This window comes from Lepisma saccharinum, chromosome 26 (genome assembly GCF_977018435.1).
Source record: "Lepisma saccharinum chromosome 26, izLepSacc3.1, whole genome shotgun sequence".
NCBI lineage: Eukaryota > Metazoa > Arthropoda > Insecta > Zygentoma > Lepismatidae > Lepisma > Lepisma saccharinum.
The window spans coordinates 29,285,805-29,346,752 of record NC_139254.1 but is presented as its reverse complement, the minus strand read 5'-3'; the positions used below and the strand labels follow the sequence as shown (position 1 = coordinate 29,346,752).

Below are 60,948 nucleotides of genomic sequence, written 5' to 3'. Positions count from 1 at the left end.
AGACGCCTGTGCTGATAAGGGATGAACAACCCCCCAGGAAATAAAATCCTGGCTACTGGCCTGTGTGTATATATAACTTTGCTAAACTAAAGTTAAAAGTGGAGGCCATAGTGTGAATTACAAGGGTGAAGATGTTGTGCCGATCATGTATCGTGACACATGTATACGTAATATACATATCCATAATAATAATAACATTTTGCAGTTGACTAATTTATTATTTTGTTGTGACAGTTGAAGTCTCCTGTGGACAAAATGTTTATTGCTCCTCGGGATATCAGTGCTGCGATGAGGAGAGTCATCTTTGCTGCGTTTTAATATTGGGGTATGTATTGGGAATCAACCTATATTCGTATAGAGCATAGCGGGGTAAGAGTAAGCACTTAGTTTTTGATTCCATATATATGTAAGCTACCAAGGAAGCCAGAATCTTAAAATGTATATCTAACAAACCTTAATCATTCTTTTTTCAATTTCTATAGGCTTCATATTAACATTTTCAATATATTTGTGTAATTCCTATATATTGGTAACGAATGGAGAAAACGTACTTATTGCCCTCTGGTGGGGTAAAAGTTCTCATGTAGGAAGGAATTTCGAAAGAATGTTGGATTGCAAAATCAGTTCAAAATGTTGTAACGAACCCGTCTCGTCACAATTTGTACGAGTCGCACCTCTATTTGTGTGACCTTTCTGATAAAAATATGTAATTAGAAATGTAAGTAGTGTAAGTTAGTTGTTTCTACGCAGTACTTAGTAGGTATGCATTTGTAGCCTCTTTTTTTTTATCAATTGAATATCAGTTTTTGACATATTTTGACAATTTTTTGTCGATGTTTTAGCGTTTAGCGATGTTTTAGTAACATTTCCCTTTTTTCCCACTCGTACTTGATAGGTATGCATTTGTAGCCTTTTTTTATCAATTGAATATCAGTTTTTGACATATTTTGACAATTTTTTGTCGATGTTTTAGCGTTTAGCGATGTTTTAGTAAAATTTCCCTTTTTTCCCACCTCACACTTGGTAGGTATATCACGATCTTACGTGATATAACTTAACCTATTTATTTTATTACGTGCTAAACTACACGAGAGCCTCTACGTGCTTTGACCTACTTTAGAGTAGACCCAAATGGACAGTTCAACGTCAGAAAGTGGAGCTCGGAGTGGGGCTCGGTGGAGCTCGCCTTAATGGTTTTCTCTTGTAAGGCATAAGCCCCATTTTCTCGCAGTGTTGCCAACACCTCACTCGATCACGATCTTACGTGATATAACTTAACCTATCTTACGATTTTTTTACGATCTTCAGTGATATAACTTAACCTATTATTTTTTTTTATTTGCACACCGAACTAACTTACATTATATTTTATATAACCTAAAAAAATGTATTGATTTTTTTTAGTATGTGGCAATTTTTTTAGGATTTTTTTTTAAAACTGCTCCGTGACCCTCTCGTTCTTCACGTCATGGATGAAGGACTTCTCGGCGACCAGGATGACGCTGCACAGAGTATCTTCAGGCAGCGCGTCGTGGAACTCGCAAACGATCTTGATGTTGGTGCGATCGTTGACCACGACCTGCTTCCGCTTCGTGGTATTGATGATGAACATCGGCCTGTGGGTTTTGAATTCGCTGGGCGTGTAGTACATGTCGACGTTTCCCTCGGTCACGCGCTTGTAAGCGGTGTAAGCTTCGTAAAGTTTTAGATAATCATCTTTGGTCATGTCGAGGTTGTAATTCTCGCGCGGGAACACTTCGTTCCTCCCATTCTTGAGATAAACATTTTTGATCTTGGAGTCGTCGAATTCGCAAACAGATTTTTCCTAAGTCTTACCGTTTCCAAGATAACCCCACTTCCGGTCGCCATTTTGGATTTCCGAGCATAGGTTCTATTCATATTTTCCTTACATATAGGTGTACATGATGAATCACCAAACAGATTTTTCCTAAGTCTTACCGTTTCCAAGATAACCCCACTTCCGGTCGCCATTTTGGATTTCCGAGCATAGGTTCTATTCATACTTTTTCTCACATATAGGTGTACATGATGAATCACCAAACAGATTTTTCCTAAGTCTTACCGTTTCCAAGATAACCCCACTTCCGGTCGCCATTTTGGATTTCCGATCATAGGTTCTATTCATACTTTTTCTCACATATAGGCGTACGTGATGAATCACCAAACAGATTTTTCCTAAGTCTTACCGTTTCCAAGATAACCCCACTTCCGGTCGCCATTTTGGATTTCCGAGCATAGGTTCTATTCATACTTTTTCTCACATATAGGTGTACATGATGAATCACCAAACAGATTTTTCCTAAGTCTTACCGTTTCCAAGATAACCCCACTTCCGGTCGCCATTTTGGATTTCCGATCATAGGTTCTATTCATACTTTTTCTCACATATAGGTGTACATGATGAATCACCAAACAGATTTTTCCTAAGTCATGAATTGGAGGGTTCTATGACAACCTATATTAATTCTCGTAAGAGAACAGAAAACACACACACACACACACACAAAAAAAAAAAAAAAACAATACTGTGGTCACTACAACAAATAGTCTTCTTCAACCCCAATCCAACAACCCAAAAATCATCATCCTAACTAGAACCATGTAACTATCTGCCATCTGTTAGAGGTTTTGTGAACTAAGTGGTGCTTTGTTTGTGTGTAAAAAAAAAAATTGCAATGCTTTTTGCACTTGGTTATCATCACCTAACATGTTATTAATTATTTTTTTAAAATTAATTACAACTAAAAACTAATAATTAATATTATCTAAAGTTACTAATTAATATTATACAAGTAATTGATATATTTTTTTTGTTCTTGTTGCTAGTGTTGGGTAATTATAGTTGTTGGAAAATATAGCTCTCGCGTATGACAGTTTCTGAGTTTTGTTGGGTATATAAGAACAATTATACACGACCTCTCTCGGTTCTCCTCCGTAGCCGTGCGTGTTAAGGCGTTCACTCGTTCTTGTCATTGTTCGTTCTACGTGTGGCCTATAGGTTCGAACCCGGTCGTGGTCGAAAGTTTTTCAGCGTGTCTAGGAGTCTTTAACAGTGTGTATATTTACTTCTCTGTGTTGAGTCTACGGATTCTGAACGGGGTTGTTTAATGTATATGTTGTTCTTGATATATATATGGTGTTCATGTATGTATCCAAAGCACATTGGAAACAATATTCGATCATTAGCTGCGTTCAACCACTGCTGCGGTGGAGTGACCACCCCCTGTCCCCGGTGCCCCCCCTGTCCCTGGACCCTGTTCCCGGGGTCCTATCCCTGTCCCCGGGCTCGTGTTCCCGGTTAAGTTAGGTTAAGTTGTCTAATGTCTATGTGATGTATATGTCTATATGTAATGTATATGTCCATGTCTCTGTCTTTGTAGGTTTTTTTTGTCCTAAGATTTTTTTTAACGCAGGACTTGGAAAAAATTTTCGATTGATGAAAAAAAATGGTTCCATGAGGACCTATGTTTATTTTGGTATGGGTGGACAGAGGACACCGAGACTCGACCGACGCACTAAACCCGACCTCTCTACGACTATTCGTTCAAAAGTTACGAGTGATCAAAGTTTTTGGGAGGGGGTGGGCTAAGTTCTTACCCCTTGACTCCAGGACCACCAAAACTTGGTATACGTATTCTACACCTCCAAAATCGACAGGGGCATCTAACGATGCCGTATGGGGGTGTTTTTCGATATATTTTTTCGATAACTCTTACCATTTTCGAGATATTTGCAATTTAAGATTTTTTTAACGCTGGACTTAGAAAATTTTCGGTACATTTTTTTTTGTTCCATGACGACCTATGTTTATTTTGGTATGGGAGGACAGAGGACACCGAGACTCGACCGACACACTAAACCCAACCTCTCTACGCGTACTCTACGTCACCAAAAAAGGTTAAAGGTTCCAAATAACAATAGTTAGAGTTTCCCCAATCTAGTAAAGTGGATTGGTTGAAATCTCCAAGGCGTATTTTGCATTTTTTTTTTCAAATATGAACACGTTAAAACTGAACTGTCTCGGATTTTTGAGTTTTGTATTCGCCCTGAGAAAATTCTATATAAAATAACATACCTGAAAATTATATTCACAGTAGATTGATTTTTTTGAGTTTTGTAATCACCTCAAGAAATTCTATATAAAATAACATACCTGAAAATTGTATTCACAGTAGATTGAATTCTTGAGTTTTTGTATTCGCACACAAAAAATGCTACAATGCGACATTCTTAGTTTCTTGCGTGAAACGAAAACATCCGTGATAAATATTCTAAAAAATAAATTGGAAAATAATTCCATAAAAGTATACGTTGACCTATTTTCTGAATACGAAAAAGTCGATGGTACAACAAGTATTTTTTATCATCGTACAAAAAACCAGGCTCTTCATTTGGCGGATGTCGGTAATTTGGACGGATTTTATTCTGATCTTTCAAATGAACTGGTTAAGAAACACGACGATTTCGAGGCTAAAGGGTCGGGATGGTCTCTGTGTGGAAGTCCTCACACGTTAACCGTTTACGTGAACCAATTCTCGCCTCTTCGTGCATCCAGCTACGTTCCTCTTCCAGTGGATATTAAAAATAAAAAAGCTGTGCTGAATATTCAAAATATAGATGATAAATGTTTTCTTTGGTGTGTGTTGGCGGAACTTCACCCGATTCATTGGTCAAATCATCCAGAACAGGTTTATCATTACAAGCACCATGAACCTGAACTGGACAATGCAATGGCTGGCATCGAATACCCGATGACCATTTCTGATATATCAAAATTCGAAACACGAGCACGAGATGCAGAAGGAATACGCTTAATCATCAACGTGTATTCCTATATGTTGGATAAACATGTCGTGCATCCCGTTAACGTGTGAGGACTTCCACACAGAGACCATCCCGACCCTTTAGCCTCGAAGATCGTGTTTCTTAACCAGTTCATTTGAAAGATCAGAATAAAATCCGTCCAAATTACCGACATCCGCAAAATGAAGAGCCTGGTTTTTTGTACGATGATAAAAAATACTTGTTGTACCATCGACTTTTTCGTATTCAGAAAATAGATCAACGTATACTTTTATGGAATTATTTTCCAATTTATTTTTTAGAATATTTATCACGGATGTTTTCGTTTCACGCAAGAAACTAAGAATGTCGCAGCCTGGTTCCGAAGTAAAAGAGAAATCCTGAATATGACGGTTGAATGCAGATCTAATTGGTTTTCGTTCATCCGATAATTTAACTTGTTTGGAAGTAGAAGCTTCGGTTCCTGGATCATCGATTTTTCTTTTCAATGTTCCTTGTTCGGTCGATGGTTTGCAAATTTTCAGGTGTTTACTTAAATTTGTAATGCTAATCATCTTTCCGCATCGAGCACAAGACTTAGAAGGTGACGAACGATTAATTCTCGAACCTGTTTCGCTACATCTTGCCCTGTGTACCAATAAATTGTTCCTTGAGATTAGCTTCCCACAAGTAACACATTCAGTTTTATCATTTTTACGATTGAAACTGGTGGTGGATGCCATTGCTTTCTCCAAAATCACAGAAATCAAAAAGTCTAGTATATAGCGATACAATTTTCAGGTATGTTATTTTATATAGAATTTCTTGGAGTGATTACAAAACTCAAAAATTCAATCTACTGTCAATAGAATTTTCAGGTATGTTATTTTATATAGAATTTTCTCAGGGCGAATACAAAACTCAAAAATCCGAGACAGTTCAGTTTTAACGTGTTCATATTTGAAAAAAAAAAATGCAAAATACGCCTTGGAGATTTCAACCAATCCACTTTACTAGATTGGGGAAACTCTAACTATTGTTATTTGGAACCTTTAACCTTTTTTGGTGACGTAGAGTACGCGTAGAGAGGTTGGGTTTAGTGTGTCGGTCGAGTCTCGGTGTCCTCTGTCCTCCCATACCAAAATAAACATAGGTCGTCATGGAACAAAAAAAAAAATGTACCGAAAATTTTCTAAGTCCAGCGTTAAAAAAAATCTTAAATTGCAAATATCTCGAAAATGGTAAGAGTTATCGAAAAAATATATCGAAAAACACCCCCATACGGCATCATTAGATGACCCCTGTCGATTTTGGAGGTGTAGAATACGTATACCAAGTTTTGGTGGTCCTGGGGTCAAGGGGTAAGAACTTAGCCCACCCCCTCCCAAAAACTTTGATCACTCGTAACTTTTGAACGAATAGTCGTAGAGAGGTCGGGTTTAGTGCGTCGGTCGAGTCTCAGTGTCCTCTGTCCACCCATACCAAAATAAACATAGGTCCTCATGGAACCATTTTTTTTCATCAATCGAAATTTTTTTCCAAGTCCTGCGTTAAAAAAAATTTTAGGACAAAAAAAAACCTACAAAGACAGAGACATATACATTACATATAGACATAGACAACTTAACCGGGAACACGAGCCCGGGGACAGGGATAGGACCCCGGGAACAGGGGTCCAGGGACAGGGGGGGCACCGGGGACAGGGGGTGGTCACTCCACCGCAGCAGTGGTTGAACGCAGCTAATGATCGAATATTGTTTCCAATGTGCTTTGGATACATACATGAACACCATATATATATCAAGAACAACATATACATTAAACAACCCCGTTCAGAATCCGTAGACTCAACACAGAGAAGTAAATATAGACACTGTTAAAGACTCCTAGACACGCTGAAAAACTTTCGACCACGACCGGGTTCGAACCTATAGGCCACACGTAGAACGAACAATGACAAGAACGAGTGAACGCCTTAACACGCACGGCTACGGAGGAGAACCGAGAGAGGTCGTGTATAATTGTTCTTATATACCCAACAAAACTCAGAAACTGTCATACGCGAGAGCTATATTTTCCAACAACTATAATTACCCAACACTAGCAACAAGAACAAAAAAAATATATCAATTACTTGTATAATATTAATTAGTAACTTTAGATAATATTAATTATTAGTTTTTAGTTGTAATTAATTTTAAAAAAATAATTAATAACATGTTAGGTGATGATAACCAAGTGCAAAAAGCATTGCAATTTTTTTTTTTACACACAAACAAAGCACCACTTAGTTCACAAAACCTCTAACAGATGGCAGATAGTTACATGGTTCTAGTTAGGATGATGATTTTTGGGTTGTTGGATTGGGGTTGAAGAAGACTATTTGTTGTAGTGACCACAGTATTGTTTTTTTTTTTTTTTTTGTGTGTGTGTGTGTGTGTTTTCTGTTCTCTTACGAGAATTAATATAGGTTGTCATAGAACCCTCCAATTCATGACTTAGGAAAAATCTGTTTGGTGATTCATCATGTACACCTATATGTGAGAAAAAGTATGAATAGAACCTATGATCGGAAATCCAAAATGGCGACCGGAAGTGGGGTTATCTTGGAAACGGTAAGACTTAGGAAAAATCTGTTTGGTGATTCATCATGTACACCTATAAGTGAGAAAAAGTATGAATAGAACCTATGCTCGGAAATCCAAAATGGCGACCGGAAGTGGGGTTATCTTGGAAACGGTAAGACTTAGGAAAAATCTGTTTGGTGATTCATCACGTACGCCTATATGTGAGAAAAAGTATGAATAGAACCTATGATCGGAAATCCAAAATGGCGACCGGAAGTGGGGTTATCTTGGAAACGGTAAGACTTAGGAAAAATCTGTTTGGTGATTCATCATGTACACCTATATGTAAGGAAAATATGAATAGAACCTATGCTCGGAAATCCAAAATGGCGACCGGAAGTGGGGTTATCTTGGAAACGGTAAGACTTAGGAAAAATCTGTTTGCGAATTCGACGACTCCAAGATCAAAAATGTTTATCTCAAGAATGGGAGGAACGAAGTGTTCCCGCGCGAGAATTACAACCTCGACATGACCAAAGATGATTATCTAAAACTTTACGAAGCTTACACCGCTTACAAGCGCGTGACCGAGGGAAACGTCGACATGTACTACACGCCCAGCGAATTCAAAACCCACAGGCCGATGTTCATCATCAATACCACGAAGCGGAAGCAGGTCGTGGTCAACGATCGCACCAACATCAAGATCGTTTGCGAGTTCCACGACGCGCTGCCTGAAGATACTCTGTGCAGCGTCATCCTGGTCGCCGAGAAGTCCTTCATTCATGACGTGAAGAACGAGAGGGTCACGGAGCAGTTTTAAAAAAAAATCCTAAAAAAATTGCCACATACTAAAAAAAAATCAATACATTTTTTTAGGTTATATAAAATATAATGTAAGTTAGTTCGGTGTGCAAATAAAAAAAATAATAGGTTAAGTTATATCACTGAAGATCGTAAAAAAATCGTAAGATAGGTTAAGTTATATCACGTAAGATCGTGATCGAGTTAGGTGTTGGCAACACTGCGAGAAAATGGGGCTTATGCCTTACAAGAGAAAACCATTAAGGCGAGCTCCACCGAGCCCCACTCTGAGCTCCACTTTCTGACGTTGAACTGTCCATTTGGGTCTACTCTAAAGTAGGTCAAAGCACGTAGAGGCTCTCGTGTAGTTTAGCACGTAATAAAATAAATAGGTTAAGTTATATCACGTAAGATCGTGATATACCTACCAAGTGTGAGGTGGGAAAAAAGGGAAATTTTACTAAAACATCGCTAAACGCTAAAACATCGACAAAAAATTGTCAAAATATGTCAAAAACTGATATTCAATTGATAAAAAAAAGGCTACAAATGCATACCTATCAAGTACGAGTGGGAAAAAAAGGGAAATGTTACTAAAACATCGCTAAACGCTAAAACATCTACAAAAAATTGTCAAAATATGTCAAAAACTGATATTCAATTGATAAAAAAAAGAGGCTACAAATGCATACCTACTAAGTACTGCGTAGAAACAACTAACTTACACTACTAATGTATCAATTTAAAAACATGTTACACCTCTAATTTGGTAACTTACTTAAAAATATACTTTTAATAGTTTATATTTCTTCCACTTGCTTACGCTAGCGTCGCCGACCCAATATAAAGGCGAGAGCGGGGCTAGCATCTCAGTTTGACTCCGTCTGCGGACGAGAGAAGTAGGGCTCTGCCTACGGGCAAGAGGTAAACTCCTCCTAACAGGAGAGAGAAAAAGATATCCCACTCCACCTTCTGGTGAGAGAAATTTACTCCACTTTAGTGTGAGAGGACCCACTCCGCTTTCAGGCGAGAGAAACCCACTCCGCTCTCGGGCGAGAGATATTTAGGTAACCAGACCTTTTTCTTTCATAAAACCCCGTCATCTCGACGTTGGGGATGGTAACAGCGAAACCCCGTCTCCTCGATGTTGGGAAATTCGCTTCTTAGAATATATTCCTTAGTTTTTGGCCTGTTACTCCTACATGTAAACAAAAAGCCGTTTCCAAGGTTACACTAATCTTTCTCTTTTAGATGCTTTGTTTATAAACACTTTGTGATTATTTTCTAACAAGAGTACTAGGTATCATATACAAAGTTTTATGGGTTTCTTTAAGGGTTAAAAGTTTTTATAGTTCAACTACAAAAGGCTGTAACTATATAGAGAGGCCCAAATATGAATATATATATCTGTATTTGTGAAATTATAAGTTGGATGTATAAAACTACTGTAAAAAGGTCTAAGTTCCTTTCTTGCTTAAGTTTGTGATGAAATAAACCTTTATATGTTTTAGTTAATTTTGAGTTGTCAATGAACTTAACTGGTCAACTACGTCATAGCCCTCTAAGAACAACATACACCCGAACCCTGAGTGTAAATAGAGTCTCATACCACCGCTGGAGAAAAAGGTTAGCATTATGGGTAGACTTGTAACACTTAGCTAACTAAGCTATTGGTCCATCTTTTCTCCCCTCCGAAGGACGTTACAAGTTAATTGGCGCTCATAACGTGGGGCTTGATAGTTAAATATAGTCCGAGTGTACTAAACGCACGGGCATTAAAATAGGCCGCTGGGCATAATTGCGCTGGTGCCACATGTGAGAAAAACAAAGCGAGAGCGGGACAAAAGTCGCTGGTTAACGCGCACTATGTGGCAACGTTAACTGCTGCGTTGCCTAGTTCGAGCGTCAGACAGACCTCTCTCCGGGGCACTTTTGTGTCATCCCTGACCTTTCGAGCAAATACTGTCAGTTTGAATCTAGTGGATTACAAAGATCAACTCTACAACGAGATCTTTCATTCTCTTAAATCCCCGAACACAAGGGTTGTTCTCTGACGTGGCAACTGCGCGAACACTCCCACCAGCCTAATTTCATGGCCGTGCATTTAGTAACTAATTTAAAACTAAATATATATATATATATATATATATATATATATATTGAAAATTACGTTCTTAAAAGTCCAACTGGGTATGATTTCAGACGCTTGACCTTTTCTTCTTTTCCTTCTGAAATATCTTGCTTTTGGGGAGATGGATGACTTAGTCAAGGAAGATTGACTTTCATGCTCTACTTCAGGAGTTCTCAGCCTTTTTGGGCCTGCGCCCCCCTTTGCGTCCTCAAATTAGTCCACGTTAATGGAAACATAGGTCGTGTCAGAAGGCAGTACTAACTGTGTTAGCGATGTTACTTAATCACTGTCTAGAAGAAATAGAAGTGTTGATATTTATCGCACAAAAACAAACCTATATTTTTGTACGATAAATTGTAATACTTTTTCATTCAATTTATTTTTGCCCAATGCGGAAAATAATTTTATTAACATTTATTTGCTCATATCAAGAGACATATCTTGTACACAATCAGAAAACATTCTCAATTACTTGATTAATTAATTAACCGATATATATATGTGAATATGTCTTATTAATCTCAAAGTTTTTAAAACTACTGCAGGATGTTGAGTATATTAATGTCATTTTTGAATGTGTTTGAGTTTGCTTTGTAATTCCACTTTATGGTCAGAGAGTCTTGTAGAGACTGGACCAGCCTGCAGTTTAAAGCGGGATCCGAATCAATGTGTGACTCCAACGGGTATCGAGCCCGGGACCCCTTGATTACAAGGCGACGACTTATCCACACGGGAAACATTTTTTTTAGTCTAGAGAAGACCTTTTGGAGACGCCCCCCCCCCCGTGCGTATAGTACCTTGCCATGAAGGCACATTTAGGAGCACATATTCTCGATTTCGGTCATTTTGGAGGTGATGTGATCAGCACCACGCTCCGATCGCCTTTGTCCACAGGTACCCATTGATTTGAAGCTAGGTGAGCATCAGATCTGCTTTATGCGGGTACATAGTGGGTATCTCTCCTATTACCCCCACCCCAGAAGTGAGTTCCTAAGTACAACATCGTTTCAAATTAATTTGGTTATTTAATTATTATTATATAAATAACTTGCTTCTGAATCATTGTCTTCTGCCACAGTTTGCATTCTGTTATATGTCATAGGACCACCCCAATGAAGTAGTGGTAAGTCTATCGTCATGTAATCAAGTGTATCGGGTTTGTTCCCTGGTGAAGCTACACAAATCAAATCCAACTTTATGTATGAGTTAGATTTTAAGTCAGTGCAGTTGTAAAGTGAGAGTTGTAACTTTAAACTGTACGTCCAGTCCTGATTCTCCGCATAAAGTGGATTTAAAACTAAGTTTGATTTGTCTTTTCTCCTTTGCTGTACGTCTGCATAACATTCGTAGGGATGTAAATTCAATTGCATATTTTTGGATGTACGTGGGTTGGAAATTTAATAGTGGCAACTATTTATTCTCAAATGAAACAAATGAGATACCTCTGTAAAACGTTTACAGCCCTTCGATGTAGTCACCGGCATTGTACAACCGTTGCCAGCTATGTGGAAGCCGTAGTATTTCTGTAGCAGTGCCTGTTCTGTTGATGGTTCCAATGGAGCGGCCTGTTGCCTAAATAATCTCTGGAACAGTTCGGAAGCTTCATCTTAGGGACCAAATCAAAGTCACAGGGGCTGGTAGAGCATCTGCCAGCCGCATCGAGCAAACAAATGAGTCACAGGTTGCGCTACATGCGCTCGAGCATTGTCCTGCAAAGTGATGGGAGGATTCAGCAGAAAGCGTCCCCTTTTCTTTCGCAACGCAGGTCGCATGTTATGTTCCAAAAAATGAACAGTAATACTGCACATTGACGGTCTGTCCTAGAGGTACGACGAGAATCACCTGAACTTTCACATTACTGCTGTTCTGACTACACAACTTTAGACCGCCAACTCCAACGATAGTCTATTCCTCTCGTCACTGCTCATGCGCCAAGTTTTGGATGGAAGAGTCCATTTACTTGGAGGTAGCTGAGGTATCAAACTAACATCTGGTGTAAGTCAGAAGCACCGGTTCCGTTCCATGGTGTATATACATACAGCGTGTTGCCACTATTAAATTTCCAACCCGCGTGTTTGAGTTGTTTGTTAAAATTAAGTAACTTGAAAATAACGTATTAAAACTTACTCTCTGTCTCTCTCTTTCCGATAAAGAAATACAGAGACAGAGAACAGTTTCTTAATATCGTCCTTTTCACTTCTATTTCTCCTCTCTCTACCAATATATTTTTCATTCATTCGTAACTCTCATTGCAGTTTGCCACCTCCATTTGGTCACATATTAGTATTTCTAATCGCCTTCATCGGAGGGAAAGTAATTATCATCGTCATTTATTTCTACCTCAGAGCAAAGAAGCGGCGTAGTCTGAAAAGGAGTCAAGCTCAACGTAAGTCCCTAAGAATGTGAAAAATTCTAAGATGGAAGGAAGCGAGCGGATTTTTATGTGCTAAAACTTGAAAATATTTATTTTTTTAGGTTCTAAAAACAGCTGAAACATGTGACTAAAAGTCATTAAATTTTTAGTCAAAATGCCACACTAACCCCCTCTTTTTTTCATGTTCACACACAAATCTATTTTTTTCCCACGGTTTCATTTCGTAACATTGCGGGGGGGTAGTTTTTACGTAACGTGGATTCATCGTGTGGCGCAAATTGTTATGTATTGTACCGGATGTTTTTCAGTGCCGGATTGCTTATTTTTCTTCATTCCGATGTAACAAATGTTATACATAAATCTAAATGATATCGCGATCACTTAGAACGTCCTTCAGTTGAACATATTGGGGCTCCTATTATAACTCTTGTCTGGTGTTACGGAGGCTGCCCTACATGCTGGCAAGGGAAATGGGGAGTGGGGAATACAGCGGAGACCAACCAGACAACAGCGGTGGCGCCGAGAGTTACGACGTCGCGGGGGGAGGTGCTGCGCGCACCTCGTTCTACAACCTGCTTGTGTTTCTCATCGCGCTGGATTGGTCGCTTCCCGTTCCCTCACTTCCCTTACCAGCATGTAGACTGCCCGCCGTTTGTTTGTTTCCTGACAAATACTGGCGCACTTGAGAATGCTTTTCTGCATGAATTGATTGATTGTTCGAATTTGAAATTTTGGGTGCGTCACCACTCAGGCTATTTTGCACCCTTCGCATTATGCGGGGTCCAGCCCTTTACTATAACTAAGATACAAACTAATATAACATTACTGTAATGTTGAGGAATTAAAATATTCGTACTTGGATTAAAAGCTGAGGCTGTAATAATAATTCCCTTTATTACATTATTACATTACATACTGAATTTGCATTATCATATAATTTAGACAATTATCAACTATAAACAACAATCATACACAAATATACAGCTATTCAATACATGTAATAAGGGGGGAACCCCCGAAGTAAGCCCGCCTCCTCCCGCCTACATTCGAGGGTATGGTCTTATTGTCCTGGTTCCTAAAAATATACCAGGACGTCAGTTGCTCCGAATTTGACGGTTCCCCCGACTTTATTTCCTCTATTTATTACTATTTGCATTTTAAAATAGGTATAATAATAATAAATTGTAATGTTATACAGGGAATATATACATGATATAATTGATGTATACAATACTTTATGTGATATTATTTCTGTTCTGGAATCCAGAACAGATGACATGACATTACATTACATAACAATATTAATAATATTATTTTAACAACATCATGAAGAACATCTTCAATAACATTCTCGATAACGTTTCCCTGGCAGTGAGACAAGCATGCATAATATTGGAGTCGCAGAAGATTCCGTTCCGGCATTCCAGAGCGGTTTGATGTACAAGATTATTTTCCTCATCAAACCCACAGAACCCAACTCACAAGTCCAGAACCCCAGTCTGGCATACCAGAGCAGGGAGCCCAAAGAAAGGCCGCACTCAGCACACAGAAGAACAAAAGACAGGACAACACACACACATCCCTACAGAAGATTATACTGGTCATAGATTCAGACGCCAGAGCCTCGTTAGTCTGCAAAATGCAGTCCAGGGTGTAATACGTGGAAGTGAGGTTGACAATTGGGAGTACCATGTGGAAGTGTCATCCCTTATACTCCGTTCTGCATGAATTGCCTTGCCAAATGGTTTACAATACAACACGGGTAGGAGTGGCCGGCATGTTGTGGAGTCCCCAATCTATATAAAAATGGATGTGTGTGTGTTCGTTCTGGCATAACTCTCGAACGCCTGGAGTGGTTTCAAACAAACTTGGTACGCGTATCACTTGCAACCTGCAAAGAAATACCGTGGGGGGTAAGACACCCCGTGCACCCATGAGGGTGGGGGTGTAAGAGGGTGACATGTAAAAATAATGGAAAACGACCGATATTAGTTTGGAATCCATAGCTTTCGGGGTCGCTAAGATAAATAGTGACACTCCTAATGCCGTTCAACTCCAAGATACCACTGCCAACCCTAGGGGTGGGGGTGGGAAGGGGGTGACAAGTAAAAATAATGGAAAACAACCTATATTAGTGTGAAATCCATTGTTTTCGGGGTCGCTAAGATGAATAGTGACTCTCCCAATGCCGTTCAACTACAAGACACCACTGCCAACCGTAGGGGTTGGGTTGGGAAGGGGATGACATGTAAAACTAATCGATAACGACCGATATTAGTGTGGAATCCATAGTTTTCGGGGTCGCTAAGATAAATAGTGACCCTAAAAGTGACATGTAAAAATATTTGAAAACGAGCAATATTAGTGTGGAATTCACAGTTTTCAGGGTCGCTAAGATGAATAGTGACACTCCCAATCCTGTTAAACTCTACAACACCCCTAGGGGTGGGGGTGGGAAGGGAGTGACATATAAAACAACCGATATTAGTGTGGAATCCATAGTTTTTAGGCTTGCTAAGATGAATAGTGACACTCCAAATGCCGTTCAACTCCAAGTTCACTTTGCACTATAGTTAGAGTTCATTATTTTCCGGTCTAATAGAAGATTGTGATAAATAATTACTCGGGCAACGGCGGGCAATCAGCTAGTAGGATTATAATTTACTAATAAAGGTAAAAAAAAAAAAAGGTAAAGTGTTCCCCTGTGCTTAGCACCACGCCATGAAGGCGTATAGGGGGTGTGGGGGTAACGACCCACACTTTCTTGATCCGGCCATGAGTGGGGGTGATGTGATCAGCATCACGCCCTTGACCGCCTTTACCCCCCAGGTTTTCCCCAGGTACACATGTTATTCGACGCTGGGTGGGCGCCGGAGCCGCTTCCAACGTTAGAAAAGTTCCCGGATTTGAACCGGCCTGGGATCGAACCCGGGACCTTGAGCATGGTAGTCAGACGCGTTACCGACTGAGCCACCGCGATAATTTACTAATATACCGCATATTTTGTCTATTTTATGCATCATCTCCAAAATATATATTTTCAAAAAGTATTTGGAAACTTTATTTTTTCTGAAATGTCTAAAATAATTACATTTTATGTTCTTTCCCTAGAAATATGGGATTTATGTGCTAAAGGTAAAATTATGAATGTTTATGTGAAATAAGCCTTTGCAAATTTCATTGCAGTCATTATGTTTGGCATTCCTACCGAGTATGGCCAATTTCAGAAGTCTTGAAGTAAAATATCTTCTTACTTTATAACGAGCTTCCTAATGATAGGGTAATTTAAGGGAGTAGTTTCTCTCCCTTTACTAGCACCAAGGGCGCGCGAAAGGGTGAGATATCTGTGAAACATTCGAATGATGGAATTGCAGCGATATATTTTATTACAAATAATATGGTTGCCTGCGATTTACAAGATGTTAGTTACATCAATTTAACTGCCATGTCCGACAAAATAACGAGAGAACGTTTTCGCAAGACACACTTGAATCATGTTCACTGCCGTGTGGGGGGCGGAAACATTTTGGTTGGGCCGGAATAGGGTAGGAAATATTAATAATTCTGACGTTCAAGAATAAAATAGAAATTCGAAAATTTCCCAATGCGGTAAAAATCTTGAATTGTACGCACTGTTTCCCCTTCAAGTGATTGTTTTTGCACATATGGAATAAAGACTGTTAATTCCAGTGCAGAAAATATCAAGAATTAACCTGGTGCAGGGTTCGAATCCGATCTCGGCATGGGTGTTAGTTGTGAGTACCCGTTTCATCAATTACATCATCTTCGTGATTAGTGTAAAAAAATCACAGTAATTCTAACTTCAAAATTTGTATTTATAGCTTCATTGTTTGACCCCACATAGATAGAAAGACAAAATCAATCAAATTAGTTTTATCTTCATTTGTAAAAAAAAATTAGACCTTCAAATTTGCTACTTTCGAGATATCGACAGGTTAATTTTTATCGATTGTTCTCTAGCGGGAAGAAAGACGGACCAGCTTATCAAGTTGCATATGGTAAGGTTGAGCCATTATTTGCTAGGTCAGAACTTTGTATTTATACTCACGTTTTTTTATATACCAACAATGTAACTACAGGGGAAGGGGGGGCATGAAATGATCCCCCATTTTTTTTGTTTGTTTGTTTTGGGGATCTGAGATGAGGAATCACGTCATGCGTGTCAATAGTAGTTGCAGCAGTCATTGGAAAAGTCGCGTGATGAAAACTGAAGCGTAAATTCAAGATGCTGCCGTTAGGGGGCTAGAGTAGACGATATGGCGGACAAAGGAAAACTTACGACGCAACAGCGATTAGCAACTGTGCTATTTCGTATAAAAGCTTACCGCTTTTATTGGAGATCGAATCTCAGGCTATGTGAGAGCCTGGTGCGTGAGGTATTGGTTGCGAGAGGTACACTTATAGCTTGGGTAACACCCCTGAAAAACAACGGTAACATATAAACCAGCTAAGTGGGCTCGCCCCTGTGAAATGTGGGAACACTTAAACACTTCGGTTGGCTGGTCTGGCAGGGTTTATCTGAATCATAGAAAGGCAATAAAGGAACGTTCGTTTACCTGTATAACTCGATGTGAAGATGGTCTCTGCCGATTTGTAGATAAATCACTCCTGAAAATGAAACTAGAATAACGCACTACTCCTCGCTGTAATTCATTTTGTATCGAGCGATAATCCGACTATGAGTCGGAGGCAACAATTGTTCACGCAATATCTTTCGAACCAACACTGGGCTGAGAAATGATCTCTCAAATTATTTATGGTGGATTCGAATTTCCGATCATTAAAACCGTTGGCGAGTCGGCGTCTGCCGTTAACGGTGCTTATAGCATAAAGCTGTGTTTGCTTATTTTACGAATGATTTCCCGTAGAATTCATGTTAGCGGAGTTTTCAAGATCCGCTGAAGATTGCCAGTGGAATTTGCTTCCAGAGCTCCGGCCGGACCCCTTTGGTGAAGTAATTAGCTTATTGAGTTATGATGCCAGAGGTCCCGGGTTCGAGTCACGCCTTCAGCGTAATACGATTTGTGTCTCAAACAAAAATCATACTTGTGACTCAGAGGCGTTTTTCTGCACTTTTCCATACTCGGTGAGTCCCCTCTAGAAAAACGATCTACAAACTGCATGAAAACTTCCAAATGGAAGGAGCGGTATTACAAGGTAACCAAAAAAGTTCTTGCCGTTTTAGAGCAGTGATAAACAAAGAGCAATACAGTGGACGGTACGTACCTTTAGGTTTGGAAGTAATATCCATCAGCATCTAACACCTTTTGCCAACGTTCCTACAGCTGCACAATACCCTGGTGATAAAACTCGGCGGGCTTGGATGCAAAGAAGTCCGTGAGTGCGTTCCGCAGGTCTCCCTCATTTGCGAAGGATCTCCCACGGAGGTGGTTGTCGAGGGAATAAAAGAGGTGGTAATCTGTTGGTGCAAGGTCCGGTGAATATGGTGGATGGCACAGTGTCTTCCAGCCAAGTTGCTGAAGGGTCTCCCGGGTCCTCTTTGCCACATGTGGATTGGCATTGTCGTGCAGAAACAGCAAGCACACCCTTGCGATTCACCAATGCCGCTTCTTCTGCCGCAATGCACAGTACACCCTTTGCAACTGCTGAGAGTAGAGGTCAGCAGTGATGGTCTGACCAGGTGGAAGGAGCTCGTAATGCACCACTTGCCGACAATTCCATCATACAGAGAGCATAACCGTTCGTGGCTGCAGTAGTGGTCTTGAGGTGTGAGGTACAGGGTCACGTGGCGACAACCAATGGCTGGTACGCTTGGGAGTGTCATAGAGGACCCACTTTTCGTCACCAGTGAGCAAGCGATCAAATATGGGTGTGTTCAGGTGCCGAGTGAGCAAGGACAAATAGGCTGTCACCCATTGTTCCTTGTTGGCTGCCGACAATGTGTGGGGTACCCACTTGATTAACTTGTAGGACTTCCCTATCCCATGCAGGTGCAGTCTGACTGTTTCAGCGGAAACAGGGAACCTTTCTGCAAGTTCATCACACGTTAGACCACTGTCCTCCTCGATGGCTGCTCCCAGTGCCTCGTCATCCGACACATGTGGTCGTCCACTGCGAGGTTCATCCGAAAGGCTCACATCTCCCGAACGGAATTTCTGGAACCAATGCCTGGCAGTGCGTTCGTTCACGGCATTCTCCCCAAATGCCTGGAAAATGCGGCGACTTGATGCGGCAGCTGACAGGCCCACTTTAAAGTCATACAACAAACACACGCGAACAAGCTGTTTCGATACCTCCATTTGTCTTCGACACTGGACGAGCCATGACTGCTGTGTATGCGCAACGTGCCTGTATTACTGACTGTCGATGGCCAGACTAACTCCCGATGATTTGGCAGGCACGTGCGTCATTTCGTTTCCTCTCTGTGAGCGCATGATTAATGAGACGTCGAAAACGGGAAGAACGTTTTTGTAGAATCGAAGCGTGATCGTCCCAAACCTGTTCGTTCGCCTGAGGATATTGAGTTGCTATACAGAGGAGTCCAGGCAAATGGGATAGCAAAACGGCAATAGAACTAGGGATATCAAGACGTTCTGTTCAACGAATTCTTAAAAGATCTCCATATGTATCCATACAAGATTACCGTGGTGCAAAAAGCATACAAATGAAAACGAACAACAGAGAATGGAATTCGTTCATTGGGCTGAGGATAACAACGCAACTTTTAACAACGTTTGGTTTTCTGATAAGGCACACTTTCATTTGGATGGAGTGGTTAACAAACAAAATGTGCGCTTTTGGGCAACTGAGAATCAATGACTGCTTCATGAAAAAGTTAGCCAAGCGTGCAGTGAAATTATGGAAGTTGTGTGCCGTAGGGTAACTGGTAACATTTGTGTTCGTTCGACTGAGGTTACCAATAACAACGGTGCTCATATTCAGCATGCATTGAAGTAGTACATTTTTCCAAAGTGTAACCTTTTTTGTGACATATGTTTCATTGAAAGCTTCTTTATAATATAGTTTCTATCCAAGAACAAAATGGGGGATCATATCGTGCACCACACTTTAGAAGGATGCCATAACCAAGGACGCCCGCCAAGCAGGACTGAAGGGGCAATTTCCCTCCTTGATATATCCGGAAAAGTTCATGAAATTGGAATGGTGAATTTGTAGCGATATTTTATCATAAATAATATTGTTTCTGTGATTTACAAGCATTTAACTGCAATGTCCAACAAAATAACGACAGAACGTTTTTACAAGAGACATTTGAATCACGTTGACTGTCGTAATTAGAGGTGTGCGGGACGGATTTGGGAAGTTTTTGTTTTTAAAACTCTAACTCCAGCGTTTGGGACTAAAAAAATCGCCATTATCTCACATTCTACCAGTGACGTGCACTGAGGAGTAGTTAGTCTAGCTGAGATAGATCAACCAATCTCACATCTCTAATTATTTTCAAATCACAATATTTTATTATTTATTATCTTGTTGAAGCCACAGTTTACATACAACACGTCTTTTATCACGCGCTTCTTGTCCCTCGGTGAGCCCAGCGGGAAAGACTCGAAAGGCTACTCTAGCTGGCTTTTCCACCGCCTCACCAGTTCCAGATAGAAACGGCCGCCAGAAGGAAAGATAAGATTTCTGCTTCTACCTCCCTTTCCTCCTCGACCCCGCTGCAATGGTTGGAAGGTTGTACAGTGTCTCTCAAAAGTTTTAGGACAACAACATTTTAAACTAGGCAACCCAAATTACGCAACGAGCTGGTGGGTTGCGTGTGGAGTTAGGCTCAATTTCAGGCTTGCCATATACACAATAGATATTTATGAAATACGCGAAAGAAATAAAATCAAGTTTTGTTGTATAAAACTCAGTATAAATATCAGTAGGGTAAGGACGGGGCAAACGGACACCCTAAGGATATATTGCAAAATAACTATCAAACTGTTTATTGAAAAATTACAATTATGGTCGATATAGAAAGTGTGAACATTGAGCTAACAAATAGTACAATGTATAATTCAAAATAATGAACGTTGTCCTCCAAATTGTTAAATGAATCAGTGTGTGTAGCAGTGTCCGTTTGCCCCACTATGGCGGGGCAAACGGACATGTGAGAGGGGCAAATGGACACTAGCTCATTTATGGACTGTCATGTCTCTCAGAAGAAGAACACACAAAGTATGGGTCATTTCCATTCGCAACGCACTTTACGTGGAACCAGACAGAACACACTAAGCACTGCACCCGTGTTGACCCTGCATGTACACAACGTTGCATACACGGCACACATCTTTTGCGGTGCGTTTAACATGCTTTCCCAGTCTTGTTGTTTGATTAGCTGCAGTCAGTTTTTCTCTTTGAGGCGAGCGATAAAAGAAGGATCTGTTAATAAGTGCGATTCCCCCGTTTTTCGTTTCCTGCTCGAGGTCCCAGAAGTGGATGTCAAGGGGTTGAGATCTTGTCATCTTCCTTGGGATGAGGCATCGTCTGTCGCTAAAGGTTCTGGTGATCGCTGATCTTGACCATTCACTTCATGGACAGTTCCAGGAATAAATGCGTGCTCAGGCAGGCGTTGTGGATTAAATGGATGAAACCCATTTACTGCATTCCCCACTGTGGCCGCACGATTCCAAGCCTCTGCAAAAATGCCACCAAAGGCCACTTTATTGATACCTTTCCCCGGATTTCTTCGCACGTAAACTCTACAGCCGTCGTTGTAAAATGTTTTAAGTGGCCCAAAGAACGAAACGTCGAGCGGCTGAAGTTTGTGTGTGCTGTGTGGAGGTAAACACAGAAGGTACATGTCATTGGCTAATGCCTTCTCCAGAGTTGGGGATCTGAACAATGCGATCCGTGTCCATCAAGAATGAGCACTACAGGAGCAGGGGGTTTGACACTAATAAAATGAGCAAACTATTCCCATTGCATGTAGCCACTATCCGAAAGAACTATTTTCGTCCCAGGAGGCATGCCAATTTCATAGTTCTCGTTATATCTTTAACCCTTCATGATAACAAAAGGAGGCACATAGTGGCTAGTTGCAGGTACACATGCTATAACACTGATTGTTTCTCCCCTTTCACAATTCGTTTGGCTCACGACTTCTCTTGCCCCGCATTGATATGACTCGTTTTGGTTTGTAGATCAGTTACAAGCCTGTCACGTCACAGTTGTATATGTTGGCAGGTTTGTCCCACATATTGTGTTCGTCTAGCAACGTTGATAAATTATTGTAAAAGATGTTAACACTTGCCTTAGATAATCCTTTAGCGCGAGCATATGACAAAACCTCTGCAACACGCAAGCTGAGTTACTTGTGACGAGCTAAAAATCCTTGTATCCAGTCCTTCCCTGCCATTTGTAGATCATTAAAGAAATGTGGCACACCATTTGTAAATGCATACCGATATACCAAACTGCGGAGTTCCTTATAGGCCAGACCATATCCTATAGAATCAAGTTTCAGAAGGTGCTCCACCAGTTGTACCTCCACTGCATTTGAAAGCGTAGTGTGCTGGCCAAATTTCGGAATTTGCACGTTGCTACTCACTCGTCTCTGTAAAGTGATCCGCGGAACAGACAATGTTCTTTCGGCTGTAGCTAGAGGCATGCGATCTTGTACTGCATTAACAGTCCTCTGCATATTGCCATCTGTCCAGGAACAGCGGTCTGTGGATCGTTCACGATGTCGCACTATCCTGTAACAAGGACACATTATTTTAGAAAGGCATACATCTGAAGGGTAAAACATGCATTACATACAATTCACACATGCCCTTTCGTCTTTGAGTTAAATGTAGATTAGTTGCTGAATTACATAATACCTTATAGTATTTAAATGATATGCACTTTATGCATGTCCGTTTGCCCCAACACAAGCCTGTCCGTTCGCCCCGCCTGTAGCCTTGGGCTTTACATTTTCGAAAAAGCCCACCAGATGGCAGCAGCATGTTGACACAGGCTGTGTATGTCGAGGAGGCAATGACATATCGACACTACAAAGCGCAACTTTGGCGGGACCATCATAATCCAAGCAATCCTTATGTTCCGCACACAGATTTTTACTGTTTAGGTTTTTGCTAGTACAAATATCCTTACCTGGTCAGGTTTTACGGCTGGATTGGCGTTCTTCTTCAAGATTTCAACCGATGTTCAACACACCTTCTCGCCAACATTCTGCTTCAAATCACAACGCCAACCGATGCACTATTGCAAACTTCAAAGCCAAATTATTCGTATTTTTCTTAGGGACTGTCCGTTTGCCCCGGTGTCCGTTTGCCCCGTCCTTACCCTATTACTTTTGTCGCAAATAAGAATTACTTTCTGAAAGAGAGAAAATCGATTTTCTAATATTTCATCGCTGATGAGTCTACACATAGGACAAGAGGAGAAAGGAAACGAAAGGGGACACCAAATGAAAGAAGTAAAGAGAGTGCGAAATGGGAAGAGGAAAAGTAAAGGAGGGAAGAAAAATAGAACAGATGTAGATAGAAGTAATGAGGAAAAAGCGAAAAGGTGTGAGGAAAATGGAGAAAAGAGGAGGGAAACGAAATGAGAGGAGAGGAGGAGACGAGAAGAGAGGAGTTGAGAGTAGAGTAAATGAAAGAAAACGAGAAGAACGAAAAGAAGAGGAGAAGTGTGCAGTGGAGTCGGAAATCTAAGACAGGAGAAGAGATAAGAGTAGTGGAGAAGATTGGGATTGAGACAAGACTCTAGATCAGGAGGGAAAGCGATATGACATATAAACAGAGAAGAATAAGGGGAGACAAGAAGGAAACGGAGAGGAGAAGGAGAGAAGAGGTATTTGCAGAAAATATCGTCTCGGCGTCAAGAATTGATGCATTGATCAAATTATCGATATTCAATAATATTTTAAAATGTATTGCAGGATGTATTATTTCGGTGCGAAATGCCTTTTGACTGAGTTCAGAGCAAGATAAAATCTTCCATGTAAGATCTTTGATTTTACCTGCGATTATACCACTAAAAACATGAATGTATTTTTCATATTTATAATAATTATCCAATTTTTCTCCACTTCTCAGTTCGTTTAAATGGAGGTTTTGTTATTTAACATTTCTCCTCCCCCATCGTTAGTTTCAAACATAATCATTCCGATTCACATTGCGTGGACAATGAACACAATGGGATGTTTGTAAAACTTACGAAAATGTTCTGCCATCGGAGGGGTTTGAACCTACGACCATCAGGTTGAGAATCATTAACGCTAACCACTATTTTTTTTAAAAAAAAGGAAATACCCCCTACACGGAGGTATCCCCACCGTTCACACTTTTTCTCACTTTTACACTTTTCAATTCTTACATTTTCTTTGTTTCTTATCAACTGGACGAACACAAATACCCATGCCTTACCCGGGACTCGAACCCAGAACCCCTGGCGTTGTAGCGCGCTCTGCTAACCACTTCGCCACTGAGGTCGACATTCACCAACATCTTTCGTTCTTGAGTGTAGCTAGGAGGAGCTGACCAATGTGAAATGTAGATGCAACTCTCCTCCTACATGTAATGTGCAAAGATTACTTGTTTGTAACAAAGAAAAAACAAAGGTAGTACGGATTGGCGCAACTATTTAATGGAGAATTGCAAATGATGAATACTTTTCATTCGATAATTGCGGACGGAGGTATCCTTGCACTGAACTCGAGTGGGAAATGGTGTAAAATTAGTATGTTTTGAATTGCCACAAATATAAATAGTTAATTCATTAATATTTGTCAATGTCTTTGAAGCAGTACACAATTATCGTCAGAGTATCATAATTCAGGATCTTATACGTGAAAATATCCCTTTGATCATGTGTCAATTCATTTATTTGTTTAATTTATTTTTAGTAAATTCCAGATGCAGAACAATGTAGCCACTTTACACTGCTATTACAAATAATGTTACAATGCTCTTGTTTAATAAGAGGAGAATTTAAAAAATAGAACACCTCGTAGGGAGACTCGAATCTGGGACCTCTAGATGTCCAGTTGAGAACTCTAATCTCCACCCCACGCCTTTACCTTTCGCCGAAACAACAATTTTTATATATTTAGTCACTCCAATATTGTAAATGTCGTTGGATATTCATGTAGTTGAACTTTTACTTTAATTTTGAATTGCTTTTCTTGTATTAGCAGCTATCTTCGAGAAGAAAAATTTGAAGTGATGAAGAAAAACTAGAATATTGGTAGCTATTGTTCCATTTTATCTTCCCTCCTTTACTTTTCCTCTTCCCATTTCGAACTCTCTCTTCTTCTGTCATTTGTTGTCCCCTTTCGTTTCCTCTCTCCTCTTGTCCTATGTGTAGACTCATCAGCGATGAAATACTAGAACATCGATTTTTCTCTCTTTCAGAAAGTAATTCTTATTTGCGACAAATGTAATACTGGTATTTATTTAGGGTTTTATACAACAAAACTTGATTTTATTCCTTTCGCGTATTTCAGAAATATCTATTGTGTATATGGCAACCCTGAAATTGAACCTAACTCTACACGCAACCCACCAGCGCCTTGCGTAATTTGGGTTGCCTAGTTTAAAATGTCGTTGTCCTAAAACTTTTGAGAGACGCTGTACGTAGTTTACGGTACCCGGTCCATATGCTATATGAACAGATAGGGGGATTGTTTTCCCCTCGATTCCTTTATACATCCTCTGGAGAACTCAGGGGAGAAATGTCTGCAGTACTTACGTTCTCTCTATTTATACCACAACTTTATACATGTTGTACAGTGTCTCTCAAAAGTTTTAGGACAACGACATTTTAAACTAGGCAACCCAAATTACGTAAGGCGCTGGTGGGTTGCGTGTAGAGTTAGGCTCAATTTCAGTGTTGCTATATGCACAATAGATATTTATGAAACACGCGAAAGGAATAAAATCAAGTATTATTGTATAAAACTCTAAATAAAAAAAAATATCAGTATTACATTTGTTGCAAATAAGAAATACTTCCTGAAATAAAGAAAATCGAGGTTCTAGTAATTCATCGCTGATGAGTCTACACAAAGGAAAAGAGGAGAGAGAAAACGAAAGGGGACAACAAATGAGAGGAGAAAAGAGAGAGCGAAAGGGGAAGAGAAATAGTAAAGAGAGAAGAAAAGATAGGACAGATGTGGATAGGAGAAGTAATGAGGAGAATGTGAAAAGATGCGAGGAGAAATAGGGAAAATGGAGCAAAGAGGAGAAAAGAGGAGGGAAAGAGATGAGAGGAGAGGAGAAGAGGAGGTTTTAGAGAAGAGGAGGAGACGAGAAGAGAGGAGTTAAGAGTACAGTAAAATAGAGAACATGAGAAGAACGAAAAGAAGAGGAGAAGAGTGCAGTGGAGTCGGAAATCTAAGACAGAAGAGGAGATAAGAGGAGTGGAGAAGAATGGGCTGGAGAAAAGAGGCGAGAACAGGAGGGAAGGCGATATGACATATAAGCAGAGGAGAAGAAGGGGGAGAGAAGAAGGAGAAGGAGAGGAGAATGAGAGAAGAGAAAGAAGACAAGATGAGAGATGAGGTATTTGTAGAAAATTTCGTCTCAGCATCAAGGATTGATGCATTGATCAAAATATCGACATGAAACATTCAATAATATTTTAAAATAAATTGGAGAATGTATTAGATCGGTGCGAAATGCCTTTTGGCTGAGTTCAGAGCGAGATAAAATCTGCCACGTAAGATCTTTGATTCTACCTGCGATTATATCACTAAAAACATGAATGTAATTTTCATATTTATAAGAATTATCCAATTTTTCTCCACTTCTCAGTTTGTTGAAATTGAGGTTTTGTTATTTAACATTTCTCCTCCCCCCATCGTTAATTCCAAACAGATTCATTCCGTTTCATACTGCGTTGACAATGAACACAATGGGGTATGTCTAAAACTTAACGAAAATTTTCTGCCACCGGAATGGTTTGAACTACGACCATCAGTTTGACAATCTGCAACGGTAAACACTACCCTACAAACTTTCGTTCTTGAGAATAGCTAAAAGGAGCTGATCAGTGAAATGTAGACGAAACTCTCCTCCTACATGTAATGTGCAAGGAATACTTGTTTGTAACAACGAAAACGAAGTTTGTACGAATCGGCGTAAACATTTAATGGAGAATTGCACATGATGAAAACTTTCCATTCGATATTTGCGGAGGTATAATTGCATTGAACTGGAGTGGGTAAAGGAGTACAATTAGTATGTCCTGAAGTACCACAAATATCGTAACGTACTCTGAGTACGTGTGATCGAACCAAGAACCTTAACCATTGAGGGGGGTGATGTAGCTCGTTAATCATTCATCCTCATTTGAGCACTCGCCCTTCAAGGTAAGCCTAATGGTAATGGGCGAGAGGTACTAACTACACACTTGGAAATGGCAAAACACAAGCTTTCGGATTTATATCTTCAAGTCTAGATCAACATGGTTGGAAGTAACAATACCTGTCTGTCTCTGATGATACAATTCCCCGCTGATAGCTGTTCATATCGAAACGTGTTCGATCGCTCAATCTCCTCAGTTCCTTCTTGTTCGGCGATTCCAGGCAAAAGACCCCACACCACACGTTGCTCTCTGTTTTGTTCTCTTTCCTCCTTCGGTGGTCGTTGCCCTGAAATACCAGCTGATCAGCACCTTAACTCCAATAGACCAGGAAGGATTTGAGTCATTCCATGCCAAATCAACACAGATATGTGCAATTTTTAACCTGACCATCTCCGATTTTCATGAAATTTGGGGAGTTGAAACTATGCATAGAACTTAGTAACTATGAAAAGTTTTAGTCTCGTGCGTCTTGTAATTGTTAAATTATTCAAGGTCAAAGTTTGCAGAAATTGCCTTTTTTGAGCCCGCTTAGCTATACTAAATATGCTGTAACTCCGCCACTATTTTGCCTAGGAAGCTCAAATAAAGCTTATTGTACAGGAAATTGAACAAGCTTTCCAGTGATATATAACAAGCCTACCTTTGGATAAAAATATAATTTTGTCACGTGACCTTGACTTTTGACCTTGAATATCTCAAAACATGTCATCACCAAAAATCGTGAAAAAAATATATTTGGTCCCTCATACCATACTCTAAAACATACCAAAAAATCATTCTGGGACTGCATTGCGATCAGAAGATACAAAATAATATGTGTAACTATGTGACTGATAAAAGCCCCATTACATGAACTATGAAGAGTCAAATGTCCCTTAACACCCCCTAAAAAATGTGAAGGAGTTATCCTGGGTATAATTGGTCATAAAAGAAATAGGTTAGGCACAGGGAGATCCCTAGCCGTGTGTGTCAAGCGCAGGTCCGGCACATTGTTGACCTCCATATTGAATTCAACGCAAAAATTTCGAAGGAAAGGGGGTGATGTGATATATCAAATGAGGCTAGAATTTCACGAGAAATGAAGTGACGAAGGTTTATCCAACATATATTTAACCAGCAAAAATTTATTACTGCATGCTTGTAACAATTTTCTCCTTTTCGAGGTGTTAAAAACAAAGCATTGGAATGCTCCTAACGTGTTAGGAACTCATCGAAATCACGCTGACATCTTGGGAGAGAAAGAAGTATACGCACCATTGCATATGATTTTAATCAGCTACATTCACCAAATAGTTGAATAGTGAAGAATATTGGGAAAAGTATCTCAAACAATTACGTGACACTTCCTTTGGAATGAAAAATTCTTCAGTGACGAGGCAAATTTTTATGTTCACGGTGAAGTTAATAAAAATAATATGCAATACCTGTGATTTGCTCAGTCAAATGGTTATTGCTGGTAAGCTAATTATGTGGTATAATGTATGGCGAACGGAAATGGTTGGTCCATATTCAACAACGGAACCTTAAATGGTGAGGGCTTCTTGGATTTGTTAAGTGAACAGGTTTTTTCACCCTTGCTTACGGGATATGGCACTTTTCGAGAGTTTTGAAACAGGACAGTGTGTGGCCACACTATGTGGACATTTTCGCAATTTCTTCATGGAGGATCTATTAAAAGGCCTGCACATTCCCCAGATCTAACATCTTAGGAGGACTTTTACCTTCAGAAACATTTGAAGAGAATGGTGCATGCACTAAAAGTCCCTGATATTGACCATCTGAGAGAAGGCATAGTTGTTGCTTGCGATGTTGTTGCACATGCTACATTGCCAAATGTTCTATGCGAGTGTGAGAGACGTCAACGAGTGTGCTCACAGGAACATTGACAACATTATAATGTGGATATATCGTAAGTGAAAGATATGTGTATAAATTTTTGCTGGTTAAATATATGTTGGATAAACCTTCGTCACTTCATTTCTCGTGAAATTCTAGCCTCATTTGATATATCACATCACCCCCTTTCCTTCGAAATTTTTGCGTTGAATTCAATATGGAGGTCAACAATGTGCCGGACCTGCGCTTGACACACACGGCTAGGGATCTCCCTGTGCCTAACCTATTTCTTTTATGACCAATTATACCCAGGATAACTCCTTCACATTTTTTAGGGGGTGTTAAGGGACATTTGACTCTTCATAGTTCATGTAATGGGGCTTTTATCAGTCACATAGTTACACATATTATTTTGTATCTTCTGATCGCAATGCAGTCCCAGAATGATTTTTTGGTATGTTTTAGAGTATGGTATGAGGGACCAAATATATTTTTTTCACGATTTTTGGTGATGACATGTTTTGAGATATTCAAGGTCAAAAGTCAAGGTCACGTGACAAAATTATATTTTTATCCAAAGGTAGGCTTGTTATATATCACTGGAAAGCTTGTTCAATTTCCTGTACAATAAGCTTTATTTGAGCTTCCTAGGCAAAATAGTGGCGGAGTTACAGCAGATTTAGTATAGCTAAGCGGGCTCAAAAAGGGCAATTTATGCTAACTTTGACCTTGAATAATTTAACAATTACAAGACGCACGAGACTAAAAAATTTCATAGTTACTAAGTTCTATGCATAGTTTCAACTCCCCAAATTTCATGAAAATCGGAGATGGTCAGGTCAAAGGCTGTGTTGATTTCGCATGGAATGACTCATTTGTAAATTACTGATGTGACATTCTTTGAATGCCTGAGAGAGCAACGGCTGGCGACAGGGGTTATGAATTCAGGCTAGCTATAAATCTCAATTTAGAGGAGATTGATACGATATAAATAGTTATTTCATTAATATTTGTCAATATCTTTGAAGTAGTACACAATTATCGTTAGAGTATCATAATTCAAGATCTTATACGTGAAAATATCCCTTTGAACATGTGTCAGTTAATTTATTCGTTTAATTTTTTTTAGTAAATTCCAGATGCAGAACAATGTAGCCACTCTACACTGCTATTACAATTAATGTTACAATGCTCTTGTTTAATAAAAGGAGAATTAAAAAAAAGAACACGTCGTAAGGAGACTCGAATCTGGGACCGCTAGATGCCAAGACGAGAACTTTAAGCACTACTCCACGCCTTTACCTTCCGTTAAAACAACAATTTGTATATATTCAATCAGTCCAATATTGTAAATGTCGTTGGATATTCATGTAGTTGAACTTTTGCTTTAATTTTGAATTGCTTTTCTTATATTAGCAGCTATCTTCGAGAAAGATTTTCAAAATGATGAAGAAAAACGAGAATATTGGTAGCTGTTGTGAAAATGCGAGTTATTTCTTCTTCTTATTGTGATTAGACATTATTAATGGAAAATATCTAGAGGCTTCTACATTGCAGGACGATTTTCTCTTCCTGTGATATTGCAAAAGACGAAATGGCTTGTGTTCTGATGAAAGTCTCGTGTTCAGAACAGTATTATGAAATGTATTTGCTGTTGCGTAAGGAAACTCAAAACAAAGATATTCTAAATAATAGTTATAAAGTGCTCATTTCATTTCTCATTAATAAAACCACGGATCAAATTTTCCATAAACCTGCATGTTAAGTAGCTTTTAATTTATGTTTGGCCATTTATCATTCTTTATAATTATCATTCCAATTAATCATAAACATACATATGCCATTTGATTTTTAATTTCACGAAAACGAGAAAAGCAGGCACTTCTACATATGCTGTGCAGATAGTTTGAGGATTCGCATGTTGAAATAAAGCTTACATTATTTATAAACATTCAAATACTTCGAAGCCTCCTCGATGACGAAGCTGTAACGTCGCCGCCTTGTGATCAAGGAGTCCCGGATTCGATACCTAATGGAGGCACAACTTGGCCACTTTAAACTGTAGGTCGAGAGCCGATTAGCCTTTCTGTGCATAAAACGTACTTAATGCGTCCTGCAATGTACAAGCCTCTAGATATTTTCCATTAATAATGTCTAATCACAATAAGAAGTTAGAAGAAATAACTCGCATTTTCGCAACAGCTACCAATATTCTCGTTTTTTTTCATCACTTCAAATTTTTTTCTAAAAGATAGCTGCTAATAAAAGAAAAGCAATTCAAAATTAAAGAAAAGGTTCAACTACATGCATATCCAACGACATTTACAATATTGGAGTGACTGAATATATACAAATTGTTGTTTGAACGAGAGATAAAGGCGTGGTGTAGTGCTTAGATTTCTCGAGTGAGCATCTAGAGGACCCAGGTTTGAGTCTCCTTACGACTTGTTCCTTTTTTTATTTTTTATTTTTTAATTCTCTTTTCATTAAACAAGAGCATTGTAACATTAATTGTAATAGCAGTGTAGAGTGGCTACATTGTTCTGCATATGGAATTTACTAAAAAAAATTAAACAAATAAATGAATTGACACATGTTCAAAGGGATATTTTTACGTATAAGATCGTAAATTATGATTCTCTAACGAGAATTGTGTACTGCTTCAAAGACATTGACAAATATTAATGAAAAAAACTATTTATATTTGTGGTAATTCAGGACATACTAATTTTACTCCTTTACCCAGTCCAGTTCAATGCAATCATACCTCCGCAAATATCGAATGAAAAGTTTTCATCATGTGCAATTCTCCATTAAATGTTTACGCCGATTCGTAAAAACTTCGTTTTCTTTGCTACAAACAAGTATTCCTTGAACATTACATGTAGAAGGAGAGTTGCATCTACATTTCACACTGATCAGCTCCTTTTAGCTATTCTCAAGAACGAAAGTTTGTAGGGTAGTGTTTACCGTTGCAGATTGTTAAATTGATGGTCGTAGTTCAAACCATTCCGGTGGCAGAAAATTTTCGTAAGTTTTAGACATACCCCATTGTGTTCATTGTCAACGCAGTATGAAACGGAATGATTCTGTTTGGAATTAACGATGGGGGGAGGAGAAATGTTAAAGAACAAAACTTCCATTTCAACGAACTGAGAAGTGGAGAAAAATTGGATAATTCTTATAAATATGAAAATTACATTCATGTTTTTAGTGGTATAATCGCAGGTAGAATGAAAGATCCTACGTGGCAGATTTTATGTCGCTCTGAACTTAGCCAAAAGGCATTTCGCACCGATCTAATACATTCTCCAATTTATTTTAAAATATTATTGAATGTTTCATGTCGATATTTTGATCAATGCATCAATCCTTGATGCTGAGACGAAATTTTCTACAAATACCTCATCTCTCATCTTGTCTTCTTTCTCTTCTCTCATTCTCCTCTCCTTCTCCTTCTTCTCTCCCCCTTCTTCTCCTCTGCTTATATGTCATATCGCCTTCCCTCCTGTTCTCGCCTCTTTTCTCCAGCCCATTCTTCTCCACTCCTCTTATCTCCTCTTCTGTCTTAGATTTCTGACTTCACTGCACTCTTCTCCTCTTCTTTTCGTTCTTCTCATGTTCTCTCTTTTACTGTACCCTCAACTCCTCTCTTCTCGTCTCCTCCTCTTCTCTAAAACCTCCACTTCTCCTCTCCTCTCCTCTCTTTCCCTCCTCTCTTCTCATCTTTGCTCCATTTTCCTTATTTCTCCTCGCATCTTATCACTTTCTCCTCATTACTTCTCCTATCCACATCTGTTCTATCTTTTCTTCCTTCCTTCCTTTACTTTTCCTCTTCCCCCCTTCGGTCTCTCTTTTCTCCTCTCATTTTTTGTCTCTTTTCGTTTCCTCTCTCCTCTTTTCCTTTGTGTAGATTCATCAGCGATGAAATACTAGAAACTCGATTTTCTTTATTTCAGGAAGTATTTCTTATTTGCGACAAATGTAATACTGATATTTTTTTATTTAGAGTTTTATACAATAATACTTGATTTTATTACTTTCGCTTATTTCATAAATATGTATTGTGAATATGGCAACACTGAAATTGAGCTTAACTCTACACGAAACTCACCAGCGCCTTACGTAATTTGGGTTGCCTAGTTTAAAATGTCGTTGTCCTAAAACTTTTGAGAGACACTGTACAATATGTATGTATAATGTGGGATGTAAAAATATAGTTTTATTGTTTATGAAATGGGAACGCATTAAGTGCATACAAAAATACTTGGAAATGTTATGCTTTCTTTTATTTTTTTTCCAAATATGGAAGATATAATGATTACAAAACAAATATTTGCTCACACTCTCTCTTTCTCGTCTTAGTAGTGCATCCGACGGTTGACACTTTTCTCTCGTCTTTGTTTGTGACTTCTGACTTGGTGTATACACAGTAAGGCTAATCGGGACTGGACCTACAGTTTAAAGTGAGACTCAAACCACTGTGTCTCCTCCGGGTATCGAACCCAGGAGCCCTTGATTACAAGGCGACGACGCTACCACTGCTCCATCGGGGAGGCCTCTCGTCTTTGTTGTGGGCAGACGTCCGTGGGGGAGTGGTTATAACAGCGCGGTACGACAGCAAAGGTTCGAACCCTGACCTGGGAATGAATGTTTTTTGTGTGTGTCCTTTCATCAATTTTATCATATCTTCGCGATTAACCAAATTTAGCAAAATGCGACGCTACAAATAAAATCATCGACTGATTGTTTGATTTGGTTCATTTTACTTCAATTTCCTGCCTCTTTTGGCAAATCGCGAAGATTATACGATAAAATTTATGAAGGGACACACATAAAGAACACTCATGGCCAGGCCGGGATTCGAACCCGGGATTTCTGGCTTAGGAGTTAAAGCAAATCTTTTTTGATTTTCGAAAGTGTGGGGGTGAGTTACATGTACTTTTGTTTAGAAGTTATTCCTCAATTTGCAATCTTTTTAAGCCTTTGACGTTCTTTTCTTTTTAGGAATACTGGGCCCTAAAGGGTGGGGGGTTGACCCCCATCAAAACCCCTTGGAAATGCCACTGATTGCTAGCCCAAGTGTTGACGTCACCACACGTCACTGCATTATACGCACTACTTCCCCTTCAAGTAATACTTTTTACACCTTTGGAAAAAACAATATTTCAAGAAATTTCAAACACTTATAGCACCAAGAATTAAACGCTTTTAAATATGATCCTTCGGAATATCCAGACTGTGTATCTTGAAAAAGTGCAAGAAGGCAAAGAACTAACTGTTCATCAACAAAGTGTTAGATGCCTATGTCGTATCGCAGCCCTAATGGTTCGGCACTCACTCGCTCATGTCTCCCCCCAAAGAACTGCCTTGAGGTACAAACCTGATAAGATTAAATAATCAAAATGATATATGTTTGTAGACCCTTATCGTCGTGATTGAGAATGACAGACACAAGGGAAGATAAAACTTAATCGCCTTGTACACGATCAAATAAATCATGGACAAGTCCTTGAATTGAACGCTTAAAAAGGAAATGACATCAGAGAATGCACCATTTTTCTCATTGGATCCAAGGTTCAGTCAAAGAATTTCTATTTAGGAACGGTTCTAGTTAACACGATCCAAGGCTGACTGTCGACCAATCAGAGCACATGCTATTGAAATCGATGATCGAAAAGCGACCTCTAGGTCACGAATTCAGTTGTAATGGCGGCTGGGTGAGATGTAAACAATGTATCACTTCACATTTTTAAAAGACGATAACTATTCAACCGAGAGGAATAACGTTTCGTATTAAATGGTTTTATGTACAAAACAATGGCGCTGATTAAATACATACTTTATAGCGTTTACTGTACACGTATGGAAGAATATTTTCGTTTTTTTAATTATAAACACCGTGCACTCACCATAGATGGTGTAACTTGATGTGCCTTTCGTGTTGTCTATATTATATATTGTAATCGCAGATGCTAACCGAAATGTTCCAAGAAATGCTTTCGTTTTCGTATAAAGTACGTACTATCTGCTATAAAATTTTTTGAAGCATTTACCAGTGTTTGGAAGTAACTAGTTACAAGTAACAGTTACTTTTTTGAAAAAAATGTAATTGTAACTAGTTACTTTTAAAAGTGAGTAACTGTAACTGTAACAGAGTTATTTTTACGATAGAAGTAACGTTTTAACAGTTACTTCTACAGTTACTTTTACAGTTACCTTGCGACACTTAAATTGCTATGAAAGTGGCATAAATTATTGGCGATTTAGGACTCACAGTGAGCCGGAATTCAGTTTCTGCAGTGATATAAAAGCCCATCCATTGATACATTAATTCTTGCAAACAATAGATGAAGAGGAAAAGAGAAAGTTGTACTAAATTTGTCTCTTAGTGGTGGTCAGCCAGGTGGCAGGAATTTCAAGGCTTATCGTATGTTTCATCTTTCGTTTTGGTAGACCTGAATTCCAAAGCGATATACACACAGTGGCGTAACTACAGGGGGCAGTGGGGCATTGCCCCCTTCCCAACCTTCGACGGAAGTCAATTCTAGGGGGGCAAGGGGAACAGACATTGACGGCAAAGGTCACATGTAGGAGGGGCATAGAGAAGGAATTACCCCTTTCAATTTAAAATTTTATGCAAATAAAAATGCATTTCGTAAAATTTTCTTACTCGCTTCGCTTGCGATACCTGCTTTTTTCTGTCTTGTCAAGTTCAGAGTAGGGATGACCAAATCCTGATTTTTTTTAAAATTCGCAATCCGGATAGTAAAAACGAATAATCCGGATTTCAGAGAGAATTTGTGTTCAGTGTTGTTGCAGTAGTATTGTACATCAGTTCTTTGTTTCGGCCAAACATGCCTACATTGCTCGATGGCTCCTTATCTGTCGTAGCAGTTGCACAAAGGCGATATTTTGATAGATTAGACAAGTTTTAGTCTTCAGTTTAATGCGCAAGCACTTTCTGACGCCAAAATAATATAATCATTTCCATCTGCTCCCTGAGATTACATGCTTCGGAGCTGAAACAATGAAATCTTATACAACAGAAAAGAGCATATATATTTCTTTCTGCTTTCGACCAAACTTTTATTGCTCTCATGCATGGGTGGAGCGGGGAAGAAGGTGCGAAGGGGTTTTTCAGAACCCCTTAATCCTCGTCCGCATCTGCCATGTTATGTTATGTATGACTTACTAAAACTTTGTCGTCACATTGGCGTAACACCGCTGTCACTGTAAACAACAGACATTGATCGTAATCTGAAAGAGAACCTGCATTTGCTTTCCTCTATTAGGGGTGGGGGGTCACTACAATTATTAGTGGCTGTTGTCTTTCTTACATCATTACTATTTTTTTTTGTTAAATATTTATTTTTATTTTTTAAGACAGTATATGGTCATTGGCCTGCATAAACAAGCTTTGTTCGTTTAAAATTACAAAACATGGGCTTGTAGTGGCCAAAAACAACAAAACTGAAGTCACTAGTAGTCTTCAGTTTCATTGGCATATTTTCATAAAAGCCTATTAAATGTTCATTGGTATTTGATGTAATGGCTAAAGAATGCATGTTTTCTTTATTTTCAACATCACTCCCCCAAAATTTCATTCCACGCCCCCTCAGCACACCTACGTGATTAATACTACCGCCGTCGCTGCCCTTGTATCATAAGTACAAAAAAATATTGAGATTACATCTGATTGTTGCAAAACTGATCTCATGTAACAACTTTTTATTTACCTTATGGTAAAAAATAAAAATATAAAGTAGTGCAATCATTTCATAAATGAAGGGCAATCTACTATATTACTAAGCGCAGTCGGCTTCTTTCATGCGCGGCGCCAGAAAATTTTGACCAGCTGGGCAGGAGCCAAATACAGATAAATTACGGTTGGCAGATATAAAGTTTGAGTTTCACAGAGAGATTTTCCTTCGCCCTATCCCAAATTCCTTTGTATTTCTTTCACCTTTTCTCATTGGTTTTGTAAGTCTTATTTTTCCCTTCCACCATTTTTATCTGCTTGTATTACCCCCGTCCCCCCTCTCTCTGTGTTTTAAAAGACACATCTGCGTGCACGGATAATCCGTTCACCAAATCCTCTGATTAAAATTCTCTCTATCTCCTCCAGTCTAGAAAATAAAACAGTGAAAGTAACCGATGTCGTCACCTGTTGTAAAGCTTCTTGGCTATCATTCCTATCTTTCGATCACACTTTAAACTATAGGTCCAGTCCAGATTAGCCTTACTGTGCATAAGGTGAACTTCAACCACCAACTCAATCAATCTCTCTTTCCTGTGTGAATCTTGATATGGCCTCCCTACTTCTCTTCCCTGATGGCCTTCAATTGCTCGGTATGTACTTCACTTTGTACAGTCATGGACACTTCTGGTTGTAACGATTCTATTGAAAGTTAATGGAATTGTTATAACCCAGAAGTGTCCGTAACTGTACAGGCGATATTTTATCTTATCCCTTATATGCATCAAAATCCGTTTTCCCTCCAAAATTCACTTTCCCTCTGTAATCCGTTATCCTTCCAGAACCTGTTTTGCCTCCGTAATTCTTCTCGCTCCGAAATCCGGATAGTATATTTTCCGAATCCGGATTTCAAATTATCCGGAATCCGGATTCCGGATTTTCTTGGCCATCCCTAGTTGTTACATGGTAATGCAGAAGTGCAGTTCTGTCGATCAGCGATCTGAACCATTCCGAAACGCAAACGTGCTTTTAGTGACGACTTACAGAAACGGTTTCCTGACTTTAGGCCTGGAAGAAACAACTCCGAGGCAACATGTCAATTTATGTTATTCTTTTATAAAGTAAGAGACCAAGTTTCACAACCATATAATATTACGGGCATAGTGATCAAATATTAGAATATCCAGAGACTTGCCTATAATGAGGCCTATTATTAGTTATACGGAAATGGTGTAAAATTGTTTTACAGGGGTGTTCGATCTATAAGCTCACCAAAACACCAGAAAGCACAAAACGTGTGTTCGAAGTGCTCCATCTTCGTCGAAACTTAACTTTTTGCAATCTAACAATGTCCTCTTTCTTATATTATTTTTTTAAAAATTCTTTGTAATACAGTCTACATTATGTGCAGGATAACCAATACAAAAGTATTCTAGACACTGAAAACAAAAGCAGCAACCTGCTGCTGCAGACACACGTTCTGTGTGATTTACGCAAACAGGCACGTAACCAGGGGGAGGGCTAAGGAGGCTGAAGATCCCCCGAAATCCTACAAATATCTAATTTAAATAGTGTCTAGTGGTAATAAATTTTACTTCTGTAGCAGGATTAAATATTAGATAGAATAAAAATTTAGTGTATAATAGAGGAACAAGATTATACTTTTATATTCTACAATTTAATCAAAAGAATAAATGGATCCACAGCTCTCAAAATGTATACTTTTCTTTGTGAGAGGTCACACAATGTAAACTTTATGAGTAAAATTTGCCCCTAACTTTTAAAATCTTTTTTTAAACGGAATGTGCAAAAATTATAAATAACAAAATCCAATAACTGTGAATTTCAGTACACTAACTGTACAAAATGCAAGAAAAATAATGGACAACAGTGTTGGATATTGAATCATACGGTGGATCAAGTAGCAAAGTCTCTCCATTTGCATAATAATAATAACAACAATAAATTTGGATTAAAATTGGTTTATTTTTAGTGACTTATAATAGTTATTATTGTAAAATGACAACTATAACAGTGGTATAATAATTATTATTATCATTATTATTTGTACTAATTAAGTTTTATCAGTGGCCTTCCCCTCCACAAATATTTCTGGCGACGCCTGTGCTGATAAGAGCTCCCACCCGAAATAAAATCCTGGGTACGTGCCTGGACTCAAATCAACTCCTACGCACTTCCAAAAAAGACACTAGACCGCAGCGGAAGACTTTCTGCTACCCCTAACATCTGCGATTGGACCGGTCTTTCCTTATAACCCCGCGCTGCGTCACCTCTCGATTCGTGATCTTCTCGTGAACTGTCTGCTGTATTTTATCTTATGCCTTTAAATTAAAACCATACATGATTAGGTAAACGACAGACAACATTAATTGATTTGATTTATTTGTTTTATTTCGTTTATCTTCCTCTTGTGGCTGATCGCGAAGAAGAGGATGAATTGTGTTAAGATGGAAAAAAAAAGGAAAAACACAAACACACATTTGCAGATCACAAAACCACGAAACAAGCACCACGTAGGAATGTACTGACTGAGAGTCCAGCAGACACAGAGCCTCATACTACGTGTAAGAAAGGGTAACACTTGGATGACATATTAGAATATATTCTTTAATTCATGGGACAATTATTGAAAACATGGATCGAAATCAGTTTTCCCTCTATAATCTATCTATCTGACCTCTGTAATCCTTCTCGCTCCAAAATCCGTTTTCCCTCCGAAATTCGGATTCCCTCCGAAATCCGGATAGCTAATTTTCCGAATCCTGATTTAAATTTTCCGGAATCCGGATTCCGGATTTTTTGGCAATCCCTAGTTCACAGCCGTAGGTAGGGGGTGTTGGGAATCGGCCATGGGCGCCGAATGATTTAAATGAAAAAAGTTGTCAAAGAGAGAATGCCGTTGCGTTCAGTGAAATTATTGGCACCCTATTAAATCAATATTGTTTGAATTGCAAAAGTTGGATCTAAAAATTTTCTTGCTCACTTCGCTCGCAGTATGATTGGCTTCTGTAATGTATTTAAATAATAAGATGTTGTATACATGTATTGAATTAACTTAGAATACGTATAGAATTTAGTGTTAGCATGGTTCATACATGTTTTCTTATTTTATGTTGCTCCATGTTGCATATGTGTAAAACATACGTACATGAAAGTTATACATGTTATATGTACAAAAATAATTTTCTTCAGAATGCATTCATTTATCATTCATTTTCTGCCATTCAAAAATACAGTTTGTGTGCTTGTTTTCCATTATTAGCGAATGTGAAATTGACAGTGTTGAAAAAATATTTCAAATACGTTGTTCCAAACAAATGCTTTAGCACCGACTTCTACCCCCTTTTTGCGTAATTTAAGAGGATAATAACGTCTTTGATACTACTACTACCTCTAGTAGTAGTAGAAGTAATATTAATAATAATAATAATAATAATAATGCCATTAATGTCTGTTATTATTATTATATATTTTTATAACATTATAATATATATATATATATATATATATATATATATATATATATTGTATATATACATATATATGCCACTATTAATGTCTTTGTTATTATTATTGGTACGTTTATCCTGGTATTTACCCCCCCCAAACAAAAAATAAATCGTGGTTGCGCTTCTGTATACACACTTCGGAAGAGGGGTGGATTTCCCAGAAGCGGGAAGATAAGCTTCTAGGAGGATAGAGAGGATAGATAATTCCTTCCTATTGCTGACAGTTTTCCATTGTCAGTTGTGTGCTGTGAAGTGTCTCTTGTTTCTGTGGTTTGTTCCTCTGTGACGTTCCTCACTGATCTTATAACTTCCCCCTTCTTTAAGCAGCAACCGATAGTTTTTTCTTTGCTATAGGTAATATCGGATTAAGCTGAAGAGGGACGTACTACAATATTTCAGTGTTTTTACGAAAGAATTCAACGATATTGCTAGTATGAACGAAACTGAAGAAGACGAGAGCTAGCAAATGCGCATATGAATGAAAAATAATGTACTTGTTTCCACGTGATTTCATTTATCTCAGTTCCTGATAATTTAAAAATGGAAGTAGAAATATTTCCAGTTAGAATTCGCTTATTTATGATTATTCAGCATTTCTGGACATTTTGAAAAAGTGATATATTTTGGTAAGTGCTTTCGTTTAAGATTTAAATGAGAACCACCCATTTTCTTGAAATAACATATACGACAGATCTCACCATTATTATTGATACAACAGTGAATTACAACACTCAAGTGGCAACGAAAGAATCAGGAAGACCCAGACGATCATTCTCGCTTGTTTATGTAATTGTCTCAGAGAGAACTAAAGGGTAAGTTTAAAATGCTATTTTCACCTTCATTGATAACGCACAATTATAGGCTACTGGATTATAATTTTCTGGTTCATAAACACTTTCAATTGTACCACAAATTTATTTCTCTCTGACACGCCCTTTATGCGAGACAGACCTCCCTTCTTAGAATATATTCTACGTGAGTGATACATATCTCTCTCTCTCTCTCTTTCTATACAGTTTCTAAAATCCTCCCACTCCAATGGACATTCCTTAAGAACAACAATGATAATAAATACACATGTTTAAGTGGCAGTAGCTCAGGTCAACCTCCGTGGCGGAGTGGTTAGCACAACGCACTTTATGTCAGGGGTTCCGGATTCTAGTTCGTTTCGGACATGGATGGTTGTGTTTGTTCCAATGAGAATACAGAAAACAGAAAATTGACATACGTGAAAATTGAGAAAATGTGAATAACGGGCGATATTACCGCATAGGGGTATTCCTTAAAACAAAAGCCGTTTGGGTGCCTGACTACTATGCGCGAGACCCCGGGTTTGAGCCTCGGTGGGGGAGAACCGAGATTTTTTCCAGCGCTCACCCAGCGTCGTATAAAGTGAGTATCTGCTGTGCGGTAAAGGATGCCAGGGACGTGGTACTGATCACATCACCGGCACCCCCATCTTCGGCCATGATCAAGAAAGTGTGGGGCTCTAACTCCCCCCCCCCCATACGCCTTCATGGCTTTGAGCAAAGCACAGGAAATCATATTATTTTGTAATAAATATAAATATACTAAGACTTATATTATGTACCAGTAACATAAGTAAAATACATGTTAGTCTTCACAAAATATTTTATTACAATTAATGATCGATTTGTGTAATTTGGTTGCAAGAAAATTTTCAGCAGAACGTAACTATAAAAGTAACTTACATGTACGTACATGTAACTGTAACTGAGTTACTTTTTAAAATGAGTAACTGTAAATAGTTACCTATTTAAAAGTAACTATCTGAACACTGGCATTTACTTATCATTTAAGCTAGCAAAAATGTTAAAGGAAATGCTTTCGTCTAAAGCGGAATCCAAAAACGAAATCATCGAAATCACACTTCTTTCAAGTTTTAGTATGTCGTACTTCTTCCTTTTGGAAATATAAAAAAATATATTTATTTCTTTTACATACTGCCACCACGTTTTGGTCAAATGTGAAATTGTCTAAGTTTCTTTGATTGTGTATATGAGCAATTTCAGACCATTGAAGATTTTCAATAGAAACGCTGTTCAACAACTTTCAATTACGTTCAATTCAACGATTTGTACATGATTAATTTGATCGTGTACAAGGCGCTTTAGAACCATTCCTAAATAGAAATTATTTCACCGAATCTTGGATCCAATGAGAAAAATGGCGTTGTCTCTGACGTGATTTCCTTTTAAGCGTTCAATTCAAGGACTTGTTCGTGATATCGTGTACAAGGTGTCTCTAACACTATCCAAGCCTGGCTGTCGACCAATCAGAGCACATGCTATTGAAATCGATTATCGAAAAGCGACCTCTAGGTCACGAACGAATGCAGATGTAATGGAGGCCGGGTGAGATATAAACAATGTATCACTTCACATTTTTAAAAGACGATAACTATTCAACCGAGATGAATAACGTTTCCTGTAAAACGGTATTAGGTTGAGACGAATGGCGCTGATTAACTACATACTTTATAGCGTTTACTGTACACGTATGGAAGAATATTTTAGTTTTTTCAATTGTAAACACCGTGCACTCACCATAGATGATGCAACTTGATGTACCTTTCGTGCTCTATGTATTATACATTGTAATCGCAGAAGCTAACCAAAATGTTCCATGAAATGCTTTCGTGTAAAGTACGTACTATCTGTTATAATATTTTTTGAAGCATTTACTTAGCATTTAGGCCAGTAAAAAAGTTAAAGGAAATGCTTCCCTATAACGGACTCGAGAAAATACATCAACATCACACTTCTATGGAGTTTCTAATATGTTCAACTTCTTCATTTGGTAATAAAATTATCTCTGTTACGGCTAATCGCTAGTCTATTTATTTCTTTCAATGTCGTAGACACTGCCACGTTTTGGTCAAATGTGAACTTGTCCAATTTTTCTTTGATCGTGTACATGATCAATTTCAGACCATTCAAGATTTTCACTAGGAGAGATGTTCAACGAATTTCAATTGGTTTCAATTCAAGGACTTGTTCATGATCAATTTGATCGTGTACAAGACGCTTTACCCTGTTCGTACACTCAGTCTCTCTCTCAAAACCTCCAGCTCTCCTTTCAAAGCGATCTGACCCCTTTCCGATCATTGCAGGCTCTTTTTGTTCTGTCGTATTTCGCAATTGCATTACGTTCACCCCGGCAGTGATCGGACATTTATTTACCTCTTATCATCTTTGAGTTGCGAGACTCATACGTGAACAGACAAACATTCCACGATGGAAAGGAAGGAATACGAATCTAGTTTCTATTTAAGTGGTGGACACAAGTTTGAACTTGGAAGCAAAGCAAAAGTATTTTGAATTCAATTTAAATTTTATTATTATTATTTATTGTTATTTTATTTTATTTATGTATGTTTTTATTTATTTATTTTATTTAAACTGGAGGTCCAGTCCCCTTACTGTGCACAAAGGGAACTAAAAACACAAACTCAAGCAATTAATCATTTATTTTTAGAATATGAATGCAAACTTGCCTTTTTCTGTTTCAGGTCCTGAGCAACCAATAGTCACCTCTTACCCAATAAATTCCACAGTGGCCACACCATATGATCAGCCACCAGCTTACCCTCATCAACCATCACCAAACGAGACTCTCGAGACACCACCGAAAAATGAGCAACAAGTGGCTTACCAATCAGATTTGCCACCCTACACTCCAAACGAAGACTTAAGAACTGACCAATCGTAGAGGGAGTGCAGAAGCCAATGTTTGTGATACTTTCTGGTGCTTCTGGTGTCTGTATATATATTCGTGCATTTCTTGTTATTAAGATTCTGTAAGAATTGAAAACTAAATACAGTATATGTATTCATATAAATACTTCTCGTTTCACTTGTATCTAATGAGAACCTATGTAATGATTATTTATTAGCTTAAGAAACCATGTATGGTTCTTATTTGGAAGATTTGAAAATGCAGTTCCTTAATGTGGCTTTTCAACGGCAGTGTTTAAATTGAAATTAAATGTTCTTTCACTAAATAACTGAAGTCCAGTTTTGGCATATACTTACTGTTTTACTCTAGCTTTCACCACATCATGTGGCTTCTTCAGGAGTTAAGACAAGAATAGTCAAAGTAAGTCTTGAAGCTTTCCTGGCGACGAATGATGAAAAGATTCTCTCGGGCTATCGATCAGGTGAGTTGTGGAAAAGATTCCAAGCTTTCGAGAGCTAACGTCACTTTCATCTTCAGGGTAGAAGAATAGTAAAAGATTAAAGCATGAGAAGGTAAGTTTGGTTAAAAACTTAAAAATTAGATGTTGTTTGTTTCACGTTGCTTGTGTGAACGAGCAGCTTATTGCGAATGTATGAAATAGATGGGAGAGGGTAAACAGTCACCCAAAACTTATGGAGGAAGAGTGCAATAAGCTTGGCACTTCTGTAAGGATGTCGGTCTGGTTTCCTCACATAACGACTAAAGTTGTTAACTTCTATATTGAACATATCTTCTACTGGTGGCTGACCTTGGGAACTATTTGTTTCTGCCAATCGTCTTTAAGCGATGTGCGCTTGAAGCGGTAGCCATTTCAGTTGCGAAATGGACGTTGTAGTATGAGCATCGATTTTGATGTTGTATTTGCAATACGGAATTCCAGATCTGCTGTTGACTGATCTTTTGAGGTACTTCTATTTGAAAACAATCAGGATCGGCCAACTACCCAGGGCGCCAAACCGGGCTACCCTCCTTGATTAGAACCAAATCCTAAGCGTGAGTTAATTTTTTAAGTCCACTTTATGCACAGAAAAGCAAATAGAGACAGACGATCTACAATTTAAAGAGGGGTCCGAACCACTATGTGCCTCTACCGGCTGCGTGGCTATTTGTTTTAAAAAGAGTTGGATTTATTGTTGACAAGAATTCATTGAAGCTACTGCTGAAAAACTTAATACGTATATTGCAAAATCATCTAAGCTAAGAGATTATTGTTGTTTTGATGTCATTATGTGGGTATTAAATAAACACATACCATCCGGGTGAAATTGTATCTTGAGCAACTCCTGCAAACAAGGTAGCCGATCCAACGACAACATGCAGAAAATTAGTTGTAATCTGTCTAGCAGTTGTTTATTTCTAACGACCGACTGACCAAACCAACGAACTCAAGCGAAATCAAGAAAATAAATAAAAAAATATTAAAGAAAATGACAACACTCACTCAGCCCACACTGCCCTGCTTCATACTTCAGAATTTCTCTTGTCCTTCCGCCTTATCTGTCTTATTACTGCAGTCGCTGCGCGCTTTGTACGAGTAGCTAACTTCTATCCAAATATTCAACAACGTTAAATATTACGTCTCTGCTTTCGCTATGTACAGTTTTCCTCTTTCATCATGTCACTTTGCAATGAAACAGGAACGAGCTCTTGATAGTGTAACAATTTTGCCACGCAATGGAAACAGCTGACTGATCCACGTCGATGGGTTCTAAAACTAAAGGGGGGAGGGCAAGGTGCCAAAGCGCGAGGGGCAAGGACAGTTTACTTTCCATTGATAGATAAGGTTTTGCATAGGTGGGGGGGGCAAAATATGTGTAAAATATGTTGTCCACATGAGATTCTATTTCAGACCTTATCTTTCGCAAAAAAAAAATATACTATGGACGGAACGGAATGCAAGATACAAAAAATTTTACCAAGGTTGAGTTCGGCCATGTATTTCATTACATTTTCATTACATAAAAAATATTTGTAATATTTTTGGGAAAGATAAAGAACAATAAATTTAATAAATAATGAATATGCTCGTTAGAATCAAACTCAGCAATCTTTAAAATAGAATAAAGAACCTCTTGACAGTACGGTGGGGAAGGATGGGCGTTACCCTGGACGTAGCTAGGTTGATCAGTTTTTTTTTGGGGGGGGGCAAACGTAAGCTTTTTTTCTATAAAACTGTTATAAATTAACAAAGTATTTATACACCATATTGGCCTATACTGTATACATACATTATATATGTATGTGTATGTACAGTATATATATATATATATATATATATATATATATATATATATATATATATATATATATAGAGTCTTGGAAAGAAAAGGAGCAAGGGCCTCCTCGGTGACGCATTGTCGCCTTGTAATCAAGGGCTTCCGGGTTCGATACCCGGTAAATGCTCATAGTGGTTCGGATCCCACTTTACACTGTAGAGCCAGTCCCGATTAGCCTTACTGTGTATAAAGTGGACTTAAAACACCAACCCAATCAATCAATAACTTGGAAAGGAAAATCATTTTCTTCTGTAGCCCCTAACAGTCTACGGATATACCCTCGCGAAATACACAGCCATTATTCGGGAAACTAAATGCAGAATGAACTCATTAGCTTAATGGCTTATACACCAAGAACAATGTTATTAGTCTTTAGATTTGTAAATTTGCTAGAAAAAAATTGAGAAGTAGATAAAACCCTTTTCCGTGGTTTTAGATATAAAGTCATGGAACCAGGTTTACAAGTATTGGCAACAGTGCAAATATGAAATGTGTGCGTAATGAGTTCAAGCTTGGCATCTCATGTATACAGTTCATACCGGAATCGAATCCGGTATCTCTTAGTTCAAGGGCGGGCCCGAGTCTACTATGGCATCTGATTGTTCACTTGGGAAATGATGACTATAATAAATTATATGCACACGTCTAATTTCTTAAAATTAATCTTATTTGTGTCTGGAAAACTGAATATATGATGACACTGGATAAAACAAAGTTCCCACACGCTCAAATGATTACTCTCGTCTTCCGCCCGGGTTCGATTCCCGATGGAGGCACATAGTTGTTCGGATCTCACTTTAAACTGTAGGTCCAGTCCCGATTAGCCTTACTGTGTATAAAGTGGACTTAAAACACCAGTTCAATTAATCAATCAATCAAAAGGTTCAAGGTTCGATCCCTGGTGGTCAGGCTGGTAGCCAGAATTTGATTTCGGAAGGGGCTAATCCCTTATCGGCAGCCGCCATCTAAAGACGAAAAGGTTGTGGGGGAGGAGTAAATGCGCTGAAGATGAATTTCTATATGGTATATTGGAACTTACCATATACAAGATGTTTAATCCTGTTAATGAAGTAAATTTAATTACTACTACACATTATTAAAATCAGATATTTGTAGGATTTCGGGAAAGGACTGCAGCCCCCGAGCCCCTTCCCTGGATATGTGCCTGCTTGTATTAGTTCCAAAATTTCTGTGCTGTTCCAACATCGTGAGGACAATTTGGGAAGTACTTGAAAGCGATATGGAAGCAAATTCTGCTCTCGAAACTATGGGACTCGATGTGATGACCACGCGCAACCGAATGAAAGAACTCTTCGCAGGCCTTGTCCCTCAATATTAATTTTACTGAGTAATTGTAAGTTTTTCTCGGCCTCCTCGATGACGCAGTGGTGGCGTCGCCGCCTTGTTATCAAGGGGTTCAGGGTTCGTTATCCGGAGGAGGCACATAGTGGTTCGGATCCCCGATTAGCCTTACTGTGCATAAAGTGGACTTAAAACACGAACTCGATAATTGGAAGGTTTTACAAGAACTAAACATGGCTTTTTATGCATCGTACAACTTTGCTTTTTTTCACCCTACTTTTACAGTTTTTCTTCCTAAGAATTCCACTGAGTATAACACGCTACGAAACCAGAGGTCCAAGGTTCGGGCATTGGACAGGTATGGTTGTATCATGTCTGTCCCATCGCCATTCCTTCGGCTCATCATGCATCCTCATAGTCGCATTTAACCCAAGAAGTAGAAAAGCGACGTAATATAGAAATATATAAATGATTGATTTGGTTTATTTTACTGGGCTTTTCTGACACTTTTTGGCTAATCGTGAAGATGAAGATGAAAATGAGTGATGAAGATGTGAAATTGATGAGAGGACCAACATAGAACCCACGCACCCAGCCCGGGATTCAAACCCATGCCCCTGGCATCGTAATGCACCTTGTTAACCACTGCACAACAAATAGAAACAGAAAATGCTTGCTAAGTTATTTGCTTCTCCATAACTCATGATTATAAGTATTATTTGCTGCATGACTAGGGATTAATTATATTTGTATGTCTAGCCAACCTAGCCACCTTAGCAGCAGCAGTTTCCGCATTTGCAAGTGTAGACTAAAGGAAGAAAAATCACAGAAAGTCAGAAAGATATACAAATTTTGAAACATAATCTTATAGAGCATGCAGACGGCTGTTAAAATATTTCTACATACCTAGTTTTCTTCCTTAATTGAAACATAGTTTATTCTTCATTACACATGAGATCAACCACCCTGGGAGTAGAACCCTGGATCTTGTGTGGCAGTCAGACTCTCTTTTAAAAAGCCAATATGTTGGATATTTGGTCGATCAGTCGATACTGATCCATTGTTTCCAGAGGAAGGCAATCTGGCAGCTTCTCATTCGACATTTTACACGCGATGTAGGAAAACGAGATCACAAACACTTCGTGATGCTATCTTCTCGCGTTTACAGAAGTTTACCACCGCTCGGACCACAAATCCTACTTCAAACTATCTGACAGATATCAATTGTCCACCAAATCAACAGATGAACCTGTAACCACCTTAAAACCAAAGAAAGATAGATACAAATGGTAACTACACTAGATAGCAAAGTATGGCAGTGGACCCATGAATATTTTACCAGATGGCTTGTTGTTTCATTAATTAAAACATGTATTTAATTTTGGATTATCTGCTTGTTTATTACAAATATGATTAAATAATTGAGCCACAATTTGATTTACATTCCTTATGTATCATCATACTTTAACACAACTCAACGTATTCATTTACCTACAGACAAATAAAGTACAACCTATATAACCAACCTAGAATATATGTGTGCACTCTGCGGCTGCTCAGGAAGGAAGAACTCCGTAACAGGCGGAGCCTTTCTCGCCGAGCAGAGAACGTCACGTGATCAAACAAAAGACAATCTATTACACGATAGTACCAGATCCTTTCATTATATTACCTCGTAACGAGTATGTTACAAAAATTCCCCCTCCCTCTAAGGGAGAAAACATATACACGATACTCGTTATGGGGAATATCAATATCTCAAAAACAAAATATTACAAACACCCTTTTTTTTTCTTCTAACTTTCCAAAGTATTTCCACTTACAAACCCAAAATACAGGTACATTGTTTATATATATAGATGACATTGAGCGCTCTTCTTACATAAACCCATCAAGATCTGAAAGTATAAAAATACCTGGAACAGTCTCTACATACAACAAATTTGAAAACAAATGCACGTGACATTCTGCATATTATAGTAATTGAATATTAAACATGAAATCTCATCATTGAGCATTATGCTATTTGAACATTAAACATTATGATCGATCATAAAATAATAAATAATAAAAATATAATAAAAATATCCATTGAATTTATTCAACTTCTTTGTAAACATTGTATTTTCATACTTCCTTTTATCAAGGTCAAAACTAACCTAGGACAACAAGCAGCTACTTAACTTGCTTGTTGGCTTCCTTCCAGAGTCATGTACAGTCATGGAAAAAAGTTCTTCCCCATAAGGCTTTAATAGGAGCAAGTAATGCAGGAGGGTAGGCAACACATATCGTATCAATCCCTAAGATTGTATGTTTATTTTTATTAAAGTCTCTCTGAACGCTTCATGTTGACCAGGGCATTCACTTGTTGTTTTTCTCAGCTGTCTCAAGCCTCTTAGGCATGTTTACAATGCATTGTGTTGTACCATGCAAACCTCCTGAGCATTCAGGAAACAGGTAACACTTCTGGGTTTGGTGTCAGCGGTTTGCATGGTAGCAATTATGATAATAAACACGATTCGGCGATTTGGCATCGAGGAAGAGCTCGATGGCCAGGGAATATAGAGGTGAGACAAGCTGGGAAGTGAGTGGACTTTGGGAATTGAGTTGGTAGAGAGAGGAGGTCAGCAAGGCAGGAGGTCGATAGTGGAAGCACGCTTTGGTCAGCATAAGAGAGAAGCTTACAGAGGACTTCGCTATTTTCATTCAGCTCAGAGACTTCAGTTAGACAGGTAATTATCCTACACCCAGCCATGATACAGGTTCAACGGTTCACAAAATCCAACGAGTGACCATTGTCTTTTCAGTAGTTTATTTCCTTTGTAATTTGTACCTTTCGCATGCCAAGCAATAACTCGTCATGTCAATGACGAGTGGTCTCATCAAGAGGATGAATGATGAGTAGTTTACATCACCCCATCGATTAACTGGTTAACCTGCTAGATACTCTTAAGATCCCACGAACTTTAAGGTTCGTTACGATATTGCACCCTTCGATGGTCGGGTGATTTTGCCTGTCTTAACACCGAGAAATGTGTTCCACGCGAAGGTCAACATGACAGGAAAGCAAAGAGGGTCACGTGACTATTGGTTACGTGGAGTGTTGTGCTTCTCCACGTCCCCAGTTCTTGATCCACATTGCAGAAAAAGTAGAGCTGCATGCAATATATGAAAATAGGTTGTTTTCAACTACACGCTTAATTATGATTTTCCCAATTGTAAATCTATCAGACGTGTCTCCCGATTTAGTCGGGACAGTCTTTTACTTTGAATTCCTATTTGTCATAGGCGTAACTTGACGGGAGCAGAAAGGGCATTTGTAACCCCCCCCAAAAATCAGGTTTCTTAAAGCTGCTAAAACAGGAATTAAATACTATGATTTGACGCGTCCAAAAAAAGTATTATATTGAAAGATTTTTCCCAAATACGTAGATAGCAATTTAATACTTTGAAAGTGTCTCAGATTTGTTTATTGTCACAACTTAGTGTGGCACAGGTCTACTACAAAAGTGGAATTTCGTAACAGAAATATGAACCCACTCCTTTTATTTTGTAGCCGATTTCATCTTGAAACTGAAATTAAGAATTAGTTAATAATGTCATTGGTAAACAATAAAAAAATGAATTAGACCCAATTCTTTAATACCTTATCATAATCTTTATCGCAAGTTGAAATTTTGTTGTAAGTCCACTGTATGCAAAAAAAAAAAAAAGGTAAAGTTCTCACCTGAGCTTGGGGCTACGCCATGAAGGCGTATAGGGGGTTTGGGGGTAACGCCCCACACTTTCTTGATTCGTTCGTGAGTGGGGGTGATGTGATCAGCATCACGCCGCCCCACACTTTCTTGATTCGTTCGTGAGTGGGGATGATGTGATCAGCATCACGCCCCTGACCGCCTTTACCACCAGGGTTTCCCCCAGGTACCCATGTCATTCGACGCTGGGTGGGCGTCCAACGTTAGAAAAGTTCCCGGGCTTGGACCGGCCGGGAATCGAACCCGGGACCTATAGCATGGTAGTCAGACGCGTTACCGACTGAGTCACCGGCACAGATAGACTAATCTGAAGTGCATACAGTTTAAAGTGGGATCCGAACCACTATGTGCGATCACCTGGTATCGTACCCCAGACCCCTTGATTACAAGGCCTTACCACTACGCCATCAGTGAGGCGCACACAATCTTTGTATTTTGACCTTTTTAAACCTATATGTATCATATAAGAGGTTGTTTAACGTTGCTATGCCTCTATGGATTATATTTAGCCAATATTCGAGCACATAGCGTCAGGTTTCATAGAATATAAGCTTCTCTTCCATGTTTATGGTTTCCTGTCTGCAGTAGAAAAACTGGCAGGTTCCCATAGCTTTTCTTTCAATAGTCTTCCAATGGTTGCATATCATATCACTCAAATTTGATTCATTCGTTTCGAACACAATCCCCGATGGCGCAGTGGGATCGTGGGCGCCTTGTAATTAAGGGATCCCGGGTTCGATACTCGGTGGAGGAACATAGTGGTTCGGATCACCCTTTAAATTATAGGTCCATTCACGATTAGCCTAACAGGACATAAAGTGGACTTAAGACACCAAATCAAGCAACTAACACAATCCCGTTATTGTCCAGATTATCGAATCCAGAACCTTCGTCGCGAATAACATAAGCAGGAAGACAACGTGAAATAACCGAACAGAAACAGAACCTAAAAACTACATCGGATAGATTGGATTAAGTCGACGATACAGCACGGGTTCTGAAATGAAAAAGAATACGAAAGTTGAAGGACTTCAAGGCCACGACGATAAAGTGCAATGACGGGACCAAAACATACGGCAGATAGCTGTGTTCCTCCTTATTTCGTACGCCATTGATAACTGGAACACGTGACCTCGTCTTTGGTAGAGCAGAAGCCTGCTTGCTTGCCACCACCCTTTAGTTCAGTGACCTTCGCCCGTAGTCAGCAAGAGTGAATGACTCACCATATACTTGTCTGTGAGGCTACACAAGAATAGATATTTCGTTAGTGGCTGTAAGTATTGTTTCATCTGCAGTTATATCAGTTACCATTTCAATAGTTTCCTTCCTAATGGTTACTTTAGTGATAAACATGTAAATTAGTTCTCGAGAGTGAACGTTTTATCTATTTGAACGGGGGATTTTTATACAGCCTGCATGTATTATTTTTTCCTGAAACAAGAAGAAATTCGAAGACGCAAAAAGAGTTGTATAAGAGTAGTTAACAAAAGGAAAAAAGAAGAAGAAATCGAAAATGTAAATGCTGAAATAAATTATGGTAGAGATCGAGTGAATAACATTTTGTCATGGGGCCTCCTCGATGGCGTAGTGATAACGTCGTCGCCTTGTAATCAGTGGATCCCGGGTTTGATACACGGTGGATGCACATAGTGGTTAGTATCCCACTTTAAACTGAAGGTCGAGTCCAGATTAGCATATCTGTGCACCAAACCAAAACTAAGAAAGAAATTGTCACAGTGTAAGAAAATTTCATGTTCAACCACATACGAAACACAAGGGAATAATATATTGCAGTTTGGAGTTCACATCTGTAGCATCTAACCAGCACAATTATGAATCGCAACATATCGTATCAGATCCATTTTTATTATACATGTATGATAATATAAGAGAAGTAGAGGAAAGACAAAACCAAGCGAAACACGGACGCCTTCTCCAGAATTTCAAATCTCGTTACATAAGGTTCTGGGTTGGAGTCCCGAACAGGCATGACTTTCTTGTTCTTGCCCTTTTATCTGCTTCATTTCATCATAATTCATCGTTATGGTTTACCTGCAGGGGAAGAATACTGGCAATAATTGCCAATACAAAGCCAATGACAAACAGAACAACTCGATTACGGAGGTACCAAGAAGAAACGAGACTTGACAGTTTCTCCGTCTCTCGGTTTGTCGAATTGAAAATTGCTCTCCCGTTCTCGGTCTCGATTAGTTAAATATAGAAATCGAAAATGTATGTGAATGAATATACATGTATTTTATATATTCCGGTTTTGTAGGAGATTTCGTGAGAGATGAAATAAGTACTCTTCCATCGTATTTATTTTTATAATTTTTATTCCCTGTTCGATGATCGCGACGATAAGGACGAGTGACCATTACATGAAATTGATGACGAAATAGTCAAACACCCCCGACAAGGACGGTACTCAAACCCGGGAACTTTGGCGACGATATCGAATGTCAATCACTTAATGAGCTTGACCACCGAGCCTGCTTAATGTTGTTTCTGTCAGGTAATTCGTAATAATATCCCACATTCACTATCATTTGCTTCATAATTTATCTTATTGTTGTGATTAACCTGAATTCAAAGAATTAGTTGAAAGGCAAAAATGCAAGATTGAATGTCTCTGAATGTGCCGAATAATATGACGTGGTATTATGATATGAATTTATTAATCATATAATATGCCTATTCATTCCATTGACTGATCCCAATTGAGCACACAAAATATGCTATAATGTCCACTCCATGGAGGAGTGGTTAGCACAGCGCGCTACGATGCCATGGGTCCCTTTTTAGAATCTCGACTTGGGCGTGGGTGTCCTTGGTAAGTGTCCCTTCATCAATTTCATCATAGCATCACTCATCTTCATCGTCGCTATTTGCCAAAAGTGAAAGAATAGCAAATCTAAATAACAAACATCCAATCAAATCGAACATCTCTACCGATTTAATTCTATACGGTACCGAATTCCCACTTTATTACTGCATCTTAAGTCATTTTACAGCATCTCAATTGTTTTCCGATTCGAAAACATTTGGAATGTTGTTTTGTGCAGTTGATTGTGCATTGTTTCGTTGTTTGGATTGTTTAATTAACGTCGCATTAATTAGTTTTAGACCAATCGTGACTGGGGAAGCAAGAGCACAAAGAAAGCAAAAAAGACAAGGAAGAGACCACGGCTTTCTTTAAAGAATACAACAAGTGACTGCAGAATATTATGAATAAAATTTATTTCGCTTTTTCCTTTTATTTCTGTTTGTTATTTTACTTCGCTTTTCTTCTACCACTCGCGTTAATCGTCTCGGTGAGGAAGAATTATAAACTCGTGAAATGGACGATGGTACAAAAAAATATATGCCTCTCCCACGGTTCGAAACTGTCAGTACAAAATATTGTCTTATTTTTAAAATTTACGGGCAAATGTGGTTTGTCACGTAGCAATTTTCGCTTATCTCTTTTTCAAGGGGTTCCATTGCCTCTCTTATGTCGTAGTGGTAACGTCTTCACCATGTAATGAAAGGCTTCCGAATTCAATACCAAATAGAGAGGCATTTGGTTCGGATCCCATTTTAATCTGTAGGTCCAGTGCATGAACTGGACTTAAACAATTAACGTGTGGCATGTGGTCTGTGATGAGAACCATCATTTCAGCGAACCTCTTGACAATGACTCTAATATCACTTGAAAGAATAGTATTTCTTTACGAGTAGGTCTTTTCAAGAAACCAGTTCCTGAAATTTTCTTCTGGAGGCATCGTAGCACCCAGCTGTTTGTTGTGGCTGGGGCACGAGTCATGTGACTCATGCTATCAAAGCTCAATCCTTCCCGAGAACTCTGAATCACCAGGCAAACTTAAGCGAATATTTTGTTATTTGGGTTGCATAAACAACAGGCTTTAAGACGTTACGAAATTCTACGTCCCGTGGCCCAGGTATTTTTTTCTAAGACTGTACACCGAACCGGTTTCTGCAGGTTTGGAGGGTGGTGCAAAATACCTCTTAAGCTTAGTTACGTGTGTTCGTCTTATCTTATTTGCATCAGAACAGTCTTGAACCATGACAGAAACATCTGTGAGAAACTTCTTGATAACAAAAGGACCCAAATACTTATAACACAGTTTCTTGGTTATATTTTCAGCCTTTTTTGAAATGATTTGATTCTGAATCATTACTTTATCTCCTATCTTAAAGTTAATTTTAGAATACTTCTTTTTGTAAAGAGATTCCCTTCTTTTCCAGGCAATTTGCAGGTTTTTAAAGGCTTGCGATAGAACTTCTTTTCTTTGGTTATCTGATAATTGATCTGGATCATGATTTAAATCCCACTTAATTCCCAAAATATCGCTAGGATCTCTACCCAAAAATAATTGAGCCGGGGTATACTTTGTTGAGTAACAAAAACAAGAATTATGTGCATACTGAATCTCTTTTAAGGCAGTAACCCATTTTGTATGATCCTTAGCAAATAAGGTACGTAAACTAAAGTTTAGATGACAAATATATTTCTCGGCCAAATTGGCTTGACTGTTATATGGACTGATAGTAATATGTTTAATACCTAGATTAAACAAAAATGATGTGAAATTTTGCGAACAGAAATAGCTAGCGTTATCTGTAACCAACTCACAAGGAATGCCATAATTCATGAATGTATTGAAAAGCTTTTGCGTAACAATTTTTGACGTAACATTTTTCAAAGGTTCGTATACAACGAAACGTGAAAAGGCATCCACAACTACCAATACAAATCTATATCCCCTTGAGCTAATTAAAGGACCAACACAGTCAATATAATATCGTTGTCCACTTACAGATACTATTTCTGACGCCAACTGATTGACAACAGGCGCATTACTAGGCTTACACTTCTGACAAATAATGCAACTTTGAACAATATTTTTAATATTTTCACCCATTTTTAGCCACGTAAAGTGCCTTTGAATTTTCTTCAATGTTTTGAGCCATCCACAATGTGAACCAGATACAACATTACTATGAAAATATTCAATAACAGACTTTCTAAGATGTGTCAGCACAACTATCCTATAAGGCATATTATTAGCTTTAGTCTTAAAATACAAGATACCTTTGATAAGCTTATAATTAGCAACATTTTCATTTTGTGAAATTTTATCAATAATAACTCTCAATTGATCATCCTTCCTTTGTTCATCTCCGATCGAAGCGGATAACAAGGGATGAGCCCACATAGCTAAATTAATGCCTTTTAATTCTTCCACATTAATTTCTTCAGTGTTATATTCCTTGTTGTTAAACATTCTCGACAAAGCATCAGCAAGTACATTAAATTTAGATGGAATGTGTTCTATTTTGAAATTATAGACAGAAAGTTTCTCCAAATATCTAGCATACTTAGGAAATTTAGAAGCTCTTCTAATAAGCCATGCAATACTCATGTTGTCCACTTGTAACAAAAATTGTTGACTTTTTAGATATACATCAAAACGTTCTAATGCCATCATAAGTGAATCAAGTTCTACCTCATATATTGTCGAATTCTTGTCTTTCTCTTTCATTCTTTTAGAAAAGAAGAAAACAGGACAAAGGTTCATATTTTCGTCTTCTTGTAACAAAATAGCACCATAACCTGATAGTGAACCATCGGCTTGAACAATGAAAGGTTTTGTCATGTCTGGTAATTTTAAAATGACATATTTTTCAAATGCCTGTTTAATTGAATTTAGTGCATTTTGTTGGGCATCCCCCCATTCAAACTTCTTTGCTGATTTAGCATCATTCAAAGGTGATTATTTTTTGAAAATCAGGAACGAATCTTGAGAAGTAGTTCATTAATCCAATTAACCTATTTAATCCTTTTAAATTCTTTGGAATAGATAGCTTCTTAATAGCTTCAATTCTAGACGGATCCATAAATAATGAACCATTCTTTACTACAAAACCTAAGAATTTAATTTCCCTCCTTCCTAATTGCATTTTATCAGGTGATACAGTAATTCCAAAATTCCTAAATCTTTCTAGAACAATTTTTAGGTGTTCTAAATGAGAGCTTTCATCCTCTGAGACAATAAGAACATCGTCACAATAATAATGAAAAAATGTTCCTTTTAAGTCGCCAAGAACCATATTCATTGCTTTCGCCAGACAAGCACTCCCCACTTTCAATCCAAAAGGCAAAAAACGATATCTGAAATGACCTTGTTTTGTTACAAAGCTAGTAACATCACGTGAATCTTCACTTAATAATATCTGATGATAAGCAGATTTGATATCAAGAACAGAATATATTTTACCTTTACTTAAACTACATAAAGTATCTTCTAGATTATCAGTAGGATATCCGTCCCATAAAATATGTTCATTGCCTTTCTGAAAATCTATAACCATTCGCTTTTTATTATTTTTACCATATACAATGAAACTAGGCGAAGCGTATGCACTTTCTGTTGGTTCAATGATACCCCTTGATAGTAAATCATTAACAATAACATCTAAATCTTTTTCTTTTGTTGGTCCCAAATTGTAGGGCATACTACGGACAGGAATGTTATCTATTAAAGGTATTTTGTACTCAAAGTTCTTAATCTGTCCAATACTGTTGTTTAAAACATCAGAATAATTATTTTTCAGCTCACCTAATTTTCTTTGAAAATCTTCAGATGAAATGCACGTTGCTGCCATTCCAATCCTTCCTCCTGATGAAGACGGCATCAAGTTTTCATCATTTCCTGGTTGCCATTGCTGTTGCGATGACCGAGGAATAAATGTCCTTGAGATGGTGCGTTGTGGCCAACCTCGTCCTCGAAGAGCGGCTTGTGGTCCTCTTCGTTGCCATGCTTTCCCTTGTGATGAAGGAAACACCTTTTGAGTATTTGGATGAATATGTTCTTTCTGAAATGACACATTGTGCATCACAATACTGTCACAGTTCCAATTTATCGGCAAACGTACGTCACCAAAAGGAAAAGTTACTTCACTTTTATTTAAGTCTATAATCATACGAGATTTAATTTGAAATTTTAGTCCGAGAATGCAATCTACCGGCAATGTTGTTGCCACGAAGAATGTCTCAGGCCACGAGCATGACTTACACTTCACATTTAGTCCTACCTTTTTTTTCAGTTCCAACTGGGTTCCATTTCCCACTGTAAGTTTTTCATTACACTCTGTTATATTCAATTTTCTTTTAGCATTTAACTTAGATAATACGTCTTCCCTGATAATAGATACCGTACTTCCTGTATCGATGCACACATTAATGTCATATTTTCAATAGTTATGGGCACAAACACTGCAAGTAATTTGTCACTTTTACCAGCTTCATAATTGATCGATGCCATTAAATTTCTTGAACGCATTTTAGGGCAAAATTTTTGAACATGACCAAAAATACCACAATATCTACACTGAATTGGCCTTTTGTGCACTACGTTCACACTTCTTTCACCAGACATTAATTGGAAATCTTTTGTTATACGTGAATGAGCATGTATTAACTGTAAGGTTTTCTTAAAATCTGATATTTTGACTGGTATTCCATTTAACATGAAATGTTGAGAATATTGAGGCAACATTCTTTCAACTAAATATTTTACAAATTCATGTTCCGGCCACAACAAATTTAACAAATTAAATGCTCTCTCACGAGACTCAAGAACATGTAACGGATCTTCTTTATCTGATTGCAATTTAAACACACAATTACTTGCAATAACTTCCTTGCCAATAGTAGTAACAAAGTTATTAATAACATTTTCAACAATAGTTAACCAAGCAAGGTTACGGCTAATCTGATGTAATATAAATGTACAAATCTTACCAGGCAATTTATGCAAAACAGACAATAGAATTTCCTTAATTGGAAAAAGTTGCTTTTCTCGTATTCTTTCCACTTCATACAAAAAATTGAAAATGGATACACTATCATCTTCTTTTACAATAGGGACTTGTGCAATTAATGATGACAATGTTTGTTGAGCAACTACATTACTTAATTTATCCAAACAGTGGCCACTAAAAATTGGCAAATTTGATCGAACAAGGTTTTCGTCGTCACTAGATTCACTAGAAAAATTAATCAGATTTCTTACTGGTTTCTTATCTTCCCATTGTGGCTTACAAGGAAATCGTGTTCGTGACTGTTTAAAAACTGGTTCGTTCTCACCTTGACTGTTATCAGTCGATTCCTGAGCAGCAGTTTGGCGACCTTCAGCATTGCACACGGTCGAGGAAACAAGAGGTTGTTCCCGTGATACTGGCAGAGGCAATCCAAAATAACCCGTTTGATCGAGAGTAGTAAACCTGGACTGCAATGTACTACTAAAACGTTCCATATTAGCAATGTTACAAACCAAATTATTACATGCATTTAATCAGAAACAATCTACGTGAGAGAACCATGCTCTCTTTATTTGTAACCACCTTAAAACCAAAGAAAGATAGATACAAATGGTAACTACACTAGATATCAAAGTATGGCAGTGGACCCATGAATATTTTACCAGATGTCTTGTTGTTTCATTAATTAAAAAATGTATTTAATTTTGGATTATCTGCTTGTTTATTACAAATATGATTAAATAATTGAGCCACAATTTGATTTACATTCCTTATGTATCATCATACTTTAACACAACTCAACGTATTCATTTACCTACAGACAAATAAAGTACAACCTATATAACCAACCTAGAATATATGTGTGCACTCTGCGGCTGCTCAGGAAGGAAGAACTCCGTAACAGGCGGAGCCTTTCTCGCCGAGCAGAGAACGTCACGTGATCAAACAAAAGACAATCTATTACACGATAGTACCAGATCCTTTCATTATATTACCTCGTAACGAGTATGTTACAAACCGACCGCTTTGGTGTTTCTCCGAATTTTCAGAAAGTGGCCTCTCCCCTCCTTTGCAGGGCAGGTCATTAGCAGGAGGGTTGAGTGCATGTGAAAAGAACCGCTATGCCATTCATTCCCGCGCCGAAAAAGGGACAAGCAATAGGATTCTGTTCTTGGAATTTCAAACGCATGGAGATAACTTTTCTGAACCATAAAATAATTAACCCAGAAAGTTCTAGCCACTCGTAGCTAAATATTCCTGTTTGTGTCGTCCTTTCGGCGCCCATGGTGCCAGTGCAGGGCCAGATGAAGAGAAAGTGCGGGTTTTGGGGGGGATCCTGGATCTGGTGTGCTGAAGGGAGGAAAAGTTCATTTTCAATAGGTCTCAGACTTCCCTAACCGGGGCGGACCACAAAACCATTAACTGCATCTCCTCCCAATACAGCTGTTTGTGTTCAACAAGCAAGAAACAGGGAAATAAGAAAGAAATGCCTTGCTTGGGTTCGTGCTACTAAAAATTGAAGAAGTGTTTCAAACTGCAAGCAAAATTTACTGAAGAATTATTTTGCAATATTTGTCATCAAAGTAAAATTTCCAGCAAATACAGAACAGTTTCCCGGGGCCACGGGGACGTTTGAATGGCTCCAGTGGACCCGCGTTTCCCCCCTAACGATGTCCCTGGGTGTTACATTTATTAGTCCTTATTATTGTAGGGCAGCGTATCACGAAAATGTGGACACACCGGACAAAAGCACCAATTTTTTTCCAGGTACTACTTAGGTGCTTAGCTTTCAATTTTTGATAGGAACCAACTCCTCCGTCGGCCATCTTGGATTTCATAGCGGCCATTTCGACATATAGGTATAATATATTATCAATATCTCGGCTTCTAAATCACTTAGGACCACAAACTTGGTGTCTAAGTATACATATTTGGGGTCAGGGAATACAACTACACAATTTTTAAATGTATCAGACTA

General features: G+C 38.5%; 1 long non-coding RNA gene across 1 annotated transcript; it reads left to right on the top strand.

The window, feature by feature from the left end:
* The first annotated feature begins 248 nt into the window (after window positions 1–248).
* Window positions 249–43,841, top strand: LOC145979732 (uncharacterized). The gene is made up of 3 exons (XR_014440810.1): window positions 249–325; window positions 12,561–12,691; window positions 43,584–43,841. It is a non-coding gene; the product is annotated as an uncharacterized LOC145979732 (long non-coding RNA).
* The last annotated feature ends 17,107 nt before the right edge of the window (window positions 43,842–60,948 follow it).